The sequence below is a fragment of the Miscanthus floridulus genome, chromosome 14 (genome assembly GCF_019320115.1).
Source record: "Miscanthus floridulus cultivar M001 chromosome 14, ASM1932011v1, whole genome shotgun sequence".
Taxonomy (NCBI): Eukaryota; Viridiplantae; Streptophyta; class Magnoliopsida; order Poales; family Poaceae; genus Miscanthus; species Miscanthus floridulus.
Window position 1 is genome coordinate 32,999,848 of NC_089593.1, and position 71,344 is coordinate 33,071,191.

Sequence of the window (71,344 nt, forward strand, 5' to 3'; positions counted from 1 at the left end):
CCGTTTTTCTCCCCGAGCCGGCCCGCTCGTTTTCCCCCTTTCTTTCCCTTGCTTTTGGGCCCACTCGGCTTCTCCCTCCCGCTGGCCCAACCGGCTGCTGGCCCAACTCCTCCGCGCCACCCAGCCTCGCGCGGCCCAGCAGCGCGTCGCCCCAGCTCCGCAGCAACCGCTGCCGCGCCTCTGCCCCGCGCCCAGCCGCTGCCATCCCGGCCCCGCCCGTCAGAGCCGCCCCCAACCTCCCGCTCGCCCCACGCCCGGTCCAATGAGTCAAGCCGCAACCGCCGCTCCACTTCGCGTCGTGGGCGCGTCCTCCCGAGCGCTCGACCTCTACAAAACGGCGCCGAGCCTTTCCCCGCTCTCCCTGTTGTTCCTTTCTCCCTCTCGCGTCGCCCGTGCCCGAGGTAACCGACGCGCCGAGGATCACCGGTTTCGCCGCCCGCCTCTCCGCGCGAAACACCGTCCCCGAGCCGCCTCCGCCCCGTTTTTCCCCGCGGTGAGAACCCTCTCGCTCCCCTCTCTCCCCGCGCTGTCTATTTCTCGTTTCATGGCTTCTTGTGGCCGTTTTGCGTGCGCCGCGAGCTTTTGGCCGCCGGCCATGGCGACCGTCGCCTCAGCCGCGCCCTCCAGCCGCCTTCTCGGCCTGGACGGGTTCGCAAGAACCCCAGCAGCTCCCTGGTGCTCTCGGTTCTTCGAACCGTGGGCCGTAGGCCCCTAACCGCGCGCGCCGGTGACCTCCACGCCGCCGGCCATGGAGCTTGCCGCCGGTGTCACTGTGCCGGCCGGACCCCCCTTCTCTTCCTTCCCCAGAGCTGATCCAAGCCGTCCATCTCCAGATCTGTGGCCAAGATTAGAAGATACCCTTTCGCGTGTAAATTTGCTAAAGAGTCCCTCGGTTTCGGATGAATTGAACCTGCCATCCCTAGCGTAGTTTCTAGAGTATGCTTCCTCGATTTGAAAACGTAAAGTGCACTGTTTTAGTCCAAAATACATTTTCAGTATTTACAGAAATGACACTAGATTTGTTTTGCTCTTAAAAACTTCGTTTTAGCTCCGAATTGACCCGTTCGAATTGCGTTAGCTTCGTAAGAATGGACATGAGGTGGAGACTGTCCACTGTGCCACTGCCAGGAGGGCCCATGCATTGGATGGCATGGAAGATGCAGCGCAGGACACCTACATCTACTACCATGGCCGTCATTTTGAGGCCATGAGGGAGGATCATTTCAGGTTCCTTCCTCGCAATGATCATGAGGGTGTTTGGTAGGTCCTGGCTCCACCAGAGAGTGACCCAACTCTGGAAGCAACAGTGCAGCATGTCCATGCCATGCAGGGGGTGGATGAAGAAGTCAAAGGAGAGCTGCGTGCATCATAGAGGGCCGAGAGACGCCTCTAGAAGCAAGTTGATGAACTACGTGCTCAACTTGGGCAGCCTCCGATCTACAAGAAGAAGCGCCGGTCGTTCACCATGATTGACACCGCCCCATAGGTGTTAGGTGCCTTGTTTAAGATTGCAACGTTGATTAGTTCGTGAGTCAAGTTTAGACTTGTTGGTCTTGTGAACTTTGATGATTAGATGTTTTTAATTGTGAACTTGGTTGATTTGGAGTTTGGTTGTTTGCTGGAAGTTTGTGGGCATGTCCACAACTTCCTTAGATTGGAACCTTAAGTTTAGATGAAATATTAATGTAGATGGTTTGCTTTATCTTATCTCTGATGTGCTGTTTTCTAGAGCAGCCTGTGTTCTTTATCTTGTATCTCTAAATCTGGGCTGTCAAAAATTCTAAAATTTTTGTGGAGATAACTAGACTTCTGTATCTTTCAAATGTCTCTAGAATCAGGTCAATAGCTGTTCAGGGTGGTGAGATCTAACTGTCACAAGTTGATGTTCCTGCGCAGACTAGAACCCAGAACAGATTTGGTTTAGCTCTATTTATGACCATGTGTATGTCAGAATCTGTAAAAGTGATCTAAATAAAAGTTGTAGCTGATCTCCTAAGCTTTCCAACCGTTCTTGGTACACCTCTGTTGGATCTCTGAAACTCAAGTTATAATAGATTTGCTGAACTGCTGTTTTTAGAATCTTGTCCAGAAAATTCTCAGCATTGTTTCTTATCTTTTGTAAGCTCTCTATAATTTGGAAATTTCTAAATTTTGCGCATTTGTTGGAAAATAGATGGCCTCAAGAGGAGGAAGAGGCAGAGGCCGTGGTCGTGGACGTGATGCTCTCATAAATCCACCACCACCGCCACCTGTGACCATGGAACAATTAATGGGAATGCAAGCGCAATTGATGCAAGCTATGATGCAGCGCTTGGATAACGAACCTGCAAGAGGACCACCGCCTGTTCAGGTCAGGGATAAGCGTGGAGAGTTTATGAAGGGTCACCCATCGGTGTTCACCTATGCCTCAGATCCTATGGAGGCAGATGATTGGTTGCGTGCTGTGGAGAAGCAACTTAACATAGCACAATGCAACGATCTTGAGAAGGTGTTATATGCTTCTGGTCAACTCCAGGGAGCAGCTCAGGATTGGTGGGATTATTTCCAGTATGGATGCCCCAACAATGTTCCTGCTATCACTTGGCAGGAATTCAAGGACAACTTCCGGTCATATCATATCTCCGATGGACTGGTGGAATTGAAGCAAGAGGAATTCAGATCCCTTAAGCAAGGATCCATGACTGTGGCGGAGTATCGTGACAAGTTTGCTCAACTGTCACGCTATGCTCCAAATGATGTAGCTGAGGATAAGGAGAAGCAACGCCATTTCCTCAAGGGACTCTATGATGGACTGCAGCTTCAGCTGATGTCCAACACTTAATCTAATTTTCAGTCTTTGGTGAACCGCGCTATTGTGATTGACGATAAGCGCAAAGAGATGGAAGCCAAGAAGAGGAGGCTTCAAGGGCAAGCTTCTAGAAGTAACACCCGTCCGCGTGCCTATCCCTAGCAGGGTTTTCAACAAAGGAATCAAGGACAATCTAACCAGGGAAACCGTGGTCAGTATCCTCAACGTAACTAGTTCCAGCAACGCCCTCAGTACCAGCAACAGTTTGGTAATCAGCGTCCCCCACAACAGACTGGCAATCCGGCAACACGCTAGGGAATGACCAACAATGCTCCAGTGAAGAGTGGTGCACCCAATAACCCTAATGCATGCTACCGCTGTGGAGAAGTAGGTCACTATGCTCATCAGTGTCCAAAGAAGCAGAACCAGCAAGCTCCTCAGGACCAGGCTAGAAATCAGAAGTTCAACGCCCGACCACCTCACACTGCGAAGGTGAACTATGTGTCATCTGATGTAGCTCAGGAGACGCCAGAGGTCATGTTGGGTACGTTCAGTGTCAACTCTATCTCTGCTACAATACTTTTTGATTTCGGTGCTTCACATTCATTTATTTCCCAAGCTTTTGTTAGAATGCATAGCATACCTTTGTGTGCCATGAAAAACCCCATACTAGTAAATTCACCGGGAGGCAGTATGCCCGCTTCTTATTGGAGTCCCTCAACTAGCATTTCCTTAAGGGGGTAGACTTCAAAGTGAAACCTATTGTGTTGAGAACAGCAGGAATTGATCTTATCCTTGGAATGGATTGGATGAAACAACACCGGGCAGTGATTCAGTGTTAGGAGAAATCTGTGGTTGTAACCTCACTCAATGGAGATAGAATCTGTGTAGAAGTGATAGTGCAAGCTCAGCCAACAGCCATTGTGAATCAGTTGGATGGTGATGCCAATGAACAAGATCGTGTCGTGGAGGAGTTTCCGGATGTCTTCCCCGATGACTTGCCAGGTATGCCACCTGACCGAGACATTGAATTCATTATTGAATTATTATCTAGAACTACACCAATAGCTAAACGTCCATATAGAATGGGGGTTAATGAATTAGAAGAGCTTAAGAAACAACTAAAAGAGTTGCAAGAAAAAGGTTTCATACGCCCCAGTTCTTCCCCATGGGGAGCACCTGTGATCTTTATGGATAAGAAGGATGGTAGTCAATGGATGTGTGTGGATTACCGTTCACTTAATGAGGTCACAATCAAGAATAAATACCCTTTGCCTAGGATTGATGACCTGTTTGATCAGTTGAGAGGAGCCTTTGTGTTCTCCAAGATTGATCTTCGCTCAGGACACCATCAACTTAAGATTCGAAACTTGAACATACCCAAGACAGCATTCACTACACGGTATGGCTTGTATGAGTATACCGTTATGTCTTTTGGATTGACCAATGCACCTACTGTTGGGTACCATAAAAAGGGGCCCCCTAAGCAAGAACCGAAAAAATCGCTTAGACCCTGTAAAAATCGAAGTCAGGAGACAACTACTGGCTAACCCCCACCTTGTCCAAGGCTCGGCTGGACCACCCGACCCACCTCGAATAGATTCTCCGCCTCGCTCGAGGCCCCGCACGTAAGGCCTCGGACGGGGTACCGATTCTCCGTCTCGCTCGAGGCCGGCTCGTAAGGCCTCAGACGGGATATCGATTCTCCGCCTCGCTCAAGGCCGGCTCGGCAACAACCCCATCGCCTCCGCCTCGACCAACTTCTCTGACAGAACATCACGTTCAACTAACGCGCTCAACCGCTCCCACGACGTTAGCCGAACGACGGCTCGACATATCGGAGTGACCGACGAGATGGGAGTCACATCAACACCATGCCATCCGGGATGGGATGGGGCAGGGGGTTACCGACCGCTGTGCTCGGCACTATGCCCATGACGGACGCCCGTGCTGCACTATGCTGCCTAACCCTAACTGCTCCGAGGACAGTGCGGCGTGGGGAGTCAAGTCCAGGTCCCTGTAGCCTCAGAATCAGTGTACAGATCCAACTGCTCCCTCCGAGCCTCGGCAATCTGCTTTAGGGCCTCGGCAGCCTCAGGATTCGTGCCCGTCGAGCCCCCCATGGTGGCTCGGCCTCAGCACCAACTGAGCCTCGGCCCTTTACATTGTCGACGCATAGTGACCGGCACATCGTCCGCCATGCCCTGCGTCAAGCTATCACTGGAGCTCCCACGTCGCTCAAGATCAGGCGTGACCAGCACCTCGCTCCAGTACATCAAGGATAGGACCGCTCCATCGACCATGCTGCCACAGTGGCTAGCTATAGGGCTCAGAAATGCCACCTCCGCTTATAGGATGCCGCGTAGCGAACACATGTATCACCCCTGTCCCCCCTTCAACTATAAAAGGGAGTGACCAGGGCCGTTTCTGGACATGGGACGACGAACTCACGGACACGGACAGACAGAGGCACACGAGCACATGAACTCATGAGTTCACGAACTCACGCATAGACGCTCAGACGAACACACGCTCAACACTCTATAACATGCGCGCTTCCCCGCCGCCTGTGATCAACATCTCAAGCAATCCACACCGCTCCACGCAGAGACCTGGGCTAGCTCCCTCTCTCGCCAAGCTTGTAACCCCCCACTACGAGCACCTCGGTGCAAGGAATACAAGATCGATCTCTCAGACTGGACGTAGGGCACCTATTGCCTGAACCAGTATAAACCTTGTGTCTCTTTGCATCACCATCCGGGATTAGGGGCACGTAGTACATTTTACTAGTTGGTTGAGGGCCCGCCGGTCCAAAACATCGACAGTTGGCACGCCAGGTAGGGGAACTACTGCGTGTCAGCTTCGTCATCCCAACAAGTTCCGAATGGCAGACCCCGTATGACCAATGCGTGTCGCAACGGTGATCTGGTTCGGGAGCCTAGAGTTTATGTCTCTAGGATCTGAGTATGACATGGTACTCCTCACACCCCGAGCCCCGCCGACTGACGACGACACCACGCACCTGCCGCCCAGGCGCAGACGGCGCCTAGGCCACCGCTCTCATCACGCTCGCCAGGCACAACGCGAGTGGGACCGCTCCGACACTGCGCAAGCTCAGGGCGACACACCGTGTTCTATCAGTATCCCATGCCCGACTGTTGGTGCAAAGTCCCTGGTTGGGGACCTGTCCAGCTTAAGCCTGGGCAAGGGAAAGACGCCGGTGGCGCATAGCGACGCCCCGTCATCAAGCTCTACCCCGCCACCTCCTGAGGAGTCACCTCCGGCGGAGCAAAGCCCGGCGATGGCACCATCCCCGTACCCCTTCGGGTTGAGAAATGCCGCCGCCGCCTATGCTTCAGCCTACGCTTCCGCTCACACGGAGTCTTTAGGAGGCCACCAGCACTTCACCCTCGACCTCGATGCCAGAACCTCGACCCACTCCCACGCTGACTCCTCGAAGGAGGACGAGGCATGGGCCGGAGCGGACTTCTCTGGCCTTTGCGATCCTAAAGCCATGTGCCGCTTCCTCACCGCAAGCGACTACTGCTTCGGTTACTCCGACTCCGATGACAAAGGCACTTATGACCCCACTCGCGAGTGCTTCCACATCGGGCTCGGGATGCCGAAGGGCGAGCGATGAGGACAAAGGGGCAGACAACCGCTCTCCGCTCGCGAGGGGGCAGATGACGCCACATCTCCACGCAATGAGCTCCCGGCGGCGCGGAACGAGAACCCCTGCCCCATAGGAACTTCGGCGCCTTGACTTGGAGCAGCTCTATGAGCTCTAGGCCAAGGTCGAGCAAGATCGACTCCTTTTGCAGCAGCTCTGAAACACCCTCGAGCAGGAGCAATGGGGTCGCGGTGATGGCAGAGCAGCCCGACAGAGGGCTCACGACGTCCACCACCGCATCAATAATGACGTAGGGGGCGAGCAACCCCCTATCTTCAATTGCGCTAGCCAGAATGTCGTGGCAGCGGTGATGCTACTCCGGACTATGCTCGAGCCCTCTACCACGGAGGGGCGACTGGCCCACAGCGAGCTCCAGGACCTCCTCGAAACCACTGCGGTACAGCAGGCCAAAAGCTCTGCCTCTAGACGGCACGGAGGCACCTCAGAACTACCCGCGGCATCGCCTCAGTAGGGTAGGGAGGCCTCGGTTCGTCTCGAGCCGGCTCGGGCACCAACGGCCAATAGGGCCCCCTCGGTGCACGATCGCCTTGGAGACCGACACGAGGCATAAGGCGACCACGATGTGGTTAGCAGGCGACGGTGCCACAACAATGAGGGGCCCGCCCGAGGCTACCACCCACACCGAGGCGGTCGCTACGACAGTGGGGAGGACCACAGTCCTTCTCCTAGGACACCTGGTCCTCAAGTCTTTAGCAGGGCCATCCGCGGCGCTCACTTCCCGGCTCGGTTTCGCCAACCGGCCAACCTCATGAAGTACAGCGGCGAGACCAACCCCGAACTATGGCTAGCTGATTACCACCTGGCTTGTCAGCTAGGTGGCGCGGACGATGACCTGCTCATCATCTGCAACCTCCCCTTGTTCCTGTCAGACTCGGCGCAAGCCAGGCTCGAACACCTCCCTCCCTCATAGATCCACAACTAGCGCGACTTGGTAAAGGTCTTCGTCAGGAATTTCTAGGGCACATACGTGTGCCCCGGGAACTCCTAGGACCTCAAGAGTTATTGCCAGGGGCCAAACGAGGCTCTTCGAGACTTCATCCGATGCTTCTCCAAGCAATGCACCGAGTTGCCCAGCGTCGGCGACTCAAAAATTGTCCAGGCTTTCCTCTCCGGCACCACCTGCCGAGACCTGGTCCGAGAGTTAGGCCGGAACATGCCGACCTCGGCTGCCGCGCTCCTCGACATCGCCACCAACTTCGCCTCGGGCGAAGAGGCCATCTTCCCCGACAACGACGCCAAGGGGAAGCGGAGGGACGAGGCCCCTAGGGCCTCGGCTCCCCACCTCCCCAAGAAAAAGAAAAAGGGTCACCAGGGGAAGCAGGAGGTCCTCGAGGCCGGTCTAGTCATGGCCGCAGAGCGTAAGAATGCCCGAGGCCCCCGGGGCCCCAGGCTCTTCGATGATATGCTTAAGAAGCCCTGCCCTTACCATCAGGGCCCGGTGAAGCATACCCTCGAAGAGTGCACCATGCTCCGGCGTTACTAAGCCAAGCTCAGGCTCCCCTATGACGATGCTAAGAAGAAGGGCGCCGGCAATAGGGACGATGACAAGGACGACGGGTTCCCCGAGGTGCACAATGCCTTCATGATCTTTGGTGGGCCTTCGGCGTGCCTCACGGTGCGCCAGCAAAAGAGGGAACGTTGGGAGGTCCTCTCGATGAAGGTGGCCACTCCCCGATACCTCAACTGGTCTTAGGAGGCGATCACCTTTGATCGAGATGACCACCCTGATTACGTCCCAAACCCAGGCAGTACCCACTTGTCGTCGACCCGATCATCGGTAACACCCGGCTCACCAAAGGTATTGATGGACGGAGGCAGCGGCCTCAACATCCTCTACGCCAACACCCTGGAGCTCCTAGAGCTTGACCAGTCACAGCTCTGGGGCGATGTCGCGCCTTTCTACGGCATCGTGCTAGGGAAACGCACGCGACCCCTCGGGCGCATCGACTTGCCCGTTTGCTTCGGCACTCCCTCCAACTACTGCAAGGAGGTCCTCACCTTCAAGGTGGTTGGGTTCAAGGGAACCTACCATGCCATCCTAGGGCAGCCCGTGCTATGCCAAGTTCATGGCGATCCCCAACTACACCTAACCTCAAGCTCAAGATGCCGGGCCCCAATGGCGTCATCACTATCGAGTCCACGTACGAGCATGCATACGACTGCGACGTCGAATGCATCGAGTACGCCTGAGGCTCTCATGGAGGCCGAGACCCTCATCGTCAACCTCAACCGACTTGGTAGCGAGCTGCCCAAGCCCAAGTGTCGTGCTAGGACTTTCGAGCCCACGGAGGCCGTCAAGCTTGTCTCGGTCGACCCCACCTGCCCCGACGACCGGGCGCTGAGGATCAGCGCCACCCTCGACATCAAATAGGAAGCCATGCTCAGTCGACTTTCTTCGCGCGAATGCCGATGTATTCGCGTGGAGTCCCTCAGACATGCCGGGCATACCGAGGGAAGTCGCCGAGCACGCCTTGGACATCCGGGCCGGCTCCTAGACCGGTGAAGCAGCGCCTACGCCGATTCGATGAGGAAAAGCAGCAGGGCCATCGCGAGGAGGTGCAGAAGCTTTTGGCGGCCGGATTCATCAAGGAAGTGTCCCATCCAGAGTGGTTAGCTAATCCTGTATTAGTCAAGAAGAAAAATGGGAAGTGGAGGATGTGTGTAGACTACACCGGTTTGAATAAAGCCTGTCCAAAAGTCCCTTTCCCATTACCTCGAATCGACCAAATCATTGACTCCACTGCGGGATGCGAAACCCTATCTTTCCTTGATGCTTATTCCGGTTACCATCAAATCAAGATGAAAGAGTCCGACCAGCTCGCGACTTCTTTTATCACACCATTCGGCATGTACTGCTATGTGACTATGCCATTCGGCCTCAGAAACGCAGGGGCCACATACCAGCGGTGCATGACCTAGGTCTTTGGCGAGCACATCGGGCGAACCATCGAGGCCTACGTGGACGACATCGTGGTCAAGTCTAGAAAGGCCAGGTGATCTCGTCGATGACCTGGAGATAGCCTTCAAATGCCTCAGAGAGAAGGGCATCAAGCTCAACCCCGAGAAGTGTGTCTTCAGGGTCCCCCGAGGCATGCTCTTGGGATTCATAGTCTCGGAACGCGGCATCGAGGCCAACCCAGAGAAGGTCTCGGCCGTGACCAACATGGGACCAATCCAGAGATCTCAAAGGAGTGCAGAGGGTTATGGGATGCCTTGCGGCCCTGAGCCGCTTCATCTCGCGCCTTGGCGAAAAAGGCTTGCCTCTGTACCGCCTCTTGAGGAAATCCGAACGCTTTTCTTGGACCCCCGAGGCCGAAGAAGCCCTCGCCAAGCTCAAGGCACTGCTCACCAATCCTCCCATCCTGGTACCACCGGCCAAGGACGAGACCCTCTTACTCTACGTCGCCGCAACTGACCCAAGTGGTCAGCGTAGGCCGTAGTAGTCGAGAGGCAGGAAGAAGGGCATGCTTTACCCATCCAACGACCTATTTACTTCATCAGCGAAGTGCTCTCCGAGACTAAGACACGCTACCCCCACATCCAGAAGCTGATCTACGTCAGTAGTCTTGGCTCGACGAAAGCTGCGTCACTACTTCGAGTCCCACCCGGTGACCGTGGTGTCGTCTTTCCCCCTAGGAGAGATAATCCATAACCGGGAGGCCTCGGGTAGGATAGCCAAGTGGGCCGTCGAACTCATGGGGGAAGCCCTGTCTTTTGCGCCTTAGAAAGCAATCAAATCTCAGGTCTTGGCCGATTTTGTGGCTGAGTGGACCGACACCCAACTGCCACCTGCTCAAGTCCAAGCGGAATGCTGGATCATGTACTTCGACGGGTCCCTGATGAAGACCAGGGGCAGGCGCAGGTCTGCTCTTCATCTCACCCCTCAGAGTGCACATGCGCTACATGGTTCGGCTCCACTTCGCCGCCTCCAACAACGCAGCCGAGTACGAAGCCCTCGTCAATGGCTTGCAGATCGCCATCGAACTTGGAGTACGGCGTCTCGACGTACGGGGCGATTCGTAGCTCAGTCGTCGATCAAGTGATGAAGGAGTCGAACTGCCATGACCCCAAAATGGAGGCGTACTGCAAGTTGGTACGTCGCCTAGAAGACAAGTTCGACGGTCTCGAACTCAACCACATCGCGCGAAAATTCAACGAGGCCACGGACGAACTGGCAAAGATGGCGTCGGCATAGGCCCCTGGTCCCCCCGAACATCTTCGCCAGAGACCTCCACAAGCCTTCCATCGACTACGCCTCGGCGACAGAAGAGGGCCCACCGGTCGAGCCCACCGCAGGGCCTGAGGCCCCCTCTATCACTGAGACCCCTTCGGCCGAGCCCGAGGTCATGGAAGTCAACGCGGAGCCTCTGAGGCCAACTAGGGCACGGACTGACAAGTCCCATTCCCTGATTGCCTCATTCGAGGAGAGCTTCCTACAGACAGGACCAAAGCCTGACAGCTTGCGCGACGAGCCAAAACTTACGTCCTCAGCAACGGCGAGTTGTACAGGCGAAAGCCTATCTGGCGTTCCTCCAACGATGCATCACCACCGAGGCAGGCCAGGCCCTACTTTGGGACTTGCACGCAGGGGCCTACGGGCACCATGCAGTGCCTCAAAAGCTCGTCGGAAACGCCTTTGACAAGGATTCTACTGGCCAACGGCAGTTGCTGACGCCACCAAGCTCATACGCTCCTGTGAGGGATGCCAGTACTACGTGCGGCAGACGCATCTCCTTGGCCCAAGCCCTCCAAACCATCCCCATTACATGGTCATTCATCGTGTGGGGGCTCGACATGGTTGGGCCTCTGCAGAAGGCCCCCGGAGGGCTATACCCATTTGCTGGTAGCGATCGATAAGTTCTCCAAGTGGATCGAGGCTCGTCCGATCAATCGAAATCAAATTCGAGCAAGCGGTGCTGTTTTTCACTGATATCATTCCACAGGTTCGGGGTTCCAAACACCATCATCACTGACAATGGGACACAATTCACTAGCCACAAGTTCCTGACATTCTGCGATGATCACCACATCCGTGTGGCCTGGTCGGCCGTAGGACACCCTAGGACAAACGGCCAAGTAGAACGTGCCAACAGGCATGATCCTACAGGGCCTCAAGCCAAGAATATACAACCTGTTGAAGAAATTTGGCAAGAAATGGCTTGCCGAATCTCCCGTCAGTCATCTGGAGCCTGAGGAACACTCCGAGCCGAGCCATGGGGTTCACACCGTTCTCCTGGTCTATGGGGCCGAGGCCATCCTCCCCACTGACTTGGAGTACGGTTCCCCAAGGCTTCAGGCCTACAACGAGCAAAGCAACCGCACTGCCCGCGAGGACGCCCTCGACCAACTAGGAGGAAGCCCGAGACGTTGCGCTACTACATTCAGCCAAGTACCAGCAAGCTCTATGACGCTATCAAGCCCGACGCATTCGAAGCCGAGACCTGAAGGTGGGTGACCTGGTGCTGAGACTGAGGCAGAGCAACAAGGGCCGCCACAAGCTGACCCCGCCATGGGAAGGGTCCGTACATCATCGCCCAAGTGCTGAAGCCCTAGGACCTACAAGCTAGCCAACGAGAAGGGTGAAATCCTCACCAATGCTTGGAACATAGAACAGCTACGTCGCTTCTACCCTTAAATTTCCAAGCATTGTATACATTGTTTCTCGAAATACGATAAAGAAGCGTTCTTAGTTATTAGAGAAACCCCCCGAACCTATCGATGGGGATCAGCGTTACGATAACGCTACAAGAGAGACTCGGCTCTGCCCCTATAGAGGTACCCACCGTGGGGCTCGAACAAGACTCAGCTCTGCCTCTGTAGAACCGAGCCTCCCTCGGGGGCTAGAAGGGGGGGACCCCCAAGTCCCAGGCACCATTTTTTAATCGTTTTTTCGAAAAAATTTCTATGCCAAACTCTTTAGCATGCTCTAACAAATTGATTGTAAAAAACCTAAGGACCGAAAGTCTGTCTCAGGGGCAAAAGGCCGGCCGAGCTGTGAGACGGCCTAAGGCTCCGGGCTACGGCACTCCCTCACCACCTTTTGCCTAAGGGGCAGCTTAGGCTCCGAGGAAGTTTTTGCAAGCGATATGTTCTGATGCGAGGCAGAGGGCAGAGGCTCAGAAATACAATAAAAATGATTAAAAAGGTGGAGACACATAAGTACTTTAAAAAAGGTCTCGACAGCCACAAGTGTCATGGTGCGATAATCCTAATCCGTTTACATGGCCTCTTTGGCCCAGGTCATGGCTTAGGGTCGCCAGCGTCAGCAGACGGCATGGGAGGAACCACGTCCTCTTCGAACAGCTTGGCCAGCGCCGTGCTGGGGCCCTCAGCCACCTCCACCAGCTTCGTGACCTCCTCATCGGCCTCCTCGTAGTCCTCGGCCAAGACGTAGCCGTCACTGATGGCCTCGAGGTCGACGCCAGCATAGTGTGAGGAGACGATGGCCATGGCGTGCTTGACACCCGTGTGCAACGCCCCCCGAAGTCGCTCGCGTGCTTGGCCACTCAACGCGGTCAAGCGGCTCCTAAGGGAGCTGCCCGACTCGACCCCTTCAACCTCTAGGGCCTCGCAGATGGTACGGGCGGCGCTCTACAGTGCGTTGTGCTCCCCGATCTCGGCCTCGAGCACCGCTTGCACTGCGACAGAGGCCTCAGCTGCCCGGGAGACCTCCTTTTCCAACCCTGCGCCAAAACAAGCAGGATGGGGCAAAGCGCAAAAGAAAATAAGCCAAACAGGGGTGAAGCCCTATGGGACTCACCCTCGGCTTTCTCCTTCCAGCGCTGGACCTCGACCCGAGAGGCCTCGGCTTTCTCTTTCCAGCGCTGGACCTCGACCCGAGAGGCCTCGGCCGCCCTAGAAGCCTCCTTCTCCAGCTCTGCATCACATACGGGGGTTAGGGGTCGAACGCAAGAAAAATAAACAAAACAAGGGGAACAGGACTCACCCTCGGCCTTTTCCTTCAAAGCTAGGGCCTCGACCCGGGAGGCCTCGGCCACCTTGAGGGCCTCGGCCAGGGCACCTTTCATCAGCAGGTGCGCGCCCTACTCCGCCCCTAGCTGCCCGGCGATGGCCTTGGCAGAGGCCTCCACTTGTTCGGCCCAGGACCTGAAGGTGTCCCGCTCGCCGGCCACCCGGGTCAGCTCCTCCTCCAACTCCTTGATCCGCGCCACCAAAGGGGTGGCCTGCTCCCGAACTATGGCCACCTCAGCCTTCGCATCGACACAGCAAAGGCAGAGGTCCTCCACCTCCGCGCTCCACGCCGACAGAAGCTCGTTGGCACCGACAAGTAGGTCCTTCTGCTGCTGGAGCTGGTTCCAGACGCCCCTCTCCCACCGAAGGAACAGCGACTTCCCAGGGGACCGGGCCTTGAGCTCCTGGATAGGCAGAACGGACGTCAAGTACTGTGTGAAAAACTTGGGAAAAAAGACGACACCGCACGAGAAAAAGAAGGCGTGTACCTGGGCGACGCCGAGCAAATCGTTAGCCATGACAGACAGCGCTGTCCACAGCGACCGCTCCGCTAGATGGCGGTATTGCTCGAAAGTGCTCCAGCGCCCCCCCTCCACTGCGTCCTCGAGAGCAAACAGAGGCTCCCCCTTAGGGTCATCCCGGCTCCACCATAAGACATGTGGGTGATCCCACCCGTGGGGCTCGGGTTGTACCCGCACGAGGGCCGAGCTTCCCTCGCCAGAAGTTGGAGCTAGCTGCTTCGTGATGCTGGCCGCCTCGGCATCCGCCACCTCCTTCCCTCGGGAAGTATTGTCGGAGGAGATCGAATGGACCTCCACTTCCCAGGCGCTCTCCTGTGGCGGCGGCAGGCCTTGGACCGGGGGCAGTATTGAAGATTGCCCTGCCTTCATCTCCGCTTCCTGGGCCATCGGCTCTGCCGTGCCCACGCCGCTGGCTCCGCCGCGCCCACGCCAACCTCTGCCACCTCGGCCTCCGTGGTCCTAGGGGCTCTGGCCTCCGCCACCTCAGCCTCGGTGGTCCTGGATGCCCCGGCCTCTATCGCCTCAGCCTCAGAAGTCCTAAGGGCCTCGGCTTCGGCCTCGGTAGCCTCAGCGACTGAGGGCACCTCGGCTTCATCCGACTCGCGGGCCTCGGCCTTGCGGGGCGTAGGTTCCTCCCCCTCCGCTTGCTCCGTGGCCGCCTCAGCAGCCCCTCCTTGGGCGACCGACTCCTTCGGGTCGGCCCTCGCCGATGCCGCGTCACGTTGTATGGCGGCTTGTGCCTCCACCACCCATTGGGCAGTGGAGCTGGTGCTCACCTTGAGCGCCTTACGTGGAGCCAAGGCGGGCGCCTCTGCATAACGCTTTCGGCTGAAGATGAGATGCTTACGCGGTCAGCATACGACCAAGGACGACCGGGAGATGCTACAACTCCGCTGATAAGACACTTACCTTGACCCGGGACACAACTGCTACTGCACCGCGTCTCTCGTCCCCTTCAACGGTGGTGGCGGCGGCGGCATGGCCTCTGTGTCCGCCAACCCTCGCTGGACTCCGGCGCCCCCTCGACCCTCTGCGGGGGTGGTTGTGTTGCCCCCACTGCCGCCTGCTCCACCTCCGTCGTTGAGCCCACCGGGCTGATGGCTAGCTTCCCTAACGCTCGGGCCTCGGGCATGTCGGCCTCGGCCCCGGGGCGGGCGATCGCCGGCCCCAAGGCGTCCCCTCCTCCTCCTCCTAGAAACACCGGGCTGCTCACCGACGCCCTGGGCACCATCCCCCTAACGTCAGGGAGATGGTCCAGGGTACCCGCCCCGCCTCACTCTCATCGTCATCACTCGAGGAATCCGACAACGACGGTGACGGAGACGAGTCCACCAGGAGACAATCGTGCTTCTGCTGCCGGCGACGCTTCTCCAGCTCTTCGTGCTCAAGGTTCTTCCTCTTGCGCTTTGCCTCCTCGGCATCCTTCTTCTTCTTCTGCGTCTCGGCGTGCGCTCGGTTCGTCGCTCGCCGCTCTGCGTCCTTGGGGACGGGCGGCGAGGAGGCTCACACATCCCTCATCCCCTATGGGAACGGCGAACACAAATAAGGGAACAGGAAATGGTGAGGAACAAGGAGGCCTCGGGGGCCGCAGCAGCGCGTGACTTACCAGAGAGAGGTACCCCCACGATGGGCGCATCGCGATAGGGGTCAGACCACCGCTCTTCAGCCGCCCCTCCACCATCTCCCTCACCCGACGTAGAATCTCCTCATCGGAGAGGGCGACGGCAGATATCTGGATGCCCTCGATCGGCTCATCCGGTGTCATGTCGAACATGCGCCGCTACTGAGCCATCAGCGGCAGCACCCTCCGGCGGTGGAAGGCCGCCACGACCACTAGCCGCCATAAGGCCGTGGCTGCATAGCCTCTCCAGTCCCCTCCAGGAGCGGCTGCAGCTTGGGCTGATCGACCACTAGGCCCGTACCTAGCCACTTCGTAGGCTCTCCACGACCCGCCCGGTATAGGGGGGAAGCCCTGCCATCATCGTTGCGAAGGTAGAACCAGCTATTGTACCATCGACGGTTGGACAACGCGAGCAGGGCCTGGGATAGTAGAGGATGCTGTCAGTCTTGGCGTACTTGGAGAGTGCAGCCGCCGACCCTCATCGCCTTCTGCGTGCCCGTCGTGCCCGTCGGCTTGGTGGTGAGCCCCCCCAGAAAAAGGTGGAGCCACAGCTCCTAGTGGGGGACAATGCCCAGGTATCCCCTCGCAGACGGTCGACAAAGATGGCCGCCTGCGCGATGGAGTTGGGGTTGAAGTTGTGAAGCTCCACGACCGTAGTAGTGCGGAGCGCCCTACATGAACCGGTCCGCTGGCAGGCTGAGACCACGCTCGTGGAAGGACACGAAGCTCACGATGTAGCCATCGTGTGGCCTTGGCTCCTGCTTGCTCACCGGAGCAATCCACTCTGGCCTGGTGGGGTCGGTAACCGGGCGGAGGAGGCCGTCATCGACGAGCGACTACAGCGTCTCCATGAACACGTCGGACGGACCCCAAGGATCCACCTGAATGACAACAGCGCTGGCCATGACGCGGTGGAGAATGCGGCTATGGCGGTATGGCTCGCTCTCTCCCTCTCTTCCTCCCCCTTCTCCCTTCTTCTCCCCGACGCTCTCTGTTCTTAGAGACGGCTCGAGGGCAGAAAAGGTGAATACAAGGCAAGGAAGGGAAAGGGGCAAGGCTCGACACATATTTATGCAGGAAGGGGGCAAAACGGACAGGCGACGAAACCGAGGAAGTTTCCCTTAGATCTGGCGCAGTTAATTCAGATCCGATTAAACCGCCCACGCGTCCACCTTTTCCTCATTAATCGCGCGCACGGTAACATCCCATCCACAGACATCGCGTCGCATCCAACAGCAGCAACGGCAGGCGCTGTTTCGCCTCCACGAGAAACCACCCCAAAAGGCGCGCCCGCCGTTGTCAGCCGATGGGAAGGGAATATCCCCCATCCGATTCCTTTCAGATGAAGAAACTGGGCACCGAGCCCGTTACGGTCAAGGGGTTCGAAGGCTGGGCCCCCGAGGGTCTCAACAGCCGCCCTAGGACAATAGAGTCAGGGATGACTATGGGCGAGCCCATACATGGTCGAGGCCCAAGCAAGCGATCGCTTGGGATGCCCTAAGTCGTGTCCGAGACCGGCAGGGAAGTCTCTGAATGGGATCCCACCGAAGGGAGGCACCGAGCCCCCAGGGCCAATCGAATGGCCCTAGGACTCACTGGGAAGCCCTGTGGTACTTTTGGAGTGCATCTCTGGACTGCTAGCCAACCCCTATCGAATGGGGCATGGGCCTCCACTCGGACTTACCCGATAACAGCTCACCGGAAGTGTCACCGCTCGCGCCCACCGAGGGTAGTCTGGCATATTCCACCCCTCCTTTTGAACAAAAAGGATGCACGAGGGTCGCACAAAAAGCCAGGGGAAGTCCTGATCGCCCTCTCGCTCTGTGCAGAGGCTCGGGGGCTCTTCCTGCGACCAGGCCGAGACCCAGCGACCCAGGCTCGCACTCGAGGGCTCGGCAAACAACCCACAAAAAGCTAGGGGAACTCCTGATCGCCCTCTCGCTCCGTGCAGAGGCTCGGGGGCTCTTCCTGCAACCAGGTCGAGACCCAGCGACCTAGGCTCGCACTCGAGGGCTCAGTGAACATCCCCTCCTTCTAAACAAAAAGGATGTGCGAGGGTCACACAAAAAGCCAGGGGAACTCCTGATCGCCCTCTCACTCCGTGCAGAGGCTCGGGGGCTCTTCCTACAACTAGGTCGAAGACAAGCAACCTGAACTCGCGGGGCACAACGCGATAAGAGGCACCGAGCCTGTTATGGTCCAGGGGTTCGAAGGTTGGGCCCCCGAGGGTTTCGACAGCCGCCCCAGGACAAACAGAGTCAGGGATGACTATGGGTGAGCCCGTACATGGCCGAGGCCCAAGCAAGCAACTGCTTGGGACACCCTAAGTCGTGTCCGAGACCAGCAGGGAGGTCTCTGAATGGGATCCCACCGTAGGGAGGCACCAAACCCCCGGGGCCAATCAAACAGCCCTGGGACCCACTAGAGAAGCCCTCTGGTACTTTTGGAGTGCATCTCTGGACCGCTAGCCGACCCCTATCGAATGGGGCACGGGCCTCCACTCGGACTTACCCGATAACAGCTCACCGGAAGTGTCACCGCTCGCGCGCACCGAGGGTAGCCTAGCATATTCCACCTCTCCTTCCAAACGAAAAGGATGCGTGAGGGTCACACAAAAAAGACAGGAAAACTCCTGACCGCCCTCTTGCTCCGAGCAGAGGCTCGGGGGCTCTTCCTACAACCAAGACAAGACCCAGCGACCCGAACTCGCACTCAGGGGCTCGACAAACACGGTGAAATCCCTCACTCAACATGAGAAAAGTCCCTGGAGGAATAAATCCACTCCTCCAGGGCCTTGGGGGCTACACCCAGCGGGTGCGCTCATGTGCACCCATCGAAGCCTTGAGTACGAAACACCATCCCGCCAGAAGCTACCTCGAGCTAAGTCTCATCAAAACCTCAGGAAGAGCGCTCACACTCTCCTCGAGGCTCGGGGGCTACTATCGGGTACCATAAAAAGGGGTCCCCTAAGCAAGAACCGAAAAAATCGCTTAGACCCTATAAAAATCAAAGCTAGGAGACAACTACTGGCTAACCCCCACCTTGTCCGAGGCTCGACTGGACCGCCCAGCCCACCTCGAACAGATTCTCTGCCTCGCTCGAGGCCCCGCACGTAAGGCCTCGGACGGGGTACCGATTCTTCGTCTCGCTCGAGGCCGGCTCGTAAGGCCTCGGATGGGGTACCGATTCTCCATCTCGCTCGAGGCTAGCTCGTAAGGTCTCGAACGAGGTACCGATTCTCCTCCTTGCTCAAGGCCGGCTCGGCAACAACCCCATCGCCTCCGCCTCGACCAACTTCTCTGACAGAACGTCACGTTCAACTAACGCGCTCAACCACTCCTGCGATGTCAGCCAAACGATGGCTCGACATATCGGAGTGACCGACGAGATGGGAGTCACATCAACACCATGCCGTCCAGGACAGGATGGGGCAGGGGGTTACCGGCCGCTATGCTCGGCACTGTGCCCACGACAGACGCCCGTGCTGCACTATGCTGCCTAACCCCAACTGCTCCAAGGACAGTGCGGCATGGGGACTCAAGTCCAGGTCCCTGTAGCCTTGAAATCAGTGTACAGATCCAACTGCTCCCTCCGAGCCTTGGCAATCCGCTTCAGGGCCTCAGCAGCCTTAGGATTTGCGCCCGCTGAGCCCCCCACGGTGGCTCGGCCTTGGCACCAATTGAGCCTCGACCCTTTATGCTGTCGACGCACAGTGACTGGCATGCCACCCACCATGCCCTACGTCAAGCTATCACTAGAGCTCCCACGTCGCTCAGGATCAGGCGTGACCGGCACATCGCTCCAGTACATCAAGGATAGGACCACTCCATCGACCATGCCGCCATAGTGGCCAGCTACAGGGCTTGGAAATGCCACCTCTGCTTACAGGACGCCGCGTAGTGAACACATGTATCACCCCTGTCCCCCCTTCAACTATAAAAGGTAGTGACCGAGGCCGTTTCTAGACACAGGACGATGAACTCATGAACACGAGCTCACACTCTCACGGACAGAGGCACGAACTCACGAGTTCACCAACTCATGCATAGATGCTCAAACAAACACATGCTCAACGCTCTGTAATACGCACGCTTCCTCCCTGCCTGAGATCAACATTTCAAGCAATCCACACCACCCCACGCAGAGACCTGGGACTAGCTCCCTCTCTCGCCCTGCTTGTAACCCCCTACTACAAGCACCTCGGTGCAAGGAATATAAGATCGATCTCTCAGACTGGACATAGGGCACCTGTTGCCTAAACCAGTATAAACCTTGTGTCTCTTTGCATCACCATCCGGGATTAGGGGCATGCAGTGCATTTTCACTAGTTGGTTGAGGGCCTGCCGGTCCAAAACACCAACACCTGCATACTTTATGTATCTGATGAATAAGGTGTTCATGGAGTTTCTTGATAAATTTGTGGTGGTATTCATTGATGACATACTGATATTCTCCAAGACTGAAGAAGAACATGCTGAACATATAAGGTTGGTCTTGCAAAAGCTTAGAGAACATAAGTTGTACGCTAAGCGGAGCAAGTGTGAGTTTTGGTTGAAGGATGTCTCTTTTCTGGGTCATGTTGTCTCCAATAGTGGAATAGCAGTGGATCCAGGCAAAGTGCAAGATGTATTGAATTGGAAACCACCAACCACTGTAAGTGAGATTCGTAGCTTTTTGGGATTGGCTGGATACTACAGGAGGTTCATTGAAGGTTTTTTCAAACTTGCTAAGCCGATGACAACTCTATTAGAAAAGAATGCTAAGTATGTATGGTTGGATAAATGCCAGGCAAACTTTGATGAGCTAAAGAAGAGATTGACTACAGCTCCAGTATTGATTTTGCCCAACTTAAGCAAGAACTTCTCTATATATTGTGATGCATTCCATTTGGGCCTTGGATGTGTGCTTATGCAAGAAGGAAGAGTGGTGGCATATGCATCTAGACAATTGAGGAAGCATGAGTTGAATTACCCTACTCATGACTTGGAATTGGCAGCTGTGGTACATGCTTTGAAAATTTGGAGACATTATCTAATTGGGCATAAGAGTGATATCTATACAGACCACAAGAGTTTGAAGTATATCTTTACCCAATCAGATCTGAATCTGAGACAACGTCGTTGGTTAGAATTGATCAAAGACTATGACTTGGAAGTGCATTATCATCCGAGAAAGGCAAATGTCGTGGCTGATGCACTTAGCAGGAAGAGCTATGCTAATGGACTTGGGATGACATTTATGTTAGCAGAGTTGTGTGCTGAAATGGAGTATCTCAACATGAGTCTTATCACTAATGCAATGGAATTGGTGATAGAGCCTACGTTGGAGCAAGAGATACGCAAAGGTCAATTGTAGGATGAAAAACTAAAAGAGATAGCGAAGAATGTAGTGCTTGGAAAGGCACCAGGATTCAGGATGGATGAGAATGGTACTCTTTGGTTTAGAAAAAAGATATGTGTACCTAAAGTGAAGGCTATCCGTGATGCAATTCTGCAAGAGGCCCATGAGTCTGCTTATTCTATACATCCCGGAAGTACCAAGATGTATTTGGATCTCAAGGATAAGTATTGGTGGTATGGTTTGAAGAGAGATGTGGCAGAGTATGTGGCTTTGTGTGACACTTGTCAAAGAGTGAAAGCTGAGCATCAAAGGCCTATAGGGTTGTTACAACCAATGAAGATTCCTGAATGGAAATGGGAAGAAGTTGGTATGGATTTTATCATAGGTTTGCCCCGCACTCAAAGAGGTTATGATTCAATATGGGTAATAGTGGATCGACTCACCAAGGTTGCTCACTTTTTACCAATCAAGACTACATATACGGGTGCAAGATTAGCAGAGTTGTACATGGAAAGAATAGTGTGCTTACATGGTGTTCCCAAAAAAATTGTGTCGGATAGAGGCACTCAGTTTACATCGCAATTCTTGCATAAAGTACATAGATCTTTGAGGACAAAGTTGAATTTCAGTTCTGCTTACCACCCGCAAACTGATGGACAGACTGAAAGGATCAACCAAATTTTGGAAGATATGTTGAGAGCTTGTGCACTATAGTATGGTAATAGTTGGGATAAGAGTCTGCCATACACAGAGTTCTCGTACAACAACAGTTACCAGAAGAGTCTCAAGATGGCACCTTTCGAGGCGCTGTATGGACGTAAATGTAGAACGCCTTTGTTCTGGAATCAGACTGGTGAAACTCAAGTGTTTGGACCCGATGTCCTTAGAGACGCGGAAGAACAAGTGAGAATGATTAGAGACAATTTGAGAGTGGTTCAGTCCCGACAGAAAAGTTACACTGATACTCGTAGAAGAGAGCTGACTTTTGAAGTTGGTGATTATGTGTACTTGAAGGTGTCACCAATGAGAAGTGTGAAAAGATTCAATATGAAAGGAAAGTTGGCACCAAGGTATATAGGACCTTTTAAGATCCTAGAGAGACGTGGAGAAGTAGCCTATCAATTAGAACTGCCTGAAAGTTTATCCGGTGTGCATGATGTGTTCCATGTTTCTTAATTGAAGAAGTGTTTGCGAGTACCAGAAGAGCAGATTCCTTTAGAAGAACTTACTGTTAAGGAAGATCTTACATATGAAGAGTATCCGATAAAGATCTTGGAAACTGCCGAAAGAGTTACAAGAAACCGAACTATAAAGATGTGCAAGGTGCAGTGGAATTGGTATACAGAGGATGAGGCAACTTGGGAAAGAGAAGAGGATCTGAGAAAGTCTTATCCCCGACTGTTTGAGTAAGCAATCACCCGAATCTCGAGGACGAGATTCATCTTAAGGGGGGTAGAATTGTAACACCCAAAATTTTAGTCTTTTGAAATAAGAAATTTTGATTTAATTATGTTATTATGTGAGCATTGAAATATAGGAAAGAAATATTTTTTGTGAAAATAAAATCAAATATAAGGTTAGTAACATGTTGATGCATTTATGCTGCTGCACATTTGTTTTTGTAATGATTGACTTTGACTAGAATTTGAATTGAATTCAAATTCAACTTGAAAATGAGATTGGAAAATGTATTTGGAAAAAGAAAAGGAATTCTTTTCCCTCCCCTTCTTTTCTCCACTTTCGGCCCAGCTCCGTTTTTCTCCTCGAGCCGGCCCACTCGTTTTCCCCTTTCTTTCCCTTGCTTTTGGGCCCACTCGGCTTCTCCCTCCCGCTGGCCCAACCGACTGCTGGCCCAACTCCTCCGCGCCAGCCAGCCTCGCGCGGCCTAGCAGCGCGTCGGCCCAGCTCCGCAGCAACTGCTGCCGCGCCTCCACCCCGCGCCCAGCCGCTGCCATCCCGGCCCCGCCCGTCAGAGCCGCCCCCAACCTCCCGCTCGCCCTGCGCCTGGTCCAACAGGTCAAGCCGCAACCGCCTCTCTACTTCGCGTTGTGGGTGCGTCCTCCCGAGCGCCCGGCCTCTACAAAATGGCGCCGAGCCTTTCCCCGCTCTCCCTGTTGTTCCTTTCTCCCTCTCGCGTCACCCGTGCCCGAGGTAACCACCGCGCCGAGGATCGCCGGTTCCACCGCCCGCCTCTCCGCGCGAACCACCGTCCCCGAGCCGCCTCCGCCCCGTTTTTCCCCGCGGTGAGAACCCTCTCGCTCCCCTCTCTCTCCCCACGCTATCTATTTCTTGTTTCATGGCTTCTTGTGGCCGTTTTGCGTGCGCCGCGAGCTTTTGGCCGCCGGCCATGGCGACCGTCGCCTCAGCCGCGCCCTCCGGCCGCCTTCTCGGCCTGGATGGGTTCGCGAGAAACCCCGCAACTCCCCGGTGCTCTCGGTTCTTCGAACCGTGGGCCATAGGCCCCTAACCGCGCGTGCCGGTGACCTCAACGCCGCCGGCCATGGAGCTTGCCGCCGGTGTCACTGTGCCGGCCGGACCCCCCTTCTCTTCCTTCCCTAGAGCCGATCCAAGCCATCCATCTCCAGATCTGCGGCCAGGATTAGAAGATACCCTTTCGCATGTAAATTTGCTAAAGAGTCCCTCGGTTTCAGATGAATTGAACTCGCCATCCCTAGCGTAGTTTCCAGAGTACGCTTCCTCGATTTGAAAACGTAAAGTGCACTGTTTTAGTCCAAAATACGTTTTCAGTATTTACAGAAATGCCACTAGATTTGTTTTGTTCTTAAAAACTTCGTTTTAGCTCCGAATTGACCCGTTCAAATTGCGTTAGCTTCATAATTTCATAATCTATGTGTTAGTACCACTGTTAATCAAGTTTGTAGCTTTTAAATTTCATGGTTAGGTTTAATTAAATAAAGTGTTATAGGAAACCCCATTTAATTCATAACTTTCGTGTTTTAGCTCCAAATTTCGTGAACTTCGCGTCGACGTGATCGTAGCGAGACATAGATTCTTTTCATAAACATTTTATCTTGTTTTCTATACTGCTGGTGTACTATTCTAATTGTAGGATTGTTTGCTTTGCATGAATGTTCCTGGAATGTTGTGTGTTGTTGTGTTGGTCGTGTTCAGACGGTGAGGAGAACGTTGGAGATCAAGAGCTCTTCGACGACCAGCAGGACCAGCAGGAGTTTGTGAACCAAGGCAAGTATAGCATGGGTCTACCTTGATGTCCTATTCACTTTAATCATTTAGTCATGTGCATGTGTCTAACTTTGATAACCATAAGGATATTCTAGTCATTTGATGACTTGTTCCCTTGACTCCTATAGGTTAATTGCATATGGGTAGATTGCTAGTGCTCTAACTGAACATGATCTATATGATGGTTAATGGTTCTATGGAACTAAAAGTATAACATGATTTATAACAACTGATCCATAGGGCGAAGGTGCAAATGACTTTTGATCATGTTGCTCCCGGCCCTCCATAAGGACTTATTTGTCGGCAAAAGCTGGGACTAAAGTGCAACCGTGAGAGTCATATGGCTCTAACTTTAGCTCAGTAATAGGAACTTTTCTAGCTTGTTAGAGGTTACCTTTATGGCGCAAGAGGGGCTTGCCACGTTGGGTATAGGGCTGCCTCTGTTCCTATGTGTATAGCCGCGATGGATATGTGCCATAGGAAAGGGGGTTCCTACATCTGCCTGCCGAGGAAACCTAGCGGCCCTAACTTGTTAGAGAAACCTATAAAATGGCTTCATAGTGTACCCTGCCCGCTCACCTTGGCAGTGACATGTGAGTAATTAACTCGGGCATATGGGAATCACGACTCGCAGTGAATGTGCACCACCTCTGCAGAGGGTTACAAACTGTTATAACAGCCGTGCTCACGGTCACGAGTGGCCCGAAAAACTCACATAATAAATGGTTACTTATTGTGGTTCATTTATGATGGTATACGATGATACTATGATGCAAATGGTTCTGATATCTTCTTATGAGGGTTTAAATGGGAGCTTAAGCATAACTTGATTATACTTGTTAATAAAATCTGGACTTACTAAAAGTGCTAACTGCAGTAAACCAGTGTCATCTTTTTGAGCTTCATAACCCCATGTTATCTTGTTAAGTACGAGAAGTACTTACGCTTGTTTATTTCTATATTTGGATAAAAATCCCGGATGGGTAACAGATGACAACGTGTATAAGGAGTTTTCTGAGGATTATTAGGCTTGTGGTCAACCAGTTGACCTTCCCTGTGATGGAGTTCCACGAGAGAGAGTTATCCTTTATTTTCCGCTGTGATGTATAAGACTAAGTTATGTTATTATCGTGATGTAAGATACACTGTGATGATACTTTTTTATAATTTGTCAGCTTGTGTGTGTGACTGATCTCTGGGCACACATGAGTTAGTGTATTCAATTTTATCCTTAAAATTGGGTGTGACACTTACCCAACTTGAGATTTGTTTCCCTTCCTCATGTTTTGACATAATGACACACCTGATTGTTCACATGCTTCATCATATACGTGCGCTGGACCCTTGTTACTTACATGAAATGTGGATGCACGAGAGGTCCATATCCGTTCTAAACTACTACATACTAAATCATGCTTAACATGAGTGATTCATAATAAAGGGCTACAATACTAAATAATAAGCTTTTGACCGATATCAACATTACATAAAAGATATGGAAGGAATTGGTTTATCTAGCAGATGTCAGCTATTAACTTGTTGCTTTAGTTCTTGTGTAAGTTGTGTTGTGTTCTTCATATGAGCATGAAGGACCAAACTACGAACCTATGATGTATTGAGCTACTATGTATTGTCTTAGTGAACTCTGTGTATGTGACAGATTTGTGTGTTATCTAATACTAAATTAAAGAAAGAATACAGGATTGGCACATTTTACCGCCACAAATTATTAAAGAAAGAGATGTGGACCAAGGACCTAATTAAGCTCATGATCAGCAGGGAAAGAAAGACTAGATAGACATGACCGTCTCAAAGTCAAGGTCACTTGTCTGAGCTTTTTATTGGAATGCCTGTCAGAGTTGGCATGGTCATTAGCCACAAAATAAAAGCAAGAGTAGTCAAAGCCAGTCATACGGCAGAGATATACCAGGCGCTGATGATGCGGTAGGTCAAACAACAAACATGCATGTGTTTTAGGCTAAAAGAAAAATAAGAACAGATCAAAAGCCCCTGTCAGAGTCAAGGTCGTGTAATGATAACTTTGGTTAGTATATGAAAGCCAGTCAAACTGTTGAAATTAAACGTGCTGAAAGAAACACTCCCAAAGTCAAGGTCGTCAAAATAAAAGCAGAGGCAGTAGAAGCCAGTAGTACGGCAGAAACCCGCCATGAGTTGATGATGCGGTATGTCGGAGATGTGACGAAGTCTGAAAGAAAGACAAAAATAGAAAAATCTGACTTAGAGTCAAAATCATCCGTTCTGTTCAGTGCTATTTTTTCTTTTGTTGCCGGTCAGAGTGTATTTGGGGTCGCGTGACAAATGCCTGTTAGAGTTGATAAAGGTCATGATCGTGGATGGTAAAGACCAAGGCACTTAAGTATCTGGAGAGTAGTTCCATCGCATGTTCTCAGAAGTCTGAACACAACTGCCGAGGTCAAAGCTCCCATGATTCTCATGATGAGACCTCTCATAGCCGGCCCATAAAATTTAGAGCGCACACACTGGATAGAAACCGAAATTGCTTCACAATTTCCACTGGGCGAATAAAGATGAGTATAAGTCGGCAGCAGTAATATTTTTTTCTGTTAGAAAAAGGCAGCAGTTAGAGTAGGTTGTATCTAGGTGGGATTCTTTAACTCGGCTAAGCCAGTAATTTCGAAGCTTCAATGAGATGTTTGTTTGCTCTTAGTTTTCTGATAGGACTCTTGACTTGAGAGGGGCTGTTCTGTTTTTTCTGTTCTTCTCACCTCACTTCTCAGGACTCGTCACAGTAGCCCAGGTCAGTGCTCAATAGAAACTAGAAGAGCAGGGATACTCTGAAATTCTGAACCCACGGGAGTGACCTTTTAAGGCTGCAGTTTGGGTCATATCTGTAATGCTACTATTAAGACGTCCGGAAGGCCAGACGCCTCGCTCCACTCACTGCCGCATGCGCCGCTCGTCTAAAAAAACAAAATCAACTCCCGCACGCCTCGCTTCTCTCCGCTCTGCTCCCGCCCTTACCCCTTCCACGCTCCTCATCCCCTGCCGCAGTGCACCAAAACGCTCGCAGATGAGGCAACTCGAATCATTGGCCCTCTCATCAAATGAGCTTTCTGGTGAGACCCCAGAGGAGTTAGCATCACTGAACTTCCTTTCGACTTTGAATCTGTTGACACCGTTTTTTGCACGTGTCAAAATGATCAGAGTGGGCTAATCGGCAGGTGGAAAGTTACTGTATACGTTGACAGCCGATGAAAATCAGCTTGTAAAGATGGTTGCCGATGAATGGTGGTGATCGATGGAAAGGTTGATTTAGACTCGGGCGTTGCCGATAAGGTTGGAGATGTTATTGTCGATGCCGATGAAGGGAAGGCTTGAAGACTACTGCCGATGAAACAGGAAGTATGCCGATGGAAAGGAGGTTGGTGAGATTTCCATCGTAATTGAGGCGGACAGGGAAATAGATAGGAGTTGATTTCCTTTTCTATATTTGTTAGAGTATGATTCATGTAAAGAGTCACGTGTTTCCTTAGATATGGACTTGGTGTCCTAGTTGTATTTTGGTTATGTCTCTTTAGATCAGGGTATAAATATAGATTGAGGGGCAATGTAATGGATATATCAATCAATATCAAAACCAATTTTTACTCCTATTTGCATCTACTTACTTTTCGGCGACTTCGTCAATTTGCATATTTTTTCCTTTTTACGAGTTCTCATTGATTCGGCGAGTTGCATAGCTTCAGTGCGACCTTCGGCGATTCTCGAGTTCCGCGTGAGTACCTCTTGGCCGTGACTTCCGGGCGTATCGCTGTTGTCAGGACCAAAGTGCTCGTATCTTCATCCTTGTCGATTAACAGGTCAAATCGACTGGCACGCTTTGGATATCGATTCGGGTATTAGCCCTTTGTGTTTGCAGATCCACTTTTGCATCAACACATCTTTTGGCACGCCCGGTGGGACCAATCAATCCGATCAATATGTTCAATCCGAGATCGATTCAGGGAACATTATCGCGGTATCAGAAGAAGATCTTAAGGAAGAGCAGAGGCAGGCTATGGAAAAGGCTATAGAAGAATACAGGCAGCTTTGTCTGAATCGTTTAGCCTGAACAAGAGTGGACAAGTCATCCAGAAGCAAGATTTGCCGTTGCCTCGGCAGGTTACCTTTGACTCCAATCCTGGTAAACTTCAAGAGATGGTTAATTCTGCAGTAAATCATGCTTTGATTAATCATTCCAATGTGCTGTCCAATACTGTTCATAATGCTGTGGTTCGAACTCTCAAAGAAGGACAAGCGTCACCGCATTACGTTGGGCCTGCCTATCACCAACCAGAGCCGGCATCTGTCAATACTCCATCGGCTCCCTCGGCCGTTGTGGGTACAGAAGTTACTTCTCCTCCAGTATCGGCAGGCTTACCTAATATTCAATCTACACCGATACGATCAGATCCGGTACTACCAGGAGGACGAGTTCAGCTTAATACAGATCTATCGGCATCAGCTATGTCAGGCCCTGTGTCTCAGAATAGCCAGATTCCTGCTAATTGGTGGGGATATGGTATGCCTCCGGAGTCATCTGCTTTCAATCCTGGGTTACCTCAAGTGTTTGATGCAGTAGGAAAAGCTCCTATACCATCGGCTGTTTCGCCGATGGCTCAAGTGCCTCAATATGCCACAGCAACTACTGTGCAACCAACTCCAGGAGGTTTCCAGATGCCTTTGGTTCAAACACCCAATTCAAGTCCATCGGCAAGCTTACTGCCGATGCAGCAGAAAGCCCCTGCTATGAGTCAAACTGGGGTTCAGTTCATGCCTCAAGCTGGTTATAATTATCCAACAATGTCAGCAAATTACCAGCCATCGGTAAGTTTTGTACCGATGAGTTCTAATAATGGTTGGTCAGGACAGTTACCTGTTCAACATACAGTTCAGCAAAATCAGCAGGTTGCAGGGATTCAACAAGGTCATATGCAAGCTGGTTTCCAGAATCAAGCATCGGCAGCTCAGCCGATGAATCCTTTCCAACAGGTTAATGGACCACAAGTAACGGCAAATATGCCGATTGCTGGAGATCGTGGGCCACAAAGATATGTGGAGGGATATCAGCAGGTACCTCCTGTAGAAATTCAGCCAGTTCGTCAGCAGGAGGCTGATGCTTTTTGGGCCGATAAGATAGCAGAAATTATGAAGGATCAGTTTGGGATAAAGCCCAAGGTCAATACTTATTCTTATCGGACTCCATACCCTCCTGCATATGATTTAATTCCTCTCCCAAATCGGTACAAGGTACCAGATTTCACTAAATTCTCTGGGCAAGATGATACATCAACAATGGAACACGTCAATCGCTTCATTATTCAATGTGGAGAGGCAGCTAGCAGAGATGAATTAAGAGTTCGATTATTTTCATCATCTTTGTCTGGATCGGCATTTACATGGTTCATTTCATTACCACCAAATTCTATTATTACTTGGGCTGATCTAGAAAAACAATTTCATAAGTATTTCTTTGCTGGAATCCATGAAAAGAAGCTTACCGATTTAGTAAAATTGAGACAGCGTAATGATGAATCGGTAGAAAGCTTTGTGCAAAGGCTACGAGATGTAAAAAATAAGTGCTACAGCCTGGTGCTGGATGATCGGCAGCTTGCCGATCTGGCTTTCCAAGGGTTATTGCCACATCTTAAAGACAGATATGCTTCTCAGGAGTTTGAAAGCCTCAGTCATCTTGTGCAAAGGATCTCTGATCAAGATACTAGGGTCTTTGAACCTAAAAAGAATTGGAGTAAAAAAGTATCATTTGTTGAAGAAGTAGGAGATTCTGATTCTGATGAAGAACCAGTTATCGGCTTAGCTGAGTGGGTTAAGAATAAAAAGCCGATATCTTGTCCCTTTGGTCAGAAAGAGCCAGAAAAGTTTACCTTTGATATCACCAAGGCCGACAAGATATTTGATCTTCTGCTTCAAGAGGGCCAAATTAAGCTGTCACCTAATCATGTGATCCCATCGGCAGAAGAGTTGAAGAAGATCTTGTACTGCAAATGGCACAATGCAACTTCACACAGTACAAATGAGTGCAAGGTGTTCAGGCAACAGTTACAATCGGCTATTGAATCTGGGAGAATTAAGTTTGGTACTTCCAAGGCCCAGAAGCCGATGAAAATTGATCAACACCCTTTTCCAGCAAATATGTTGGAGGCCAAAGGGAAGACCAAGGTATTGACGTCAGAGGCTGCTGAGAAAAACGCATCAGTGGATCCCCAACATCGGATAACTACCGATGATGCAAAAAGTAAGGGTTTGCTGGGAGAAAGCAGTAGTTCCAAAAACCCTCCTCGACCTGGCATTGTGATTACCCATCGAAGGCAGCAGGAGGGTTGGCGTCAGCGTAAGGACCGATATCGACAACAGCAAGAAGAGAGACGTCGGGAAGAATGGTATCGGCATAAAGATCATTGGAGGTGCCCGTTTTTCATCCATTGCTGGGAAGAAGGTATTAAATTGCCAACTGTTGAAAATTGCCCTGAGTGCAATGGTTATTATGGGGTCAATCGGTCAGAAAGGAGGTTTCAACCTGGCAATCAGGGTTTATTTATCAATGAGCCGATCAGAGGCAGAGCATCAGTGCATGATCGGCTGGGGGCAGACTTAGTGTACATGAGAGGCTTGGTAAACGCGCTGGATATTTTCCAAGGAATCAAGAGGAGCTTGAGGAGAATGGCAAACGCAAGAGTTCCCGATGAAGAAATATTCTACAGGGACCCTAATATACGCCGTGTAGAATCAACTAGGGACCTGTTATCAGCCGGTTTGGAAAACCAAGTTTCCTCGATGGTGCCCGGAGGGTCTGACAAAGACACAGAAAAGGAGGATGCAACGTGAGCATCAGGAGGATTTATACCGAGAGGAAAATTCCTCCAATGAGAGGTCTGGTCATCAGCAGTGGCAGGTAAAACACAAAAATAAGGGTCCATCGGCAGATGTTAATATGGTATTCATGTTGCCGATGGAGTTTTTGGCACTATCTGATAATGAGGAAGAAGTTGTTCTCTCTGATCAAGTAGCTCAGTTGACACTAGATCCAATGATGGCTGTTTTTGAGAAACCTACCGATGACGAGAGACAGCATCTTAAGGCTTTGTTTGTGAAAGGCAGAGTTGATGGGCAGCCTGTATCTAAGATACTTATCGATGGAGGGGCTGCGATTAATATTATGCCTTATGTGATGTATCGGAAACTTGGTAAGGGAGATCAAGACTTGACCAAAACCGATATGATGCTGAAGGATTTTGAAGGCAATGTGTCACCGGCTAAAGGGGCAGTATGCGTTGAATTGACCATCGGCAGCAAAACCTTGCCGACGACGTTCTTTGTTATTAATGGCAAGGGTGCATATAATCTGCTTCTAGGGAGGGATTGGATTCATGCTAATTGTTGTGTTCCTTCTACAATGCATCAATGCCTCGTACAGTGGATTGGGGATAAGATTGAGGTTTGTCCCTGGTGATTCTTCTTATATCATCGCATCGGCAGAATCAGATACTTATGAGCGAACTAAATGCATATCAGGAGAAGTTTGGGAAAAAGAGTTCCTTAGAGTTGCTGATTATGAAATTCCACCGATCCAAGCAGTCGGTTCTGAAGAAGAGTTTTAATGGATAGGTTTGCCGATGATGGAAAATTAGGTCAAGGGTTCACATCGGCAGATGATTTAGTAGAAGTAGATATTGGTGATGGCGATAGGCCAAGACCTACTTTTATTAGTGCTAAGTTAGATTCCAAGTGTAAGCAGCAAATAACTGATTTGTTAAAAGAGTATAAAGATTGTTTTGCTTGGGATTATACTGAGATGCCTGGATTAGACCGATCGATAGTTGAACATCGGTTACCTATCAAATCTGGATTTCGGCCACATCAGCAGCCAGCGCGCCGATGCAACCCTAATATACTTCCTGACATTAAGGCCGAAATAACTAAATTAATTGAGGCAAAGTTTATTCGGCAGTGTCGATATGCAGAGTGGATCTCTAATGTGGTTCCTGTTTATAAGAAAAATGGAAAACTTCGTGTTTGTATTGATTTCAGGAATCTCAACAAAGCCACACCGATGGATGGCTATCCAATGCCGATTGCTGATTTGTTGATTGATGCTGCAGCCGGACATCAAATTATCAGCTTCATGGATGGTAATGCAGGTTACAATCAAATATTCATGGCTGAAGAAGATATTCCCAAGACTGCTTTCAGATGTCCAGGTCATGTAGGGTTGTTTGAGTGGATAGTCATGACGTTTGGTTTGAAAAATGCCGGCGCTACTTATCAAAGAGCTATGAACTTTATTTTTCATGAATACATCGGCACATTAGTGGAGATCTACATTGATGATGTAGTGATTAAGTCTGGAGATATCACAAAACATCTAGCCGATCTACGAAAGATACTGGAGTGCACAAGGAAGCATGGATTGAAGATGAATCCTAATAAATGTGCATTTGGTGTATCGGCAGGTCAATTCTTGGGTTTTATGGTGCATCAGCGGGGCATCGAAATCAGTAGGAAGTCTATTGATGCAATTAACAAGGTGGTTGCTCCTGCCAATAAAACTGAATTGCAATCTTTGATCGGTAAGATTAATTTCATTAGAAGATTCATATCTAATCTGTCGGGTAAGATCAAGGCTTTCAGTCCATTACTTAAATTGAAAGCCGATCAGGAATTTGTATGGGGAGCTGAGCAGCAGTTAGCCCTAGATGAAATTAAGAAATATTTAACAAATCCTCCAGTGCTAGTTCCACCTCAACACGGGAAACCTTTCAGGTTGTATTTGTCAACTGATGATACCGTTATCGGTTCAGCTCTTATTCAAGAATTTGAAGGGAAAGAACGTGTTATTTATTATTTGAGCAGAAGATTAGTGGATGCTGAGACAAGGTATTCGGCCATCGAAAAATTATGTCTGTGTTTATACTTTTCTTGTGTCAAATTAAGACATTATTTGTTATCTGCCGAATGTACGGTCATATGCAAAGACGACGTAGTCAAGTATATGCTGTCGATGCCGATATTAAGTGGTAGAATCGGCAAGTGGATTTTAGCATTATCAGAATTTGAACTACGTTACGAATCGACTAAGGCAGTTAAGGGGCAAGTTATGGCTGATTTTGTCACTCAGCATTGTAATACAGTGGACTCTCTGGAGGTTGCTCCTTGGACACTTTTCTTCGATGGGTCCACATGTGGTGAAGGAGCAGGTATCGGCATTGTGTTGATTTCACCTCAAGGAAGGAAGTATGAGTTTTCATTGCCGATTGTTGCTACATCGACAAACAATCAGGCTGAATACCAAGCCTTGATAAAAGGGTTAGAATTGCTGAAGGAGATACGTGCCGATGCTGTTGAAATCTTTGGTGATTCTATGCTAGTTATAAATCAATTGGCTGGGATTTATGAATGCCGAAGTGAAGTTTTAATTTCGTATTATGAAAGATGTTTGCAATTGTTGAAAGGGTTTAGAGATTTTCGTCTTGAACATATTTCTCGACTGCATAATGAGGAGGCTAATCGACTAGCTCAGCATGCTTCAGGGTATCAGCCTATTCAGGAAGTGCTAACATCGGCAGTCGATACCGATGACTGGAGAAAGGAGATTGTCGATTATTTAAAGGATCCATATAAAAAGGTTGAAAGACGTATAAGGTTCCAAGCTACCAAGTATGTGCTCCTCGATGATGAATTATATTATCGAACTATAGATGGAGTTTTACTCAGATGTGTTAGCAGTGATGAATCGAAAAGTTTGATGGGTGAAATTCATGAAGGAGTGTGTGGAGCGCATCAATCGGCTTTCAAGATGAAGTGGATGATCAGAAGGAATGGATACTATTGGCCGACTATTCTTGAAGATTGTTTTAAGATATTTTAAAGGATGTCAGGGGTGTCAAAAGTTTGGTAATATTCAAAGAGCGCCTGCATCGGCTATGAACCCTATAATTAAACCTTGGCCGTTCGGGGATGGGCTATCGATCTCATCGGTCAGATTTATCCGCCATCGAGCAAAGGACATAAATTTATTCTGGTTGCTACCGATTATTTCACAAAATGGGTTGAGGCAATTCCTTTAAAAAAGGTGACATCGGCTAATATGATCGATTTTGTGAAAGAGCATATTGTTTACCGATTTGGTATTCCTCAAACTATCACTACCGATCAGGGTACTATGTTTACATCGGGAGAATTTGATGAGTTTGCTGTAGGTATGGGAATTAAAGTTTTAAATTCTTCTCCATATTATGCTCAAGCTAATGGTCAGGCTGAGGCTTCTAACAAAGGGATCATCAAACTCATTAAGCGCAAAATTAAAGAAAATCCTAAGAGGTGGCATACAGTATTAAATGAAGCCTTGTGGTCATATCGGATGTCATGTCATGGTGCAACCAAAGTAACGCCTTATCAGTTAGTATATGGACACGACGCAGTATTGCCTTGGGAAATTAAAACTGGCTCTAGGCGAATACGTTCTCAAAATCAGCTGACAGCCGATGATTATGATACTCTTATGAAGGATGAGTTGGAAGATGTGGCGGGTCATCGGTTAAGGGCTTTAGTTAGCATCGAAGAAAATAAGAAAAGAGTAGCCAGATGGTATGACAAGAAGGTGAAGGTAAAGGAGTTTGCCGATGGAGATCTGGTCTGGAAATTGATTTTACCGATTGGGACTAAAAGTTCAAAGTTTGGAAAGTGGTCTCCTAATTGGGAAGGTCCATATCGGATAAATCAGTCTGTTCCTGGTAACGCATATATTCTAGAAACCCTCGAAGGGGTTGTGTTTCCCAGAGCATTAAATGGAAAATATTTAAAGAAATATTACCCTAGTATCTGGATGGATGCATAAAAGTATAAGTGCCGATAACAGTCCTATCGGCTAGAATTATACAAGGATGTCAATGTCTCATAAAGTGCCGATGCAATAGACAAGATTTACAAGTTTAACAAGGATTGGATAGCCAATATCGCACGCAGGCGAATCTGGTCGGCTTCCTTCATTTCTTTGATGTCTTCATCGGCAGCACCCTCCACAGGCTTGAGTTTTTTCTTCATGGCCAAGGCTTTGCGAGCCTGGATGTCTCTTTCTTGCTGAAGGGCCTTGATGGCATCGGGTAGCTGGCTTTCTTCTTGTTGGGCATGAGTTAAGGCTGCCTCGACTTCTTTCAATTCAGCCAATAGAGCCATCCTCTTTGCCGATAAATCTAAGATTTTCTGCTTAAGTTCAGCGCCCGAAGTCTGCAAGTTGCCGATGCCCTTGTGCTTCTCATCGGCAATCTGTTTCAGTTGTAGCATCTCTTCTTTGAGTTGAGCCTGAGCTGCTCTATCGGCAATGCGTTGAGCAGCCCGTTGATATTGCAGTTGGCGGCTTTCTAAATGGGCTGCTGGGAAGAGTGCTTCTTCAACATCGGCAGGGACCTGGCCACGGATTGTTTTGAAAATTGCCTTTGCGGGGTCCGAGTCATCTACCAGTTGGGCGGTATCCTGCTTGTAACAAGTCCAGGAGAGCTTCCAACTTGGACTTAATTTCTGCCGATATTGTTCCCAGTGCAAGGGAAGAACTTGTTTCCTCTCCATCATCGTCAGAAACGTCAATGGCAAAGGAAAATAGGCTGTTTGGGGAGTCTTGTTCCTGAGAAAAAGAAAAAGAGGTCAGTTAAGGATAAGTATGAATATTATAAATCGACTAGGTCAATCGGCTTACCTGTTTCAAGGCAATTTCCTGTACTTGGCTGGAGGAAGCAGCCTGGAGTATGCCGTGTGGAGGATCGGCTGAGCTTGCCGATGGGATATCCTCTGTGGCCTCATCGGTGGTTGGCCCTTGGGGTATGATGACCGATGGTATGTCCTGTACAGGAGGATTAACTGCTTGCTCAGTTGCATCGACTGATTCTGGCCGGCTTGCAGACGTTGGGGCAGATGTGGGGATCGGCATGGACTTCTGTCGTTTTGGCTGTGCCTCGGCATCTGTTAAGGCTTTGCGCTTTGCTTGGGCCTCAGCAACGGTTGGCTGGGGGGCATCGGCACTTGTTGGTTGTGGAGCTTGAACATCTGGTACGCTTGCCGATGTACCCATTTGTTGCTGCAAAACAAGTGTAAGGTATGATATTTAACAGATAAAATGTAAAATCAAAGGAATACCTCTGAAGGTTTGTCAGAGGTAGTGGTGCTTGATGTCGGAGGAATTGCCGATGACGATCCAGCAGCGGCTCTTACACCCTGATGATTAATGTTAATACAGTTTGTGATCGGCATGAGTAGAAATAAACAGGGTTGTTACCTTGAATGCCTTGATCAGGGTTGTAGCAGCAGCCAATGGAGTGGCCCTAGCTGTAGCCAATTTGGACTTGGAGGTGATGGTCTTGGCACGGGTCTTCTGGTGAGTCAAAGCAGCTAAGGTGGGGGCGTTGTAGCCGATCGGTGATATCGGGGAAACAGGCCGAAGATCGAAGGGTTTCCCACTTTTGCTCATAGATGGTGCTGGGTTGTTAACCTGTCACGAGAAAGTTAGTTACCGATATATGAAAGGAAAAAGCAGAAGGGAGTTAAAAGAAACTTACTGCGTCATCGGGAATGGCGTATTCAGGGTCGATCATGTGCCGATATGTGTGAGCAGATGTTGCAAACAGTTGTTCCCTCCACTCTCGCCACCATTGCTTATATGATTCGGTGATGAAAGATGCTGGCGTCCAGATGGATATATCGACATCTGTAGTATCGGCATCGGGGGAGAGTCGCACTACCCTGCTCCAATCTGTTCCGCAGGTGATTGTTTCTCTGGGTTTGATCACATCGGCAAAACAAAGTTTGATTGGCAGTTGCCCAAAAGCCAATTGACGGGATACTGCCGATGGATTGTAAATTCATACGTGATATTGGTGTTTTTCCCGCTACCGAATGTGTTTACTGGGATTGCCCTGGGAGTAATGATGGCCATCATGAGTTCATTATCCTTGATTCAGAGTGTCATCGGCAAAGTTGAAAAGAAGGGGGAATCTGTTTTCTTCGTCGATATAAGGTACCCAGGCCCTATGATCACGAGAAAGACCATTGTAGAAGCTTTGGAAGAATCTGCCGATCTGGTCTTCATTGGCCTCTGTTCCAGGGAGGACAATTATGGCTTCACCAAAATTGAGGGGTGAGCGTGTTGCCGATTCCTCATCCCCAAGCACGTGGTCTTCAGCAATTTCTCGTGGGAATTGTTGGGCAAAGAAGTCCCATTGCAAACGTTTGTGCATATGGGCATTCAGCCACATGTTGATAAACCACCACGGGCCTCCTAAGTTGCCGATGGGTTCGCCAAGCAAAAGTTTCTGAGACACTTGATGAAGAAGATGATAAGTGGAGCTCAGAAGGTATCGGCCAAGAGGGAACCTTACACCATTGGCCAAGAGTTCAGCCGCGGGGAGGAAGGCGTTGGTTGGTCCTACTGATCGACCACAGAAGATAAATTTTTCTAACCACATATTCAAGAATGTGGCATGTTCCCTCTGGTTAACTGTCCCGGTCCTCTGGCATTCTTGAATATATCCTGTCCAACCGCCGATGTTGCGGGTATTCACCCTATGTTCAGATTTTCTGCCATAGATGGAGCCTTCATCGGCAGTTGAAATGTCCAAGCCAGTGAGCATGTAGACATCGGCAAGTGTGGGAGTAGCTGGGCCATGTCCAAACATAAAAGTGTTTGTTGTGTCTGACCAGAAGTAAGCAGCTGCAATCATCATTGACTCGTTCTTTTGCATATCGGCAATGGATAGCCTGATGCATTGGTCTAGCTTCCGTTCTGCCCAGTGTACTTGCATCGACCTGTTGACCCTCAAGTACCAATCTTTCCACCCTTTGGTGGGTTTGGGCCAAGATCGGAATGTATCTTTCCATAGATTCAGAGAGAAATTTTGGGCTCTAAAAGGGATTCTGTTAACCTCTGCATTAATCAGATCAGTTGGATCTGGGTTGCCCATTGGTCCTAGGCATTGGAAATGCGGCTGATCGGTTGGAATAACTAATTTATTGCGAAGTTCCTAAGTTTAGAAGATCCGAAGAACAAAGAAAAAGAGAAAAAATTACCAACTGTATGAACTCGCAATCAAGGTAAAAAGTAACGGAAGTGGAACGAACCGCAGGGACGTCGAAGTTGATTGCCATTATCTTGAGGTAGATGGGGGCACGAGCTGGAGACTCGAGGTTGACGCTGGAGAAAAGTTCTTGTTGGTTGAGGTCGCGCAGTTGTTCGTCGGAGTCGCCGCCGGAAAGAGAGAATGCCAAAGATTGGAGTCTGAGGGTAGAAGACGAGGGTTCCGGAGAAATCTATTTATAAGCCGCTTGGAGTAGGGGTATTTTGGACTTATCTCTATGCCGCGCGCATGTAGGTCGAGATGGTTCAGATGGATATGGTAACTGTTCGCACGATAATCAAGGAATTGTACAGATGATTTGATGACAAGTAATCATGATTTGGAAGAGATCTCGGTACAGGATATTTTAATTCTGAAAATGGCGGCATTATTATGTTAGGATCTTGCCGATGGATTATTGTTTCGGTATCTTAACCATAATCAGGGCAAGAGTGGTTGGAAATTGTGCGATATTTACTGAGGTGCGTGAATCAGGACTAGATTTGATTAGATTTGATAACAGATCAAGTTTTGGCTTGGAGGATGAGTTACGGTAATTGGGCGAAGGCAAACGTTATCTGGAGTAAATTTCGGAGCATTAATGGTTTTATACTCCGAAATTGGGGGGCATGTGTTGACACCGTTTTTTGCACGTGTCAAAATGATCAGAGTGGGCTAATCGGCAGGTGGAAAGTTACTGTATACGTTGACAGCCGATGAAAATCAGCTTGTAAAGATGGTTGCCGATGAATGGTGGTGATCGATGGAAAAGTTGATTTACTCGGGCGTTGCCGATAAGGTTGGAGATGTTATTGTCGATGCCGATGAAGGGAGGCTTGAAGACTACTGCCGATGAAACTAGGAAGTATGCCGATGGAAAGGAGGTTGGTGAGATTTCCATCGTAATTGAAGCGGACAGGGAAATAGATAGGAGTTGATTTCCTTTTCTATATTTGTTAGAGTATGATTCATGTAAAGAGTCACGTGTTTCCTTAGATATGGACTTGGTGTCCTAGTTGTATTTGGTTATGTCTCTTTAGATCAGGGTATAAATATAGATTGAGGGGCAATGTAATGGATATATCAATCAATATCAAAACTAATTTTTACTCCTATTTGCATCTACTTACTTTTCGGCGACTTCGTCAATTTGCATATTTTTTCTTTTTACGAGTTCTCATTGATTCGGCGAGTTGCATTGCTTCAGTGCGACCTTCGGCGATTCTCGAGTTCCGCGTGAGTACCTCTTGGCCGTGACTTCCGGGTGTATCGCTGTTGTCAGGACCAAAGTGCTCGTATCTTCATCCTTGTCGATTAACAGGTCAAATCGACTGGCACGCTTTGGATATCGATTCGGGTATTAGCCCTTTGTGTTTGCAGATCCACTTTTGCATCAACAGAATCTGTCCTACAACAAGTTGGCTGGGCGAATACCAGAGTCATCTCAGTTCTCCATATTTTCCAGGAGCTCTTTTCTGGGGAACACTAGCTTGTGTGGACCTCCAGTGTCCAAACAATGCAGCAATCGAACAGAAACAAACGCGCTACATGCTTTAGACAATGACTTTGAAGATGTCTTGCCCTTCATGTTCACTGCGTTGGGATTTGGCATCTTCTTTTCAATTACAGTCGTAGTGATATGGGGAAGACACAGCAGAAAGTGAAACCAGACCCTTGAATCTTCACAGAGTTGTTGTATTGATTCTCTATGCGTCCATCCATAGTTTGTATGTGAAGATCAAACCTGCTATCTTAGATATATGGAGTAGCCAAAAACAATTAAGCCTATGCTGTAATTTATACTTTTCAGGCCTGTGTAATTTGAGCAATAAGGTGTTGTCTAGCATATGCATAAGAATATTTATTTATAATTAATAGCAAAGTTCTTTCTGTGATGTGTCAAGTACTTATTTATAAAAATGGAAAATCATTAGTTTAGTGTATGTATAGTAACAGGTTAGTTGGGGATGACCAAACAAACAGAGGATAGCAATTGAGCAGCTTTCTACAATATTAATTATTGAAATGTAAATAAATATTGATATTGATGACTGTTGGCTTGACATCGCTGCCTTGAATGACAATGACTTAGGGCATGTACAACCCAGAGACAGGGGTCGTCTCCAAGATACTAAAATCTGACATAGAGACAATTAAAAAGACACGTCATACAACCCAGAGACGGAGGGTCGTCTATAAGCAGTTTAATGCTTTGCATGAGCTCAAGATCAATCATGAATTGCAAACTCACATATGTGCTTGGCTCCCATGACATTTGTATCGAAAGCCACATCATATCTGCACGGCCATATATATAATTGACCAAATATGTACTTCCACATTATCAATATGCCATCTCAAATAATTTGTTAACAGAAATAGGCTCAGACCTTTTGTAGAAATTTGTAGTTGCAGCTCCATTGACAATGATGTCTATTTCTTTCCATAGTTCTCTCAGTTTGGCAGGGCCTAGGCCCAAGTTCTCATACATGACTTCTCCTGGCAAAGGGCATACTTTTTCTTGGATGAAATCTTCAAACTCATTACCATGGTTTTCTTTCAAAGTTTGAAAGATCTCCCTTCCTGTTACCTAGCGATAACGAACAGAGTTTGCATAGAAAGATTAACATGGGAGCGATATGATTAGTGAAACACAACAGTTATTAGGTATATATATATATATATATATATATATATATATTACTTTCAGTCTTGCTTCAAACTTTCAGTGACCTATGCATTTGCCACTAGTTTTGTTAGAAAAAACGGTAAATTTGCTGTAGAACACTCTTTAATATTGGTATTTGTTAATGAGCACCGCTCCATCTTGTCTTGGCTAGAAAGCACTCTTCAATTGTGGCAATTTGCTCCTAGACACTATAAATATTAAAATAATATTTTCTAAGAGTTCATGGGAGAGAGAATTTTTAAAAAGAGACCATTATGCCCTGACAATTTATACTACAACCCTTAATACTTGTCTAATAAAATTCATAACTTTTGCATATGAAGTCGAATGCATATGAACTTCATATCAAAATTGTAGTTCTCATTGAGATCTATAACTTTATTTGTATGATAAGTTTTTTATTGAAATTTATTAGAGTGTGACTTCTTTTGAAATTCTTAGATTTTTAAACTCAAATTTTAGAATACCTGAAGTCACTTAGAATCCTAAATATTTATTTTTATTTTTTTAGATTTAAAATTTTCAAACAACTGTGGTATAAGTCGTGTCAACATATGAAGTCATTTGAAAATTCTAAATTTTAAATTTCAAAGTCTAAAAAATAAAAATGGATTTTTAGGACTCTAAATAAGTTTGAATAAAAAAATATCAACTACAAAATTATAGATCATATTGTAACTACAACTTTGTATATAACATGTCAACATCCGAGGTCGTTCAATAATTTTAGATTTTGAATTTCAAAATCAAGAAATTCAAAAGAAGTTTTGACACTCTAAATAATTTAAATTAAAAAAAATTGTCAACTACAAAGTTGTAGATCTTATCGAGCTTCATAAATTTAGTATAAGTATTGTCTTCATCCGACTTCATTTACAAAGTTATTAATTATTTAGATAACTATTAAGGGCTGTACTATAATAGTCAGGGGCATTTTTGTCAGTTTTAACTTGTCTCTCCTATCCACGTACTCCTAGAAAAAAAGTATTTTAATTGTCATATTAATGCCTAGGAGCCAATTGCCACAACTGAAGCTTCGAAAAAAAAATTGCCACAACTGAAGAGCATCTTCTAACAAAGACAACATTAACTAGTGTCCATCAGCAAATATCAATGTTGAAGGATGTTCTAGAGCAAATTTATCCAAAAAATATATATTTTTTCAGATTGAATGCAGCTAGCAAATCTATCAGGAGATATTCTGACTCAACAAACCTGCAGAGTTTGCGCCGTGCAAGATTACTTTCAGATTTTCGCTCAGCTTATTCGGAACTCGGTCCCCCTCTCAGCTATTGTAAGGGTGTTAACCTGTATATCTATTATGATTACTTTGTCTCTTACTTCCATAATATAGCACATGCTACGCTACTATTCATTTCTCAAAAGCTTTTACCGCAACTGCCACCTCTTCCGACCAGTCAGTGTGTTCTTCTATTAAAGGGATCTTTTCTGCTTCGTCACATATTTGCACAAGCAAAACCTATTTGAGTATTGTTCTTGTCATTATGTTATTGATAAATCGTTACTGCCCATTATAGCCACACAGTTACGTACTTCTACTGAACAACAAGCCATGTTAAAGTTGGATCGGAGGGCACATTTTGTTCTTCAGAACTAATTAATGTGCATAATACTCTTGTTTGCTTTATGGTATGTAGGTACCATCTCTTTAACAATTTCGTATTAATATTGCGTGAGCAAGATTTGGTTGGGATATGCACGAGCACAATGGTAAATCAAAGATAGAGGACATCAATTTTGCATATTTCAAAGATTCATACACGAGTCACGATTTTCATTCCTCCGTCCTTGTATGCAGAAATGGTTTCAGAAACATATTTGCATGTCATGGAGAAAAGCTGAGACTGGATCATTGGATACAACATCAAAAACTGGGATGGAAGGAAGAATAGAAATATTTTGTTTTCACCTCAGTCTCGACCCTCTGCATTGCAGATTCGACATCGGCAGCTCGAATAAGGAGGAAGAGTTTCTTGACATCCGGTTGAACCCTCAGTATCTTCTCCACAAGCACTACGAACACGAAGAGACGAAAAAGCAGCAAGCACCCCCACTGAGATGATCAGCCGTGCATTGTGCAGACACACTGCACATCCTTGAAGAGTACTGGACGAGTCCTGAAGAGGTACCTTTCCCCAGGAAGCCAGTTGAGCCAGTCATCAGGATGCTCTTGCCTCTGAAGTACCGTACAACAACATCGGCATCCACTTCACCTATCATCTTCGAAAGTGCAAGTGTGGTCCGTGTCGGTCTATCTAATATAAGATAGTTTGAGGATAGATATGGCTTGTACATATATATGGTTAAAGACTGGTGTATTTATAGGCGAGAAGAGAGATGTGTTTCAAGGCCTGTTTGGATGGAGAACTAATCCCTTTGTTTGTTTTCGCTTTTTGAGTGCTAAAAAAACAGCAAGAGGCTAGAACTATAATAAAAATTAGTTATATGCAAAACTCTTGTAGAGACCAGAATAAACTTCCTTTTTCTAAAAATTGTTAGTTGTGGCAAACATTTATCCAACTAAAAATTATCCAGGCAGCTAATAGCCCTTGCTTGTTTGCATTCCTAGCTAATAGTCCAATACGTCCAAATCAATCAATAGACTGAATATCCCTCTTTCTTTCCATTTTTCTTTTCTCTATTGCACCATGGATTCATTGCTTCCATATCCATGACAAGCTTCTTTGCCTCCATCTCATTGACAGCTAGCAAAGCAGGTAGATCTCTGCAAGGATCCCAGAGATCGGATGGGAGGTGATTGTCTGATTGATGGGGCAATAACCATCCAAAACATAGCTACTCCTTCCGTCCTATAATATAAGTTCAAATTCATCCTAAATTATAAAGGATTCTAGATGTTCAAACCCTCCAAAAAGCAATATTCATATACATACCTACCATTAATATGTATCACCAATCCAAATATGATAATCCAAAATAACATTAATAATTTTTATCTGCAAATATCAACATTAGAAAATGCCATCCGACAAATTTACCCCTCCACAAAGGGGTCAATAGCAAGATACTAGTACTTCCATCCTGCCGTTTAGTGAAAAAAACAGATTTACTCAAATGATTAATTCACCGTATCTGTTTTTTCTTCAACAATTTTTTAACTTTGGCCTTTTTTCTTTTTTCTTATATACACCGTCTTTTACATACTCCAAAATATGTTGTCAACTACATAGCACTTAAACGATTTGAAATGAAACAATCCTTGAGTATATACACCCTTCATTTCAAAACGTAAGACGGCCGGTGAAGTCTTTTATCAGTCAATATAATATGTCATTGTCGATTACCATAAAAGATTTTTTTATACCAACCATAAAAGAATGAAAGCAGTATGAATCCAATATATGAAATTTTATGGCATGCATACAGGTATATGCCCTGTCACATATAATATGACACCGCTGAATGCACTTGTTAATGTAAAAACTCATTCCAAGGCGAGGAAGTTGTATGATGCGCCTCCAACATCCCAAAACACATGTGTTCCTCGCCAATAAACGTGAACAAGAACAATCATGTCCGAGCTTCACCTTTCTTTAATTAGATTGGAAACATACAACAGCCTTGTGGTTCTTCTTCTTGACGCCAATTGCATCATGTTCTTGCTGGTTCGCACATAATTAACATATGAACTGAACGCTCAAGTTGAATGGTTCACACAAATTGCATCTTTTTCATGCTGCCGCGCACATGCCGCTGCATGTACTGACTCCGTACTAAAACAAATCAATTTCTAGAATCACACTCAAGTCAAACATTTTGAATTTAACTAATTTTGTAAAAAAAGGGTAATAACAGTATCTATGACTCTAAAGAAGTACATTGTTGTTCTAGGCGGTAACCTTAAACCCTGGTTGTCACCCAAGCACACCAAACCAAGAAGAAAAAAGGCCGGCAAAAATACAATCTAGGTAACAACCGCTTTATACCAACAGCTAGAATTAGGGTTTCCAAAAAACCTCCTTTACAGCCACCGTGGGGCACTATTTATACACTTCCGTAACATTTACATGGACATGAATGCCCTCTCAACTACCCTGATTCGGAAGAATATTCTCATTTCACCGGGGGCTCTTTGGTCTTTTCCTCCTACAACTTCCCTGGGCTCCAACTTCCCCATCGCAGCCTGGTGGTCCCCTCCGCTGGAGCGAACGATGGGACTCCTGCACCACCTTCGCCCCTGGAGACGAAAAGGTAGAAAACTCCTGCAAGATACGAGAAGATTATTCTACGTAAACACGAAGTAAGCTGCATGCTTTCGCCTTGGGCTGGGTTTTAGTCCAGAAGGGCGAAAACCCTATCGCTACGTGTTTGTTCCTGCGGCACGCCAAGATGTTCGTAATAACCGACTGGTCCTTTTCGCCATCGAGGGGATGCGAAAAGGGCCGTACGTGAGCCAACGTCCCTTTACGCCGGCAAGGGGGTACGAAAGGTGGAGGGCGCAGCCCAACATACATTTTGAAAATATATTTTATAATGTATTTATTTTGTTATACTAATTTAGTGTTATAAATATTAGTGTGTTTTATAAATTTAGATAAATTCAAAGTAGTTTGACTTAGGATACCTCTAAATTAAAGTCAATTTTAGTTTGGGACGTGTTAGAATCTGATACCCCTAGTTATGCATAGTAGTCCTTAAACATTTTCAAAATTTATTGTGAGTTTGACACAAGCTTGCACCATATAAGAACAACATAAATGAATCTCAAAGAAAACTATAGATGATGATGTTGAAGCAACCACAAACAAGATTCTAAGATTTTTCAAAAATGTCGACAAATTCTATAAGCACAATTTCAAAAGAGTTTAGGGTTTATCACTCTCTCAGACTCTCACAGCCCTACTTGATCCTTTCGGACCCTCTAATTCTTGCCATATACAAGAATCTAGTGCAATAAAAGAGTCTAGCATAATCCTCTTGAGTGTTCCTAATTGCTTCTTATAAGCCTTGGATGAGACCCTTGTGTTGGCTTAATTGATGCATATGGCCTCCACCCTTGTTTATACAAGTAAGAGTCCTATTTTTAGTAGTATTCTACACTCAAGTCCTAATACCACACTTCTTGAGTCCTAATCTAGTCACCCTACAACAATCTCCACCTTGACTCTAATCATTTGAAGTCATCGTGCTTCTCCAAGAATTTGTTCTAATTCAGCTCTCTTCTTTTTAAATACTCCCGCCACTTTGAGATTGGGAGTGCACCTACTAGAGGGGCTCGTGCATATCACCACAATGTCTGTGTCAATGTTCAAGTTGGACTATTCGTTAGTGTTAGGGTACTATGCAGTTGACCGTATTAGTCTGGTCATCGCAGACTGTCCATTGATAAACAGCAACAGAGCTCAGTTTGCATATTTTGTTGAGCTAAGATTCAAAAAAACGTGAACTTAAGGGTCCTTAGAGGTCCACTCCTAGATCTCTGGTCTGCTCCTTGATTCTCTAGTGGAGTGATTCTACTTGATTATGGTGGAGGATCAGGGTGTGTGGAGCAGGTGACAATTGATCCTAGAGTGATTCTTGTGGGTTTTGAATAGGGAGCACTAGAGAGTGTAAATGAAGAATCACTTCCGGCGAGACCTTACCGCACCTGCGAAGGCCTCCTCCTTCTCCTCCCCCCTCTCGCTGGAGCTCCGCCATGGCCATGGGAGCCCCTATTCCAACCTGGACCGGACGCCTCCATTGCCGCCAGAACCCTAACGCCGCTGTCCCCACTACCTGGTCTACCTACCTCCCCCAACACCTTCTAAACCCGCCGGTGTGGAGATCTACTAACCTTGAAACCCTAGCTGCCGCCGTGTGTTCATGTCTGTCTCCAGTAGCCGCCGCCGCGTCTTCCTCTCCTCTCTGGTCACGGTCGGGCGACTGGTGGGTCGCGGTGTTTTTCTCCTTCTGCACCTCCGGTAGCCCATAGTCTTCTCCTTCTCCATCTCTGGTAGCGCGCGCGGTTGGTGGGTCACGGTGTTTTGGATCAGGATGCGTCCATCCTGAAATCTGGCATTGTCATCATAATTAAATCAGAGCTGCAGCAACAGGGAGTACCACAAAAGATGAAGGCTGCTCGTCAATCCTGATCTACTGAGTACTGAAGCTTCTACTGCCTTTTTTTTTTTTGACTCGAAGATGCATCTTCAGTTCAGATGTACTAAGTACTAACACAAGGCTAAACATGCTTGTTCAGCATTGCACATACCTCCTGATATTTTGTTCTGTAAATAAGGAATAGTTGAATTACTGTCTACTAATGCGCCTGGTGGCATGAACAATAGAATTGCTAATGTGTCCGTATCCAGGTGGAAATTCCAGCAGGTATTGGGGCTGTTTGGATACGGCCGCGAGAATCAAGGAGAAGCTGGTCAAACACCGTGCTGTGCGCATGATTTTCTCAACCACCCATGTCCTTACCTACCGCGTCTCCGATTTTACATATCGCAGCTCCTCAGCCGCGAGAGTCTCCGATTTTACGGATCGCAGCTCCTCAGCCGCGGTTCTAGTACCACACCGCGCGGGGGCGAGGAGCCTATCCAAACAGGACAATTATGTGCAGATAGCAAGCGCTGAAGCAACGCATATATCTGAGCGTTTATAGAGAGAAATTTTACCAAGTCCTTATCTTTATTTTTATTTTTATTTTACAAAACTATTGGAGGGCCTTCTTTCCCCTTTTGAAAAAAAAACCCGAATTAGATAATTGTTTAAAAAAATCATTTTGGCACGCTAATCGTTGTTCCTCTGTAACTACAAAGAAAAAGCTAAAACAAGCCAGACGCTCGGAAGCACGTAATCTTATACAGTGCCAAACGTCCATCGTCTCGTGCCAAACGTCTATCGTCTCCACTGACCACATCTAAGGTCGCCTCCACCTAAACCACCAATGGATGTATTTGGAGCCTTTTACAAAGCGAACAACATTGGCTGAAATCTTATTGCCATAGAAAGAAATCTACAGCTAATTTTGAGCCGATGATCCAGAACAACTAATGGATTGGAGCAAGCGTGGTGACGAAGCTCACAGTAGGCCACAATGGCAACAAAATGATGGCGATGAGCTGATGATCCTTTCAATCCAGTATTTAGCCATTTTAACAAAAAGACTATTCACAGTCTAACCTCTGAAGCAACAAGGAGGCAATCCTTGACTGAACTGGAATTAGATGTATTTGCAAAGTAACTAATAAATGGTCACTGTTCTTTTGTAAAATCCTCCTTTTTTGCATAGAAGAAACAACTCTCCGTTTGCACAGATTAGCTGAGGGAAGCTCTTACAAACACTTACTATGCCATCCACACTTATCATACCAGCACAGTAAAAAAATATGCCGGCCCTGTGTAACACATGTTCAGGAAACTCGAGCTGAACTACTTTAGGAGCTGAACTAGGACATCAAGACAGCAGAAAAGAGCCTAACCGGTGGTGTAGTTAGCAATAAGGAACTTGCTTTTGCTGGCTTGGTCCTCGTGCAAATCTACCACATCTTTCACCTTCTCAACTAGCTCCTCGAGACCAGTGACTCCCAAGCTCTCATAGTCAATGATCTTCTTGTACCGCTGCTCATATAAACTCTCGAAATTACCAAGCGGAACAGGGCAGGAGTAGCAAACAAGAAGCTCCTGAATCTCCCTTCTGAAACTGTCTAGATGCTCATTAAACACATATGAGCCATCTATATCTGGGTTGATATTTGGTTCATCCTCTGACAAATCATCTGATGAGCTGCCCAACTGCTGACATGCTCCTATCGTGCTTTCTTCAAGAGCAGAACTTCCGGTGTTCTTCTTCAAAATGATTGGCGCACTTGAATAGTTCTTCAGGTTCCTATCACCAGAATTACAGAGGCAGATCATCTTTCTATGACCCTTCCCTATGACAACAAAAGAGTCAGCCAGCTTCTCGAAAAGATGAACAAGCTTAACAGCTCCATATTCTGATACATATAGGTGTCTGCCAAAGAGTTTTAGATACTCTGAGGGAATACGAACAAGTGGGACACATCCTCCAGATAATTCAAACAGGCGTATTAGTTGACCCTTCAATCCTTGAAGATCACCAGGACGAACCCACCATGACTGCTCATCTGTCAAACCTTGGCCTGCCTCAGGACTTTCACTCTGACCACACGATAAATTATGAGGCCTTGATGATGTACCACAGTTCCCATCTTCAACAGTATACAGAGCTTTGCTTGGTTCTCTAGTTGTCTGGAAAGTGTTATAGCAATACATTTGGTTGATGGGAGGTCTGCCACCATATTCATTCCTTGATGTTCCGGTATACACAATGGCCTCCTCTTCATTCTGATTGTCAGGGAACTGTCCCACATTCCCACTGTTGACATAACATGGATAATCAGCCAGACGGCGCACCAAGGACCTAGGGATCACAATACCTTCACCACGGGCAAGGCTAGGCCAGTCCCACACGAAACTCCCGGCACTGCTCAGAGCTGATGAGACGGTAACTGAAGACGGAATGGCAATGACAATGGTGTATCCGCGTTGGCCAAGTATATGCAATGCCGGAGCGAAGTCCACATCACCAGATATGAGCATAATGGATGATGGTGGGTGATTGTCAAGTGCAAAGAGGAACATATCAACCAGTATAGCCTTATCAGCAGCATCTTTCCGTCCATTAGGAACATCAACAAGTTTGACTCCAGTTCTCTGGCATCCCTCCCTGAGTCTCCTTGGGAAAGCATTGAAATCTCCATAAGCAGACAGCATTGTCACAGCACCCCTAACAACAGGATGCATGCGCAAAGCCATCCTAACATTGCTAGCAACATCTTCTGGCCGTACATCACTTGGAACAGGACAGTTCTCAATGTCCCAAAAGATAGCCACAGGACCAAGAACAGCATTTGCCTGGCCATTTGTTTGCGAATACTCCATATTTGATCTAGACATCATCATCCTGTTGGGATCTGGTTCCGACGCCATAGCTTTTGGTGAGAGTGAAGTGACACAACTAGCCATTGCTTTATCTTCAGAAGACATTATGTTACCTGCATACCAAAACAAAAGATAAAAGATTCAGAGCATGAAGCAAATAAATGCAAGCGTGAAGCATGCAGTGACATCCGCAGCAAGTATTATGCAACAGGAATGTAAAACACCTCAACCAACAGCATGTCACAGTTAAGATATCATTTCCTACACAACAACACGAAACGTTGTTTCATCCATCCAACAAACTAAATACTATAATCATAATCATGTCATATCAACTTGGGGTTCCTCTGTATGACAATCACATCTAATTTACAAAAATTTAGATATTATTCTTTGCTATAGCTAAAGAGGGACTATTTTGTGCCCACAGCTAAACAGTGGCATCTGACCAGGTGGAATCAATATTTAATTATTTATAGTAGATGTGCTAATTCACCCAGTTTTATCACTGCCACCGCTAGCAAAAGATAAACTCTGCCTATGGTGGGGCGCCTTTGGTGTCCCAGCATAGCAGGTACCAAGCCCTGGTAAAGGAGGAGGGTTGTGTTAGGTGCAGTGAGCTAATGTAAAAACTTAGCCACTTTTATGGAGATGAAACCCAAAAGAATCCCGTTGGGGCGTAACCCTCTTAGCAACGCGCCATGTCGGAACCCGGATAAGGTGTTAAATGAGCAAGGGCCGGGTCGTTACCCCCATGACGCGCCGTGTCGCGATCTGGACACGGTGTCAAGTGAGCAAGGATCGGGTCGTCGCATCCTTAGTGGCACACCACATCGGCGCCCGGATGTGGTGCAAAATGAGCAAGGGTCTTCACACCTACCTCGGCGGGTGCGAAGGGTAAGGAAGCTAGTCGAGCTCACTAGGATTCGTTTAGGTAGCTGTAATGTAGGGTCCCTTATGGATAAGTTAAGAGAGTTAGTGGACACAGCGGTTAGGAGACGTGTAAATATCTTATGCGTCCAAGAGATTAAATGGAAGGGGCAGAAGGCGAAGGAGGTGGACAATATCGGCTTCAAGCTCTGGTACACAGGGATAACTTCAAATAAAAATGGAGGAGTTTTGATTGATAAGAGCCTCAAGGATGGTGTGGTGGAGGTGAGAAGGTAAGGGGATAGGATCATCTTAGTTAAACTTGTCATTAGTGATATGGTCTTAAACGTAATTAGTGCGTATGCCCCCAAGTAGGCCATGATGAGAATGCTAAGCGGCTTTTCTGAGAAGACTTAGATCGCTTGGTTAGAGCTGTCCCTAAGGTGATCTTAATGGCCATGTAGGTACATCAAGTGCAGGTTTCGAGGCGATTCATGGGGGTTTCGAATATATGGTAGTAGAAACCAAGAGGGAGAGGAAGTCTTAGACTTCGCCATAGCTTTTGATCTGATGATAACTAACACTTTCTTTCGTAAGAGACAGTCCCATTTAGTGACCATTAGTAGCGGCCAGTACTATGGTCAAATCGACTTTGTCCTTACAAGGAGGGATAAACGAACATGCGTGGACTATAAGGTGATACCTAGAGAATGTGTGGTCGCTCAACACAAGCTGGTGGTGGCTGACTTCCGCTTTCTAGTGCAAGCTCGTGGGAACAAACAAGCTAGGATTGCTATAACGAAGTGGTGGAAATTAAAAGGGGATGAATCAAAGGTCTTTAAGGAAAAGGTCATTGAAGACGGCCCTTAGAAGGATGAAGGCGATGCAAACAGCATGTGGGAGAAGATGGCAACATGCGTTCGAAAGGTTGCTTCAGATGTGCTTGGAGTGACCAAAGGGAGTGGATGCGACTCGAAAGACACTTGGTGGTGGAATGAAGATGTGCAAAAGGCTATTAAGGAAAAGAAGAAGTGCTATAAGCGCTTGTATCATAATAGATGTGCACACAACATAGAGAAGTACAAGGTGGCAGAGAAGATTGCAAAACAAGCGGTGAGTGCGGCAAAGGGGCGGGCCTATGAGGACCTTTACCAATATTTGAGTACGAAAGAAGAAGAGAAGGACATTTACAGGATGGCTAGGGCTCGCGATAAGAAGACAAGGGACTTCAACCAAGTCAAGTGCGTAAAGGATGAGAGGGAGCAACTCTTGGTGAAGGAGGATGAGATCAGACATAGATGGCAAAAGTATTTTAATAAATTGTTCAATGGTGAGAACGAGAACACCACCGTTCAGCTGGACGACTCGTTTGATGACACTAACAGGCGCTTTGTGCCGGCGATTCAAGAATTGGAGGTCAGAGAAGCTTTGAAAAGGATGAAAGGGGGCAAAGCGATGGGCCCTGGTGGTATCCCAATCAAGGTGTGGAGATGTCTCTGGGATACAGCTATAGTATGGCTAACCAAGATGTTCAACAATATCTTTCGATCGAATAAGATGCCTGAAGAGTGGGGAAGAAACATATTGGTACCAATCTATAAGGACAAGGGAGATATCCAAAGTTATACTAATTATTGGAGAATTAAGTTGATGAGCCACACTATGAAGTTATGAGAGAGTCATCGAACAACGCCTGCGAGGAACGACGCAGATATCAACAAACCAATTCGGTTTCATGCTCGAAAGGTCAATCATAGAAGCAATCTTCTTAATAAGACAAGTTATGGAGCGGTTTAGAGAGCAGAAGAAGAACCTCCACATGGTTTTCATTGCGTTGGAGAAGGCTTATGACAAGATACCAAGAAATGTTATATGGTGGGATTTGGACAAACATAAAGTCCCATCAAAGTACGTGACTCTTATCAAGGACATGTACAACAATGTTGTAACTAGTGTTCGAACAAACGATGGTAACACAAATTACTTTCCGATTAAAATTGGACTTCATCAAGGGTCAGCGTTAAGCCCATATCTCTTGGATGAGGTTACCAGGAACATACAAGGGGATATCCCTTGGGGTATGTTGTTCGCTGATGATGTAGAGTTAGTGGACAAAAGCCAGGCGGGAGTAAATAGGAAACTAGAGTTATGACGACAGACTCTTGAGTCTAAATGTTTTAGATTGAGCAGAACTAAAACTGAATACATGAGATGCGGCTTTGACGGACTTGCACAGGAGGAGGGAGATGTGAGTTTGGAAGGTCAAGTAGTGCCTAAGAAGGATACCTTTCGGTATCTTGGATCGATGCTATAGAGGTATGGAGATATTGATGCGGACGTTAGCCATATAATCAAAGCAGGGTGGACCAAGTGGCGACAAGCTTCTGGCATTCTCTGTGACAAGATGATACCACAAAAGCTAAAAAACAAGTTTTATAGAACGACGATTAGACCGGCTATGTTGTATGGAGCAGAATATTGGCCTACAAAGATTCGACATGTTCAACAACTGAGTGTTGCAGAAATGCGTATGTTGCGATGAATTTGTGGTCACATAAGAATGGACCGAGTTCGGAACGATGATATACGTGATCGCCAAGAAGTAGCACCAATTGAAGAAAAGATTGTCCAACATCGGTTGAGGTAGTTTGGCCATGTCCAAAGGAGACCTCCAGAGGCACCAGTGCATTGTGGAGTCCTAAGCTAAGCTAATAATATGAGGAGAGGGAGAGGAAGACCGAAATTGACATGGGGGGAGACAATAAAAAGATATTAGAAAGCTTAGGATATACCTAGAGATCTATGTTTGAATAGGAGTGCTTGTAAAGCAGCTATTGAAGTGCCTGAACCGTGACTTGGGGCTCTAGGTGGGTTTCAACTCTAGCCTACCCCAACTTACTTGGGACTGAAAGGATATGTTGTTGTTGTACCACTAGCAAAAGATATCATATCTCGTGACTAGGTACAGTATGGACATACCTTTTGCCTCTTTCAACCAAAAACAGAAAATAATGCAGAAGATTAACATGGACAAGAGAATGCCTCTGTTCTATGGTTGCATAAAGCTCAACTGGGGTATGAGATGACCACAAAAAATGTTGGTACACTAATTGCATAAAAGCATACAGTCATGACACGGAGGGGCTAACCGCTAAAGTGTTGATAAATCTCCATGAAAGTATCATAATAAGCAGTATCAATCAACAGCAACAAAATCCACCAGTACTTACTATGTCATGAATAATGCCATTAGCTACTCGATTGCATGCATCAATTTTGTTTAAGTTGTTTATGTCCTATGTGTCACTGATATGGGATAAAACTGCAGAAATAGACATGTTATTTCTTAAATTTTCTGGGTTCTTTTTCCCCAAATATTCAATGTACTTTTCAAACATGGAGGCATAAAGTGCAACGAATGCAAAATCCTTGTCCTTGAAAGGATAGTTCTCCATCAAATCCATATCAAAGAGATACTGAAAAAGTTGAACAAATAGTGACAATATGAATAAGTTAACAAATCTACACCCCTAGACAGGAATAGAACATATAATATCCCATATAATCAACTCCCCACATCTCCCAGAGATAATAGCCAAGCTTAATGTAATCCATGGCATTTACAGAAAACATTTTATATTTGATTTATATGCTAAAATATATTGCTCCACAACCAATTGTATTCAATTTGGTGGTGAGCTGAAGGGGCTAAGAACATAAAAAAAGGAGAAAATGGCAAACTGATGTTATCGGCCAATCAGAAATGAGAAAACAGGGAACTAATACAAAATTCAAAGCGTCATTTAATTCCTGAGAAAGTTTACCTGCAATCAACTAGTCGCATATATTTGCTCATTTGAATTTAGTTATTGATAGGAAGAGAATTCGCAACGATTTGCTCATTTGAATTTAGTTAGTGATAGGAAGACAATTCGCAACGACAAGAAACTAGACAGGCAATTGCACTACATGCAAAAGCTTTGAAAGGAACAGAACTTGGTTAGTAGAAAAACCCGTCCATATTTTGGGATCAATTTCAGGTAGGCACTGACTGTACATAGAAAGTAACTCAGCTAACAAGCAATGGCAGTAACCTAGTGCTGGACTTGGAAGAATTAATATGTCCACATTAAATGACCCACTAATTTTGCTTCCTTGAAGAAATAAGAGAAATAAGCACAAGCATTAATTCATTGAACATAAACTCCAAAGCTCTATGCAATATTAGATACCACATGCTTCGAAATTACATCTGCAGGTGTGTATATCACAAATCATGCCAGAAACTGCCAGCACAACAAGATTCATCAGGCACACAGCAACAGACCTAACCTAAACAGAACAACCACGCCATCATCCTAATGAGTAACGACCTAAGTTGCCGTTTGGATAACGGGATATGAGGGGTGGGATAGGGAAACGAGGAAGGGTAGAAGCTGGTGCTGGTTCATGGGATGATGGGAAAGGAAAACGGGGAGGGCGGAAATACGGACCTCTTGTCCCACCGATTCTATCCCGTCGAGAGCGAGCTCCGCAGGTTACTGCCCTCCGGTGCGCTCGGCCGTCCTCAGCCTGGAGCCTTTCTCGCCTTCCACACGTCGGACCGCCGGAGCCGCCAACACCTCGCTCGCGCGCGTCAGGACGTCAGAGGCCGCGCTACTTCCACGCGTGGGGCCACCGGAGCCGCGCTCCTCGCACGTTGCAGCACGAGCTAGGACTCGGAGCTGTCGCTTCACACTCGGTGAAGAGGGCTGGGAGGGGGACGAGGGAGATGACGCAGGGTCACTGAGGCCAAACGCGAGAAGAAAACAGGAGGCGATGGGGAAATCCCCTTGCTCAAATCGCAACGAAAATTAGGTCGGATACTCAGATTGCGGGGCGTGCAAATCAAACCGATTCTTACCAACAGAAGAAGGAACGCTATTCCGTGGCGGACGTACGGATCTCCAGCAGCGGCACGAGTAGGAGATGCCGGGAGCGCTCCCGCCGGCGGGGTCCCGGGGCCAGAGAAATCGAGGTGTAGGGGGCGGGGGGAGGAGGGGGGCAGGCTGCGAGGCTTTTCTGCGGCGGTGGCGGCGGGGACAGCTCAGCTGCCTATTTCGGGGAGGGGTGGTCGTTCGGCCGCCCGATAGGTGGATCGACGGCGGTCGCCGGCGGGAGGAGGTCGGTTTGTCGAGGGAAAAGACGAGAGGAGGGGAGGTCGGCGATTTCGCAATTCGCATCAGCACGTGGATGATGGATGAGATGATGGGGGAAAGGATCGGTGCCCGGTTCTGGGCAGTGGGTCCGACCTGTCCGTCTGTAGAGATGTTGCAAGGCGGTCCTCGGTAGGCACCGATATTTTGGTCGTGTTTGATTTCCGGTATCTGCCCGGCCTCGCCGGCTGGCCTTGCGATGGCTGGCCAGAGTCCGGTTCAAATAGTACGAGTGTCCGTGTTTGATTTCATGTTTATGCAGAGCCGAGTTCAGTTGAGAACATGTTTCATCGGCTGTTCAGAAGAGTATGGTGAACCTAGACCTAGAACATGGTAACATAACCCCTCCGCCCCCCCCCCCCCCCCCCCCCCCCCTCAACGATCGTCATTGACATTTCATCAAACACATGCAAGGCTGTCAAGCGGCGCACGCACGTCCACCAGCAGCTCGGGCTCCTCCGCGTACATCTCGCCCAGCCGCACACTCACCCCCTCGTCGCCGCCACGGGCGACCGCGACGGCCTGCTGCCCAGGCCCGCACAGCGTCAGTATCACCGCAAGCACGAAGCACACCACGGCTTGCTACCCAGGCCCGCACGGCGTCAGTATCACTGCAAGCACGAACCACCGCCGCTGCTACAGGCACCGCCGCCACGCCACACTTGACTTGCTGCCGCCCAAGGGTGCCAAGTGCGTCTTCGCCCATGCGGAGGGCTGGACAAAAAAAAACTCGTTGGGCTAGCTCGGTGGCTCGTACAAAAGTACTCTGATTGGACTCGTTTTTCTTTTAAAATAAAAATGACTTGATTTGGAATAACTTTCGACTTCGGCTCGGCTCGTTAAGCTCAGATGAAGTTGTTTCTTAAACAATTTATGAGACTATGATAAATAAGATTATATCAATTTTCAAAAAAGCTTGAAAAAAAAACTATAGTTGGCTCGATATCCAGAGGCCCAAAGCGCCACCAGCCGTAGCCTCCGCGGACGGCAACCTGGCGGAGGCAGAGGCAGAGGCCCGAGGGGAGGAAGTTAAGAAGGTCGCCGCGCTGCCGCAGTCGGCTGCCAAGTGGGTGCCTCCTGCTGATTCTCTCTAGTTGTGGATATCTCAGGGGATATGGGATGCCCAATGTGTGGATGGGCACACCGCCGCTGCTAGTGCAGATCGTGCCGTGGGGTGGGCTGTAGTGGATGGACTACGGCGACCCCGCGGAGGCGATGGGCCTCAAGTACATCCAATATGAGATCGGTGTCGCTGAGAGCACGCTACAAGATCGATGTCACCGCCACGGCCTGCTGCCCCAAGCCAGCCACGCCGCGCAAAGCAGCCGAGCACTGAGCGGTGTGCGCGGCCTCCGCAGCCGCCACGGTGGCGAGGGCGACAGCCATGGAGAAGACTCGCATCCTCACATGCAAGCCCCTTCCGTCGCGGCCATGGATGAAGAAGAGCTAGAGAGGAGGAAGTCGGAGGCGCGGCGACACCAACAGAGGAGGAAGGGAGCGGTCAGTGGTGGGTGAGAAACACCGAGCCGGGAGGTGACTCGAAGTGTTGCGCGAGCGTTGAAGCCGGCTGGGCCGCCGAGAAACGAACCTTCATTGCGTTTCCTGGGAGCCAGGAGAGAAAGGGTATTTTATATCCGGCGAGCTCGGCTCGGTGCTAGGCCCAGTAAATCAAACATGAGCTATTGCAGCCCACAGGCACGGCCAGGCCCACGGGCCACATATCAAACATGCCCTTTACAACTAGCAGCAGCCTTGTATTTCACGTTTGTCGGACGGCTCATTTTTGCATCATGCACACAAAAAATCTGAATCTACATGTAATATATTCTTTCATTGATATCTAATACTCCGTATTAAAGAAATAAGTTTCTTCATCTATCACTGTATTATAGACTGACCGTGACATGGCCTAGTTTTAATTGGCCCTGTGATGATCCATGTGGGTTGAAATTATGTGAGTTTAATGCCACCTAGTTATTAAAGAGGGTGACAGATTATGGGATTTGATACCACCTTGATTATGGAGTATGCATTTGTTCATAGTCAAATTAGGCAGGGCCGAGACTGGGATTGAGCCTAAGGACTCGGGGCATGTTTGATTGCCCGTCACCGCAAGTCATGCCATGGATATGGCTGCCGCAACAAAGCAAGGGTGCTATTTGGTGGGTGAGTAAATTTGACGTGCCATTGTTGCTTCTACTAGTTTTGTAGTAGGTTTTTTCGCTACAGGTGTGGCGTTGGATTCTGGTGCCTCAGCTTTGGCATCGCTGTAGATACGACGTGGCGAGATCCAGCCACCACCCAAGCAAGCCCTCAATTTACATGCTTGATTCAGGTGGATTTTCATGATGTATTCGAGCTTTACTCTCAGGATAAACCTCTGGCCCTATAAATACAGATCTAATTCCTTGCGTGCCACTAAAAAATATATAACTTTCTTATATGTCATTATAGTTGTTGAATTCCCTTGTCTACTACTACAGTAAATTTTTATACTTGTGTTCTTAGACGGAATATCCACCCGAGAGACATTGCTGCGGATTGAAATGACAATGTTGCCCTTAATTAGACTAACCAAACAGAGCCACCTAACCAACCTCAGGATCCAACTGGCATAGCCGCACAGCAAAACGCCTCTTGCCTCCCGCTCTTTTCCAAATCAATAGTGACATCCATTAGGGTGGGTGAGCGCATGGCCACGTCCTCAGGCCATGCAAGGGCAGGGAGGTGAGGTCCCACAACCTTGCTAGTCAGGGCCGGGCGAGCACACCGCCGCCCTGAGCAGGGATGAGCGTGCATGGTCACGTCACTAGGGCCTTGTCAACTGTAATCACAATGGTTTTGAACCTGCCGAGGCAGCTCATCCCGACGATGTTGCTGGCCATGTTTGGGTTAGGTGTTGTGGTCATGTTTGGATAGGTGTTGTGGTCGTGTAGCCTAAAGTTTGGTCTTGCGTATAGAGGTTCAAGTTAATTAGTGATTGGAGATTGAGCAAAACATGAATAGAGCGATATAATTCATGAAACTGAACTTTGGTTACTTAACTTTGGTGGATTGGTGACCTAGGGTCACCAAGTCCAAGCTTGTGCATTGCTCCTTCTTGCATCCATGTGAGGGAGATGGAATGATAGGAATTTGGGGATGTCCTTGCATGAAACACATACCTCCAATTAGAGAGGAATTTGAGGAATTCATGAGATGGAGGAGTTAGAGGGGAGGTTTCTAGCACCTTCATCTTCTCCACATGCAAGGTGAAATCAAGAGTAAGGGTTGAGATTTTTGCATTTGAGAAGAAATGAGGTGTTCTTGAGCTCACTCAAAAGATGGAGATGGAGATGATGATCTTCCACCCTCTTCTTGAGACGGAGGTCCTTTGGTCTTGGCTTGGATCTCTTCTTCTTTTTCTTGTCATTCTCTTGCTTCTCCTCTTTCCCTCTCTAGCTTGTTTTCTCCACTTGAAGCGAGGGGAAGGGACGATAGTGAGTGGATGAAGTGGAGAGAGTGGGTTCTGGTGACCAAGTCACTCCATTCATGCTGACAGGTGGGGCCAAGGGTGGGGAGAGGGGCAGCTCATCTAAATGAATTATGCTTACTCAGTGTTCTGGCAGACGGTCCATCAGGAGATTGAATAGTCCAACAGAACATGAATTTTGGGAATTTGCGGAATAAAGATAAAGTGATTGAAATTGGGGTTCTATTGCAACTCATAGAAAGTTGTAGGAACCACTTAGGGCTCAGAGAACACTCTTTGGGTGATAACTTTAGGGTTTGGCTTAAGTCAAACAAGCGAGTAACCAAGGTTGACTTGAGTTGACTTGGTTTTGACTGGAAGGGTGTTGTGAAGATTACTAGCTAAAGTGGGTCCTTGTTGATCGAAGGTTGAAGTTAGGAGTGTTTCCATTAGGTTGGCAAGGTTATCCATTGCAGGAAGACGAAGGTCAACGAGTAAGGGTCTGGTGCCAGGGTTAACAGAGACTCGTGATCCGCATGGGTTACGGTGATTAGCAGGGTTTCAGGTCATGGGGCAAGGAAGGTGTTGGTTAAGATTCAGAGTTTCCAAGGTAGGTTTTGGAAATGTTTTAAGTTGTGGAACGACTATGGGATCCTGACACACTGGGCATAGGCTGGGCTTGGTTGGGAATAGTTTATGTTTGCATGCAGTTATGCCACCGAGGTCCTAATCTGCGTCGTTGTCACCATTGTGGGGGACATGCATCCTTCGCGTTGCTAGGATGAGCCGCATCATGCATGGTGGAGGCATGAGGCAACCACCTATCATTCTCCGGCCATCACGATTATTAGTCTCGCAGCGTGAGATCTCGAACATGTTGGACTCAGCCTCTAGATCTCTATTGGATGCCGCGCTGGAGCTGCCGATGCTCTCGATACCGTGCCTACTAATTTTTTTCTCTCGAGAGCGTGAGAGGAGCTATGCATTTTTGTTGTTGCCATTTCTTCACTATTTTTTGGTTGGTCTATAAATTTGGGTCTATCTCGTCGTCAGGTGACCTTAAACCTCGCACTCACACCGCTCATCGCATCTTCTTCAACCTCGTGCTCGTCCTTGCTTACCTCGTTGCTCCAGAGCTCTTGCTCAGCTCCCTCACAGCGAGCACCTCTTCCTACAGGTGATGCTTGTTGTCGTCATCGACGTGCTGGCTCCGAATCTAGGGTCGGCCTCAGCCATCGACTCATGGCTCCAAGCGGCACTAGGATGGATGATGAGCTCGAAGCTCTAGGCAACGTAGGTGTGTCCGGCGAGCTTCAGGCTGTCGGGCAAGAGGCGGTGGCGGTGGCAGCGGCTGACCTCATGATGGATGGGAGGCGTTGCTCACCTGTGCAACGGGAGGGAGTGATGTAGGGCACGAAAGGGTGACAAACGATGGTGTGGGGGGCAGCTTGGTGGGCGGCGGCAGCGCATGGTGCACGGGCGATGGTGGCACGGCGACAATGTGTGCCACGTGCGGTGGACAGTGGTGGGGTGTGCTCCTAACAAACAGAAGGGGAGGGAAGATGCATGTGACTGATAGATAAGAAAAAAATCAGGCGACTGAGAAGGATTAAATCTGAATTTTGAATGTGACAATGCGTCAATGTTGTCTTCTGGGAAGTTTGATTACTATACAATTGAATTGCTTGTATAGTCGAACAGTCATGGAAATCTGGGATAACTGATGTCGGTGTTTCGAGTTATCACCGATGAGTAAAATTCTAGTATTACGCGTCTGGCTCAGATGGTGTGCTTAGAGGACACGAGGTTTATACGGGTTCAGGCAGAAAGTCCCTACGTCCAGTTCATCGCTGCTGCTCGTGTTACTAGCACTAAAAGTTTATAGTAGGGGTTACAAACGAGCGAGAAAGGGAAAGGATCCCAAGTCTCTAGTGAAATGAGTGAGTGGGTGTTGAGAGCTCAATCGCTGCTCGGATGTGCATTCATGTTGTGCTCTTGTGCGGATCTATATCGGATCTTGATGGGTCGATCGGTTCAGGATCCCCTTGATGGGGTGCCCTGCTTTCCTTTTTATAGGCCAAGGAAAAGTGCGGGTTATAGCAGAGGAAAAGGAGAAGAATGAGAGAGAGGAAGGCCTCCAGGATCGCTGGGTACTTCTTCTCCTTCATGCAGGTCCCGCCGACACTGTAGATGTCAACAGGGATGGCTCCACGTTGCGGTCCTGCCCGTCACTAGCGCCATGCACATGCATCGTCCACTGATCATGGCGCTCCACTCTGTCCTGGTGGATGTCATGGTGAACTGACGCGCCTATCAGTGTTCGTACAAGGGTTAGGCAGAACAGCACCGGTATGCCCGACGCTGTTCTTGATGTGAATCCTCAATTATGGCCCGTCGTGGCCGCGGGTAACATCAGGGCATGCCGGTCTCTTCATTGGTGTCAGAGTTTTGACCCAGGCTCATATGCTTGGACCTAGAGTGGTTGGCAGCGGTATGGGTCCCCATCGGGCAAGATGGAGCCCGCACCCAAGGGGTCTGGCGAGGCGGAGCCCACGGTCTTGGGGTCGTGCGAGGTAGAGCACAAACCCAAGGGTAGGGCGAGGTGGAGCCCACAGCCTCTGGGTCAGGCAAAATGGAGATCGTGGCCTCGTGGTCGGGCGAGGAGGAGATCACAGCCTCAGAGTCAGGCGAGGCGGAGCCCACGCACCTAGGGGTCGGTTGGAGCTATAGGCACGCTCTTGACTACTCAGGTGAATCAATGTTTATGACCATTAGCTCCTCCTCTTTGGGTACCCTAGTATTAGTCCCTGACAGTAGCCCCCAAGCCTACGAAGGAGTAGAATACTCATTCGAAGGCTTTTACGAATGGGAGGACTCTGAGGGCCTTGTGCTTTTCTTGTCACCCACGGCATGTCCTATGGACGGCGATTCCCTTTCATCATGATCGAGCCTCTCGGGGGTATAGCCGTGAGATTTGTTGGGTCAGAAAAGGTCTTTCCTGATTTCGACCCCTACGAGGGTTTGTCGTTCTGTGACCGTGCGTTCGGTCCTTTTGCGAGTCCAACTTTCCTCGAGCCCCTGCACATAGCAGGGGTCCAATTGAGGGTCGGCTCATCTTCATGATCGTCTTCCCTCAAGCGTTTTTTCTGATAAAAATAGAGGGGCTGAGCCGTGCCATGATTTTCCTCTATGGACGAGCCATGGTGCTCGATGAGTTGTTAATGGGCTAGTCTGAGTGGGGCCCCAGCATCTCATTCGTGGGGGTCTGGCTTGGGTCAGCTGGTGACCGACTCTAGATTCTCAGTGGTCAATCCATATAGTTCTCAGGTCCGTTCGATCGGTTCCAAGGGCTCTCTACCTTTCTTCAAGGGAAAACCATGGATCGAATCCGCCCAAGGCTCGAACATGGGCTAGGACGCCCACGGCGCTCGTGCGCCCGGGTATTGGCTGCTAGCAGGCCCATCCCTTTCCACCCCTCACTCTAAAAGTGCCTAAAGTGGTTGTCGAATCCGTCGGTGGGCCAACCTTCGAACTCCTAGGCTTAGACAGGCCGTAGGAGCATTTTCTGCTCCGTATCCCTCTTACCTATGATGGGTCGTGGCCCATCCGGGGAGGTGAAATGTTCGGCGCATTTTTTGAGGGGACGGCCATAGGTTGTGTGCGCACGCCCCACGACAAGACATGGTGACAGGTTGTGGAAGGCGCGGAGATCTAAGTGGGTGGTTGGTTTCCTCGCACCCGTTGCCCCTATAAAACCAAAGGGTTAGCCCTTTGGGTTTCATACACACACCTGCATCCTAGCCTCCTCAGCCACACCACTGCCGCCAATGCTTAGATTTCCTGCCTCCACATCTTCACCGCCGTTGAGCTCGCATCCATCCGCTCCCACCTCCAATGGATCCATGGTGCTATTCCAACATCACCTTCCAGCGCATGGAGGGCCTCATCCATCACGGTCTTCTCCACGCATGGACCTCAGCCAAGGAGTGGTTGCTGCCCGGCGACGAGGGTTTGCCATCGTCGCCCGATGGCTACGTGGTGTCGTTCGCCCACTTCCATGAGCATGGGCTTGCGACCCTTGCCCACAAATTCCTTTGGGGGGCTGCTGCACTTCTACAAGATTGAGCTGCATCATCTCAATCCCAATGGGATCCAGCACATGGCGACGTTCATCGCGCTGTGCGAAGGATTCCTGGGGATCAACCCCTACTTCTACTTGTGGAGGTATTTCTTCGCTGTTAGTCTCTAGAGGAAGAGGGAGAAGGGCGGTAGGCAGGAGCTACACATGTTAATGGGGTATGTCGGCATCCAACTTTGGAATAATCAGGTTGGTGAGTACCCGTCCATGTAGCTCTCGACGTCCAACAAGGGGTGGCACTCGTAGTGGTTCTACCTCAAGAATGATGTCGCCACCCCTCTGCCGAAGTTCATCGAGTGCCTGATCGAAGAGGCCCTAGAGCAGTGGAGGAAGTGGGGCATGCCGGAAAAGGACAAGAAGAAGATCCGAGACCACATCATTGCCATCCACATCCTAAAGGAGAATGCCTTGAAAGGGCCGGGCATCATCGGGGCTTACCACATGAGGAGGGTGGCACCGTTGATGACGCGTGCGCTCCAGCTATACGCAATGACACCCGAGGCATTGTTCGACGAAATGGCGCTCGCCGAGGGAACGCTCCCTAACTCTGAGATTGTGCAACACATCAAGGAGGCGATGGAGCCATTGCGGGAAGATGTGGGTGCCACCCTCGACTTTGTCTACCCGGTGCAGGGGGCATCCTCTGATGCGGCTAGAGCCAGGCTACGTCGTCTTCGTAAGTTTTCCTTTCTCTTGCCTTCTCTTTAATTGATTTCTTGACCCCATGGGACTAACTTTGAGAGGGGCAGGACCAGCTAAGGGACCTCATCCTCACAGATCACCTGGCTCTATTGTCGAGGGATTCAGCCGTGAGGGCGGCAAATTGCACCGAGGGTGAGCGGCTGAGGAAGGCGAAGGAGGACAACAAGAGGAAGAAGCAGCAAAAGCTGCGGGCATGGGAAAGAGGGGAGGACACCGACAACGATGATGACGATGGTGACAACGATGAGGTGATGGAGGAAGAAGAAATGATAGCCGACGATATCGAGTGGGACAACCTAGAGAACGAGGATGCACTGATAGGCATCAGTTCGTCCTTGCAGGCGTCGGGACCCTTCTCGTCCCACAGAGGGGAGGAAACATGTGGGAGTCGGCGGAGGCAGCACGTACCATCGGCCTACCCCAGGAGTCAAGAGAGGCAGGTGCTTCTGCCATCACCCCGAGGTGCTAGCGGAGGCGGGTGGCTCTACCATAGCGCCCCAAGAGCCAAGGGGAGTGGGGCGTTCCACCAACATGCCCTAGGAGCTTCCCTGGGCGAGCCCATCTACCCAGTAGTAGGGGGCGGGCTTGAAGCGGCCTCATTTCGATGAGGCAAAGCAAGGGTCAGGGGGTTCATCCCCCCAAACGCATCTATCGCCCGATGGCACCGAGGTGAGTTATCGATTCCTCTATATTTTCCTGTTTTAGTCGGATTTCATCGTGACTTGTGTTTTTCATCCTTTGCAGCGTCGGCAGGTAGCGGAATCTCTTGGCACTGGTGCCAAAGAAGAGCATCGCCCTCCAATTGGGGCGGCGGCCATCGGTTGGTGTCATGCCCATTTCGAGCTGGAGCGACGCTATTGTGACCATGTTGCTGGCCGGTCAGGCGCCGCCCATGGTGGTGCCTGTGCCCTCAGTGGGATGGGTGGACATGGGCGTTCATGGTCGCCTTTGGACATCGTGGAGCAGTTGGTGACGACCGCGATACCGCTGCCGATGGCGGGGCAGATGGGGCTGCCGACCGCGCTCGTGGCGCCAACCATGGCGGGCGCGATGCAATCGGCCATGACCCCACTAACGCAGGTGGAGGTGGCGGCGGCCATGACAGATGGGTCACAACCGGGCGCGACCGCAGCATTGCCTGAGGCATTGGCGCGATTCATGCCATCGGTGGCCCAAGCGACAGCGCCTGGCATGGGCCAAACGGAGGGGGGCACAACCGAGGGGTCCAAGGGAATCATGGTGCTAGGAGAGAGGTTCGTGTCCACACCGCTGGCCCCTTCCATGGATGAAGGGGGCATCCCGGCGGGAACATCATGGCGAGAGGGGTTGGTGGCGCTTGGGACTGGCGAGGAGTCATCCCTGACCCTAACATCGGTGGGCAGCGGCTCACCCACATGGGGTGAGCCCCTGCTCCAGTGGATGGATCCGTAGGATCTAGCATCGACGCTTTTACCTTTGACGCCGCCGCAGAGAGCATGGAGTGGGAGAGCCTCGATGTAGGGATTATGTTTATGCTCGAGGCCCTAGACCACACCACGGGCGCATTGCATGACGTTGTTGTTCCCTCCAACCAGGTATGGTTTGGTCCTGTTTCTTGCCCTTTTCTTCCTCTATATACTTTTTGTATCCTGACCATCGTCTCCCTGTAGTCCCTTATAGCTCATAGCCAGGGGAAATCTCTGTTCCTTCATCAACAGAAGGAAATCTAGGACCACCTCATCGAGGAGGCGTGGCTACATGGGGAGGTGATAGCTCAGCTCGCCACTACCCAGCAGAGGGTGGTGGAGCTAACTCCCCTTACTGAGGAAGCGACCAATCTTCGGCCACGGGTGGACGAGGCCCATCGGGATGCTGATGAGGCCGAGAAGGCGTTCAAGACCCTGTTAGTGAGGTTGCGGAAGGATGATGAAGAAGCCACTAGGGTCATGAAGGAGCAGGATGAGTTGCTCGAGAAGGACGCCGAAACCCGCCAGCGGATCCTTGACCTTCTGAGCGAGGTTGAGAAAGAAAGGGATCTGAGGCTAGGGGTCGAGGAGAAGCTCGCGGCCCTAGAGAAAAGGTCATGCCTAGATTCCACAGTGGTCGCTCGGCTGCGCAAGGAGCGAGATGAGCTGATCCAAACCACGAAGAGGCTCCGCTCGGAACATGGCGTAGCTCGCCAGGAGCGTGACCAGGCTTTCCAAGAGCGTGACCAGGCCTACTAAGAGCGTGACGACGCGCAGCAGAAAGTCAGCTCCCTCAAGGCCGAGCTCAAAAGGGAGACGACCCAAAAGCTGGAGGTTAAGAGCATTTCTGCCAGGATGGCTGTGGATCTTATCAAGGAAAGGAGAAAACTTCAGACAAAGAGTGACGAGCTCAGTATCCTGAGTGCCGCCCTCGGAGTGGTCTACGACGACCTTGAGGTGGTGCAGTCAGAGGGGATCAGCTCGCTCGTGGCTCGTGCTATCAAGATCACGATCCGGGAGCACCAGCTCGAGAGGAATGCCCTTTGCACCGGGGTCAATCAGTCCTTCGCGATTGCTCGTTCTCATTATGGGGACAGCATCGATCTACAGGTGATGAACCATGGCTACGCGCCTAGTTATGAAGTCCATGAGCCGAAAGAGATGGAAACGGCGGTGGCTCCCTATGGCAGAACCGCCTAATCTAATGCCTCCCAGGAGTGCTCGTCTTCCATTAGACACTAAGCACTCAATGGAGGACACCAAATCACACGGTTCCGTTGAGCACACCCCAAGGGAGAATCCTAAAATCCATATTTTTCCATCAGGATCACAAATGATAGAATAAAGCATATATCATTCTTAACCATTTCTTATATCACTTTTAATACAACATCAGAGTATAATATTTATTATTATAACAGCGGAATGTAATCATATTATCAGAGTTATGAACAATTTAATTGAATAGTGGAAATAAACATATGAACAGAGTTATAGTGGAATTAAACATATATTTATGATGTGATGAAATATTGATATATAAACTACGACAATAGATTATAGAACTTTTATTTATAAAGATATTTAGTAAGGGTTATAAATAGAAACTATGATCGCAGCGTAAAGGAATCCTCTCTGAGCCCACCAGGAGGAATCCACACACAAAGGTCAGCTCTAGCCTCCACCTGCCACCTGCAATAGGGGGAAATAAAACCCTGAGTACTCAATTGTACTCGGCAAGACTTACCTGACAAGAGTAAAGAAAAAGACTCCAAGGATATGCAAGGCTATCTGGTTTGTGGGTTTATTGCATCTGTAGGAGCATTACTAAAAGTGCGTCCTTATATTCGATTTTTATTAGCAGTCATATTAGTTCATTAACTAACCACTCTATGTAAGCACATGTGCTACTTTCAAGCAGGTGGTAAGCAATCAGATTTCCTTTTACCATCTTTCATCTTCTAGTTCTTACTACGGTGCTAGACCACAGACAAGCCGTACCGGATTGTCCGGCGATTCGCGAAACATTGCCCCCAGCTAGGTGCCCTGAAAACACATGCCCCGCTTGTACCCTAGGCACAAGCAGGACCAACCCACTACCCTCCTATCATGGGGTCCAGGTCCCTGTCCAAGCTAGGACTCTAAGCCTCTGCCTCTTAGTCCCGGACTCAGTGCGGTGCAAAGACCTCCTACCTAAAAACCACCCTGACAGTCGGTCCGAAAAGAGCTGGAACCCATGACAAGAGAGTAACAAGTCTTCCCTACGCCCATACCCAAGTATGTGCTCGGGATAATAAGTTTGTGACATGCCTAGAGCCCAATGCAGTGGCCGATCCTCAACCGACACAGACAGGAAACAGTGTAACCAAGCTATGTTCCATTAGCCACAAGACACAACCTCTTACACCCACCGAGACCCAAACCATATCCCTGTCTAGTCACCATTTTTTCTTTCCACCATTTATATTTTCCAAGTGATAATAATACAGTAATATATTTTCCTATCTCTCGTGAGTGACCGACAATCACTCAACTTCTACCGGAGTACTGTATCATAGTAATATACATGATCATGTCATACTAGTAAGACTCATAGGATCAAGATATATATGCAAGTGGGTTTCATTCAACTCCTTAAAACTTAATGCACAAATATAATTTGAAGTGCAGAAAAGTAAGGGTTATGCACCGAGGCTTGCCTGGGTAAGATTTAATCAGAAGTTAGTTTTCCATCATGGTGACACGATCTCCAAAAGTACCATTCTCCATCAACTCCCTATGACTCCGCGACCATCGACGTCCCTATTATGATATGCAATGTAATGCAATGCAAAGACGTAATTAATCAACTGCAACCGTGACTCATAAAATACGATTTACGCATTTCAAGTTAACAAGCTAGTTCTAACGACGACCGTACTTAGGCTACATATCCATATTGTAGAATAAGTCGTTATTTCCCAATAAATATTTTAGTTATACAAACCCAAGTTGTTTCTTTATTTCATTCTATCGATTTAATCTTTATACGAAATAGGGCATCATTATCTACTAGCAAACTAATTATTCTGGAGCTACAAAAATTACAGTGACCAGCTAATAATATTGGTAATTTGCTGTAAAATTTTTAGAGTTAATACTATCACTGATTTATCACAGAAATTCCTACAAGTTTATATTTTTATAATATTAAGTATCTCAAATTCATTATATGGCTCCCAAGAATATTATCAAACTATATGAACAAAATATACTAGTAGATAGATCATGATTTTAGGGGACTAACAAAATTGGTTTCATAATTTTTGAACACCTGCACAATTTTATTTTGAATTTACAAATTTATTTCCAAAACTAACTTAACAATTACTTTAGAAAACTAAAAAGGCCAGCAGCTTGGCTCGGCCCGCAGACACGCGCATGGCCTGCTGGATAGACATGGCCCAGCGGCTCGATAAAGGGCACGGAGGCCCTGGCAGGAGTCCGCGCACACCCGGCCCAGACACGGCCTGGCCTAGGCACAGGTGGACCAAGGCCGGCAGCGCGACTCGGCCCCAGGCACGACGGCCGTAGGCCGGCCTAGCGCGCAGTCGTGAGCAACCCAGCAAGGTGCGTGGCACCAGGCCCAGGGGCAGGCGGCGTGGCACATTTGTGAAGCGGCCCCTGCCCTTTCCTTAAAGTAGCCCGCGGTACTCTAGACACAATTCAACACTATTAACATGAGTCGTGTATTTTTCAATAAGAACCCTATATTAGTTTCTATTTGCACTATCTCACCTTCTCAAAATAGAGCACGGAGCAGAGCCACCGGCCGGTGGCCGGTTCGGCACAGGGTGGTGGCCGGCTACGACGAAGGTGGTGCGCAGGGGCAGTGAGCGCGGCCACGGTGCGCCGGTGGTGGTTGCGGCCTCGCTGGATGTGTCTTGAGACGCTCTAGCCACGAGCACCGACGGCCAGCAGGGCGCAACAGCAATAGCGGGCCACGACGACAGTGCTCCATGGCTTGGGTGGCTACGCAGCGGTGGTAGAACCGAGATGGAGGCAGAGTTGGTGGTCATGGCGGCTTGGCCAGGTGTAGCGGCAGCTCTTGGCCAAAGGAGACGGCGGGACCACATAGGGACAATGCGGTTCGATGCGCTCGTGAGAGGAAGGGAGAACAACGAGAGGGCAGGAGGCGCAGGAGCAGGCGCTGAAGTGGGCGACAGCGAGGCAAATGCTTGGGAGGGGTAGCTCCAGCATGGGGCCGTGCGGTTACGCGCGCGGGCGCGCAAGGGGAAACCAGGCGATGGTGGGCGGGAGCTGGGGCACATCCACCACGGCAGCAGAACAAGGAAGGGAGGGGGCGGCGCTGCAGCATGGGCACATGGGAGGGTAGCAGTCTAGAGCAGACCGGGGGCTCGTTCGTGGGGAAGGGTCGGCACCGGTGGACTGGTGCGACGGTAGTGGCGGTGGACGAGCACGGAGGTGGAGCAACGCGGGGAGGAAGAGGAGGGGTAGCACCCGAAGCAGCAGGGAAGGACGTAGCACGAGGCCACGGGTCATGCGGCAGCGCAGTGGGCCAACGCATACGGTACGACAATGTCGGTGGCATGCGCGACCAAAGGCGGACACAGCCATGGCGAGTAGCAGCCAGAGGGGGAGAGCAGAGCGATGGTGCGAGCGTGCAACAGCGAGGGAAGTGAGGCGCATGAGGGCTCAGGAAGGCCAGCAGAGAGACGGACCAGGAAAGTGGGTGAGCATAGCGAGAGCAGTAGCTCGGCATCCTCAAGAAGCAGAGCATAGGGGGGCAGCAGGTGCGGCCATGGCAGGAAGGACGAGAGCAGGGCCGACAAGGATCGAGCAAGACGTGGGCGGCCGGCAAGGCACACGTAGGGGCAGTACCAATGAGGGCAGTGGCCTTGTGCTAGCACAGAAACGCACTTGGCCGGGCGCAGGATAGCAGTGCATGGAAGAGATGACTCAAACTTGGCGGGACATGAAGATAGACCATGGCGCTGCAACCAGGAGAAAAGCATGATGGGACAACAGAGGCAGACCGTGGTTAAGTGGCAGTGGTGGCACACGTGCTGGCGCTGCATAACTCATGGCTAGAGAGATCGTGCACGCGCAGCAATGGCATCGTGCGGCCAATAGCGTCACATCGGTGCAGGGACCAGGATGCGACGCGAGACGGTAGGAGCACAACGTAGAACGAGGCAGTGGCAGTGGCCGGACTAGCCAGAACGACATCACGCACGCTTTTAAAAGCGAACCGAAAACAACTTACTAATGCTACGAAGGCCCAAGTACACACTTTGATGCAACAAATCATACCAAAAGACAAAACTAAGATTTAGAAAATTTTGTTAGAATTCAAACGCCGAAAATAGCATTTTATCTACTAAACTTGCACTTCAAACTTTTATCTAAATATGAATTACAAGGTATATTTATTTGGTTTATAAAAATTGTTTTCACACTTAATCCCATAGAACAAACCATCCGCTACTTATTTGCTAGAATTATTGTTAGACATTCCTAAATATTTTTACGCACTAAATAATTTAACTTGGACGTTTATTTGAGTCTAAAAAACTAAGTCACACAGGATTCACTTATCGCTTCAAGTATGTTTTAAATAAAAAATCCGAGAAACTCGTTTCGAA

The 71,344-nt window shown here is 48.8% G+C and overlaps 3 protein-coding genes across 5 annotated transcripts; all 3 read right to left on the minus strand.

Annotated features, from left to right (window-relative positions):
- Positions 1–14,337: 14,337 nt before the first annotated feature.
- Positions 14,338–15,203, minus strand: LOC136503321 (uncharacterized). The gene is made up of 2 exons (XM_066498439.1): positions 14,972–15,203; positions 14,338–14,783 (listed from the first exon to the last, which is right to left on the minus strand). Exons 1-2 carry the CDS (start codon positions 15,201–15,203, stop codon positions 14,338–14,340), a joined length of 678 nt encoding a protein of 225 aa, XP_066354536.1.
- Positions 15,204–35,711: 20,508 nt separating this feature from the next.
- On the minus strand, positions 35,712–36,997 carry LOC136502627 (uncharacterized). The gene is made up of 4 exons (XM_066497879.1): positions 36,725–36,997; positions 36,445–36,657; positions 35,869–36,383; positions 35,712–35,796 (listed from the first exon to the last, which is right to left on the minus strand). Exons 1-3 carry the CDS (start codon positions 36,758–36,760, stop codon positions 36,294–36,296), a joined length of 339 nt encoding a protein of 112 aa, XP_066353976.1. The 5' UTR covers positions 36,761–36,997; the 3' UTR covers positions 35,712–35,796; positions 35,869–36,293.
- Positions 36,998–47,552: 10,555 nt separating this feature from the next.
- On the minus strand, positions 47,553–56,020 carry LOC136504306 (uncharacterized). Of its 3 annotated transcripts, none has more exons than XM_066499174.1 (3): positions 55,672–55,811; positions 55,262–55,553; positions 47,558–50,011 (listed from the first exon to the last, which is right to left on the minus strand). In XM_066499174.1, exon 3 carries the CDS (start codon positions 50,001–50,003, stop codon positions 48,411–48,413), a length of 1,593 nt encoding a protein of 530 aa, XP_066355271.1. In that variant the 5' UTR covers positions 50,004–50,011; positions 55,262–55,553; positions 55,672–55,811; the 3' UTR covers positions 47,558–48,410. The 3 variants fall into 3 exon arrangements, with proteins under 3 accessions (XP_066355270.1, XP_066355271.1, XP_066355272.1); XM_066499175.1 differs by having other exon boundaries at positions 55,262–55,519; positions 55,672–55,807; XM_066499173.1 differs by lacking the exon at positions 55,262–55,553 and having other exon boundaries at positions 47,553–50,011; positions 55,672–56,020.
- Positions 56,021–71,344: the final 15,324 nt, after the last annotated feature.

Bases quoted from the DNA above. Each gene is read 5' to 3' on its own strand.
- LOC136503321 (XM_066498439.1), bottom strand. From the start codon at position 15,203: ATGGTGCCCAGGGCGTCGGTGAGCAGCCCGGTGTTTCTAGGAGGAGGA. The intron at 14,784-14,971 runs GTTGGCGGACAC...AGCGTTATGCAG, and splicing joins GGCGCCGGAGTCCAGCGAGG to AGGCGCCCGCCTTGGCTCCA.
- LOC136502627 (XM_066497879.1), bottom strand. From the start codon at position 36,760: ATGATCGACCCTGAATACGCCATTCCCGATGACGCA. The intron at 36,658-36,724 runs GTAAGTTTCTTT...TTCTCGTGACAG, and splicing joins ACGCCATTCCCGATGACGCA to GTTAACAACCCAGCACCATC. The intron at 36,384-36,444 runs GTAACAACCCTG...ATTAATCATCAG, and splicing joins CCCTGATCAAGGCATTCAAG to GGTGTAAGAGCCGCTGCTGG.
- LOC136504306 (XM_066499173.1), bottom strand. From the start codon at position 55,990: ATGCGAATTGCGAAATCGCCGACCTCCCCTCCTCTCGTCTTTTCCCTC. The intron at 50,012-55,671 runs GTAAGAATCGGT...TTTGGTATGCAG, and splicing joins TAGCGTTCCTTCTTCTGTTG to GTAACATAATGTCTTCTGAA.